The sequence below is a fragment of the Melitaea cinxia genome, chromosome 14 (genome assembly GCF_905220565.1).
Source record: "Melitaea cinxia chromosome 14, ilMelCinx1.1, whole genome shotgun sequence".
In the NCBI taxonomy this organism is placed as follows: domain Eukaryota; kingdom Metazoa; phylum Arthropoda; class Insecta; order Lepidoptera; family Nymphalidae; genus Melitaea; species Melitaea cinxia.
The window spans coordinates 3,027,565-3,099,653 of record NC_059407.1 but is presented as its reverse complement, the minus strand read 5'-3'; the positions used below and the strand labels follow the sequence as shown (position 1 = coordinate 3,099,653).

Sequence of the window (72,089 nt, the reverse complement as noted above, 5' to 3'; positions counted from 1 at the left end):
TCTGCTCCAGGGGTTATTGGTTCAATTCCCGCCTTGAGACTATATATAATTGTTTTTATTTGTTATATTTTATTTAAATAAAAATTCTTTACGCACGCTTGACTTGGGGAGTAAGCTGGTGAATGCGTGACGAGAGCGTTACGAAAAGTTTGATCGGACGAGGCGAACGGAAATCGAGAGGAAGAAATAAGTTAGCGAAGATAGAAAGAGAGCGAGAGTTACGTTTCGTGAGTTTTACTTCAGTCGTGTGGTCTAAACACACTCGTTTTTTACAGATTAAATGAGTTTCTACATCAGTGGACTTGATACCTAAGGTGGCGTTAAGTAGTTACTTGTGTGTGTTAAAGATATGTTTTTTACTTGTAATGATTTGATTTTGAACTACTACTGCTACTACGCTTCAGTCTGTAATATCTCACTACTGGGCATAGGCCTCTTACCCCATGTAGGAGAAGGATCAGAGCTTAATCCACCACGCTGCTTTAATGCGGATTGGCGGATATATCTATTTATTTTTATTTATTTATACTTTATTATACACCACAACTACATTTTAAACAATAAACACATTTAATAAAACATTTACAGACTGTGAAATACAATGGGCGGACTTATGGCTATTTAGCCATTTCTTCCAGACAACCCAAAATTACTAATGATTATTATTTATTTATTACTATATTATATTTCCTATTAGTATATGATTTTGAACTAATAAAAATTGGTTGCCTGTAAAGTCGGTATACGGGCGAAAGTTTTACGTGACAACGACTTTGAGTGGTAAAATAATTTTAATGTGAATATTCATTCGTATAGTAGGAAGAAGGATGAAATAATAGTAACAATTTAAAACATTTATTTATACAAAGAATTATATTTAAATCATTAATTTATACAAAGAATCTCGCACTGAATTTCACTCACTTTTTATGTCTGTCTCTCTCGCTCTTAGGCGGGCTAACCATGCCCGAGTGGAAGGGACGCGTGCCTCTCACTCGCTCTCATTGTGAGCGCATAACGTGAGCGGAGCGTAACGCAGTTTCTTGAAGTGTCACCCGGCAAACCAATTTATAAGACGTTGTCACGTCAATAAAAATGACAGCAGTTTCAAGAGTTTTGTTTTTAATCCCACTTATAAAGCAAATTAAATAGAAATTTTACTTGACTTTACCATTAAGAGATTAGTTGTTTATTTTTATTTAGACGTCTTCAAATAAAAAAAAAATAAATTCAGGAATTTTACATTACGATCAAATAATTAGTTACTAATTTAAGTGTGTCCTTAATAACAGAGTCACAATAATTCGCTAGGCGAGCTTAAGTTTGTTATTAATTATAACTGTATTATATATACTTAGTTCAGTATTATTAATTACTGAACAATTGGATAGTAAATTGGGCGTACTCGGTAATTTTATTTATAATTAGAATTTCTTCTACGGCCTACGTAAAAATTTATAGGTACATTTTCGTTGCTATGATCAAAAGCATTTTATAGTTCATATTAGAAAATGTAACTTTCTCATAGTTAGCCAAATTGTGGATTTTCTCAATAACAAAAAAAAATTAATTTCTCCACTATTTTATTTCAGAAAATCAAATAAATAATACTACTTTGAAGTACTGTTGTATTACAGTGGTTAGTAAGGTAGCTTCCTGGGGAGGGTCGAGGATAGGGTCAGCAACGCGCTTACCATCAGGTGGGCCATATTATGCTTATTTGCCATTTTAGCAGTATAAAAAAATTGATATACCCTGAAATTATGGCGTAACTTTACGCACGTTTTTATTACATAATTTGCACCTCGCAGCTTCTATCTATAATTTGGTAATAAATAACGTAAGAAGAGGTTAATTTGCTAAACCATCTGCCTGTATCTGTCTGTATAAATCATGATTAATACCTAATATCGTAATTTCAAATATGTGCTCTCAAGATTTACGACACTGATTTTAATCAGCTATTTGAAAGCTCTTTTGACAGTTTAATCAGCTCTACTAGTAATATTATTGCAATATCGCTAGTGTTCACTTAACTTCATTTGAAACACGTAACTATCAGTGATTTTCTCGGGTGTATTTTGCTATGCTCAACTTATGAATATTTGGTGTATCTTGTCGGTAATGGTTTCTTTACACAATTAGTTAAGAAAACTTTTTTTTTTGTTTACCAGACTTTAACTTTTTTACGTTGTAATTAGAATATTTACTAAGTTTGATATTCTTGCAAACTGTTACACCATTTAATGTATTTATTTTTGTTCGTTTGTAAAAATTTTCATAAGTAATGTTATAAATTGTTGTTTTTATACACTATAAGACGATTATCAGTCTATCAAACCCTCTTATATTATTATTAATGTATACACTGAACTAAATGTTTTACACATATCTTTATATCGAAAAATTTTCAAAGACGTTCCGATGAGATCTATCTAATACTTATTGCGTAATTTAAAAAAAGTCAAGTTCCCGTTTTTCTACCATTAGTCGATCAGACATTCGATTACATTATACTTTGCGTGTACCGGTCCCCCGTAGGTGATTTAACAGTATTTGAGACAGTAATGGAAGACACACTTAAGAACTTGTTTAAAAGCTCTAAATATGTTTTAGTGTGTGATGATTTTAATGTAGACATATTAAAGGACACAATGATTAGAAGTAGATTAATTAATTTGTTTAACTCTTTTAATTTAATACACAGATATTGTGAACCAACTCGAGTCACTAAGACATCTTCTACTTGTATAGATAACGTATTTAGTAATATTGAAATTCACAATAAATCTGTTATAACTGTTTTAACTTCCGATCACTGCGGTCAAAAATTCTCTCTTGATCAGAAAATTAACATAAATTCTCGAAGAATTACATGTAGACCAATAACGGTACAGAGAACGAATAGTTTTAGGGATATTGTAGCGCAAAAAATATGTAAAGTAGATATGATGGCACAGGATCCAGATGTAATCTATAATTCACTTTTCAAATTAATTTTAGATGAATTCTATAACATTTTTAAACTTAAAACTTTCGATGTAACTTTAAATTTAGTGAATGGGCCTCTGAAGGTATTTATAAGAGTAGAAATAGGTTGTACGAACTGTACAGTATGAAGCAATGGAAGCAGGAATTATGTTTTGAATTATGTAAAAGAATATTCTAAAACTTGTAAAGCTGTTTGTATGGCTGCTAAATCAAAATATATCAAAGATAAAATTATTAATTCTGATGATAAAATTAAATGCACTTGGAATATAATTAATAGTATCTGTGGGAAACGTAATTAGCAAACTATACCAATCGAATCAAATATAAATGGTGCTGTTGTAAGCTCGGATGACAAGTTGGCTAATGTCTTTGAAGCCTTTTTCGATAAAATACCCATTGACTTTACTTCTCGACTGAATTCATCTTCAACTGATTCTACCCAACTTCTTAAAAATAACGTAAGCAAATGTAATGTTGATTTTTCATTCTCGCAGGTTGATTCTTTAGATATTCTAAAAGCTTTTAAGAGTCTTAATATTAAAAAAACAAATGATCTGTGGGGCATTTCAGTTAAATTAATTAGTTCTATCATTGATGACCTCGCTCCGTAATTAGCTTTATTTTTTAACAATGCTATTAAAGTGGGGTCTTTTCCAGATTTGCTAAAATGTAGTAAAGTTTTACCACTTTTTAAAAAGGGAAGTCGAAGTGATCCCAGTAATTATAGACCCATTTCAATCCTACCGTCCTTAAGTAAAACATTTGAAAAAATTATGCTAAATCAACTTCTTTTCCATTTTAAAGTTAATTGAATTTTTCACAGTGAACAATATGGTTTCACTAGAGGTCGCTCTACGACAGATGCTGGTGTGGCACTTCTCAAACATATATATGACGCCTGGGAGAGATCACAAAATGCTATTGGTATATTTTGTGACCTATCAAAGGCATTCGATTGCGTGGACCACGGGATTTTATTAAGTAAACTTGAGTATTACGGCGTTAATGGTAAAGCTCTTAATCTAATTGCTTCATATCTATCTAATAGAATTCAACACGTATCACGTATCACACGTATCAATAAACGGAACGAAGTCTTCTGGATCTGTGCTAAAAAATGGGCGTTCCACAGGGGTCATTTCTGGGTCCATTTCTTTTTTTAATATATATAAATGATCTGCCATTTTATGTTAAATTTTAAATAAAAAATTTTATAAAACTTTATTTCTAAATCTAGTTGAAATTTTGTACAATTACAGTTATTTAGTAATATACCACCAACACTTTGCCATATATTATATAAATATTATTACATTATCTTCTATTCAACAGATAAATTACATTAAACTAAAAAAAAACCTTAAGTAAATAAGTAATTATGTTAAATATATTTGTAATATAGATGCAGATGACACTTCTGTAATATTTAAAGTTGATTGAGAAAAAGTAAATTATGATGACGTGAACGCTTCTTTGTCGCGAAAAGATTGGTTTAAAATAAACAACTTGGTTTTGAACGCCAAAAAAACCAAGTGCGTTGTGTTTTCGTTACCTAATGTTAAGCATATATATTATAATTATTACCTAATGTTAAGCATATATTATAATTTTATAATAAATAATGAGAGGCTTATTGTCAATGATACTACAGTTTTCTTAGGGATACATTTGGACTCAAAACTTTAGTGGAATTCCCATTTGTCATCCTTGAATGGTAGACTCAGCTCCGCGGCATTCGCAGTTAGAAAATTACGACAACTGACCGACGTTCCAACTGCACGTTTAATATATTTTAGCTATTTCCATAGTGTTATGTCTTACGGCCTGTTACTGTGGGTTAATGCTGCAGATATTGAGACTATATTTATCTTGCAAAAAAGGGCTATTCGCGGCATTTGCGATCTTGGAGCTCGAGTCTCCCTATGGGATGTTTTCCAAAAGGTGGACATATTAACGATCGCGCCGCAGTATATTTATAACAATATTATGTATATCCACCAAAATATTCATTGTTTTGAAATAAATAGTAATAATCGCATTGTAAACATGAGACGGAATAACAAAATTGTAACTCCAAGTTTTCGACTGCGCAAAGTAAACGTTTCCTTTCTGGGTCATGGTATTCGCATGTATAATAAAATACCACAAACGATTTTGGAATTGTCTCAACATAAATTTAAAGTTTTTATAAAAAAAAATTAATAGTAAAGCTTATTACTCGGTGCAGGATTACATAGTTGAGAAAGATGTGTGGACTTAGTGACGCTGTATTTCATGCAACATGTTTCTAATTTTGTTCTAAAACACAGTTTATATATTATTTTGAAAAGAGTAACTGCGGAGTTTCTTGCCGATTCTTCTCTGCAGAATCTACATTCCGAATCGGTGGTAGCTTCACTTTTACAAAAATAATAATGAATTTCTAAAGTTTTAATTTGTAAAATGACGATTCGAAAGTGCTCTTGGAGCCTATTTGAATAAAGCAATTTTTGATTTTGATTTTTTGATTTTGATATATTTCAGTCCATTTTTAACAAAATATTCTGATCGAAATTGTGCCAAAGACAAAGACCCGTAAGTATCTCAGACAGTTCGAACTGTTATTACTTTTTTTTTATTTGCTAACATTTCCGCACTATAAAATTCAGCAAATTTATAGAGCAGAATAAAATACAAAATACAAAGTCATACATCACGATTCAGATCGTAACATCTCACTACTGGGCATAAACCTCTTTCTCCGTGTAGGAGAAGGTTAAGGTAATTATTTAATTAGTTTTTTTGTTTTAACTATCAATTAATTTATCCGAGTGCAACCGCTGTGCTGTCTTGTTTTTACCGTTACTCTTATTCATAATGGCGAGCGAAGGAAGGTGAGAAGAAGGCAGTGAAACGACGAGACACCAATGATCAATGAGCCGTCAGAATATCTTGAATTCACATTTCTAGGATCTAAAGTTAGAAAACTTAATCAAAAATGTAATATCTATACAACTGAGGTAGGGCACAGCAGGAATTTCCTACTCAAAATATGGAGCAGCCCGACTGGGGTAGTACCTCGACCTTACAGAAGATCACAGCTAAATAATACTGTTTTCAAGCAGTTTTGTGTTCCTGTTGGTGAGTAAGGTGACCAGAGCTCCTGGGGGGATTGGGGATTGGGTCGGCAACGCGCTTGCGATGCTTCTGGTGTTGCAGGTGTCTATAAGCTACGGTAATCGCTTACCATCAGGTGAGCCGTACGCTTGTTTGCCGACCTAGTGACATAAAAAATAAAAAAAAAATAAAAAATCTATATTTCCTACTAAAACAGTTCCAATCAAACAATCTTCAAGAGACTAAGGCTTCAAATATTTCCACGTGTATATTAGACCCGTAGGTACCTACAACAGAGTATTAAAACTGAACTTACCCTTTTGCTTCTATTTGACTCATCTTTTTGTAAATAATTTAGACTTGTGTGTAATATATGTGGTTTAATTTGAAGCCCTTTGTTCATATTTACCCAAACATGCGTATATTAAGTGTCAAATCATTAAACGTTATTATTTCACGTTTAAATTCTTCCTCAATTAAACTTCTGCTTTAGTAAACTGCGAAACATTTTTTTTATAACATACACACATGGTCATCCGTTCCTAATGTAAGCAACTTAATGCTTGTGTAACAGCCGACTGGTATAGCTACTTTTTTTTGATAAATATACATGTAAATAATACATATATAAATATATGTTTAATATATAGTAAAAGTAATATTGAGACTATAGTAACATAAAGTAACCTAATTTTTCAAACAAAAAATTTAATGAGAAGTCTATCCGATCTTAAAATACCGACATACTCGTACCTACGAGTAAAATTAAGGTCTAGGGACACATATTCCCAAGGCTTTGTTATGATAATTACATGGGATTACTTAAATAGTCTCTCTATGGAAATGCAGACCGTAATTCTCTATAATTAAGTTCAATAGCAGTACTAAAGTTATATATACTACACATATATTTAATACTAGCTGTGCCCGCGGCTTCGCCCGCGTTGAAATCAGTGGGTCACAAAGTTTTTCCGGCAAACTTCCAGTGAAACTCTCATAAAAATCGGATCTGCCGTTCCGTAAATCTTTCTATTAAAGCACTCTTTCCGATTCCGATTCTCAGATTAATATTAAGCGTAAAAAGCTTTTTGTCTCTCTGTTTCACCGGTTCTGTATAAAGTTTATCCTCCACATAAGTTACGAATAGACTTTAACGGCAGGAGGTAAAATAGACCTATTCCTCCTCAATTAATAAACTACAACTTTTCGAATGAAACAAATTTTTCGGATTTGATCGCGGTTTATTAAGTTTTTAGATGTCCGATGTTTCGGATACTTTACTGCAGCCCTGGTCACGGGAGGAGTTTTATAAAACTTAATAAACCTTGATAAAATCCGAAAAAGTTGTTTCATTATAATGATTGAAATTCACGTAAACATTAGAAAACGATACAACTTTTAGATTTATATTTGTATATAAAGAATAATATACCATCAATTTTTATTTGTTGGATACCATTATCCATCAAATAGCGTTATCTGGAGCAGAGCCTTAAAGTTTTTAAAAACAACAATTTCTCAAGGGACCAGAATAGGAATAGCAACAACACAACAACATATGGGGGGGATAGGAACAACGAATAAATAATTTGGTCTAAAGTAACGCTTCAACGCTTCAGTCTGTAATATCCCACTACTGGGCATAACCCTTTTCCCCCATGTAGGAGAAGGATCAAAACTTAATCCACCACGCTTCCCCAATGCGGGTTGTCGGATGTATTCCCTACTATGAGTAACGATCGCTATCAGGTGTATATGATAACAACCGGAACCAACGGCTTTGACGTGCTCTCCGAGGCACGGTGGGGAAACCTACAAGGACTGCACAAACACCCAGTTCACGGCAAACATCTGTATGGCCAATATAAATGTTTTTCATGTGCGGGGATCGAACCCACAACCCCCAGCGCAACAGCCACAAACCAGTGCTGTGACCGTTGCGCCAACGCGTCGTCAAAAGTAATTAAGGTTAATACTTATAGTGTAACTTTATTGAGCGATGTTTGTCTGTCATTTATTCTGTACGATCCTTTTTAAATGTTACTTTAGTATAAGCTCTCGAAGTTTCCGTAGTGTAGCGGTTATCACATCTGCCTAACACGCAAAAGGCGCCCGGTTCGATCTCGGGCGGAAACATTGCTTTTATTTTTCAAAACTTATTTTATTTTGGTAAGGCACTTATTTATCCTTTATGAACCATTATCAACCGCTTCGTCTTCCTCAAAGTAGAGTTTGGTCTAGCACACAAGCATTTGTTTCGGCTAATGGTAAGCTTACCTATATAGTGAAGCCTATTAGCTTAATAGCAAGGCCTGTAGACTCCTGCAAAGTCTGGACCATCAGCAGTGACCCTAACTAGAAAATCTAGGAAGATAAGGTAGTCCTAGGTACCTTCGGTTTCGTCCATTAATCACGAGAAGCTCGAAAAAAAGTGGAGGGGTTTGGCAAAACATCACAAAATATTTCAAGAATATAGCCATGTATTGATTTCTAATGTTTATGCGAATTTCACTCACTATAATGAAACAATTATTTCGGATTTTATCGTGGCTTATTAAGTTTTTTAGATGCTCGACGTTTCGGATACTTTACAGAACAGACTTCCGTGACCATGGTTGCTGTTGTTATTGATGTTTCGTTGAATGTGCGATTTTTAAACGAAAGAAATAACCTACAAACATGTAACCTTGATGCCTGACTAGAAATTTCCACCGCGGTGCTTGATTTTCCAAAATTTTATCTGATTATACTTGTTATATTAAAAAGTTGCTAAAAAACATCAAGCGCTTAATAGACAACCCAATACTCATCACAGTAACACAATTTATGAGCAGTGCTATATGCCTACTGTTCATTTCGACATCTAAATCCTCCTTTCGCAAATTAACAAATTTTGATTATTGTTAAAAGCAAATTAACTAATGGCAAAGTTCCCGAAGTTTACCTTAGTCAATTAATAGTTTTGTTTATATTGAGTATATTGTTTGTTTTGCCTATATTGTTTGTGGAATAGTTTGATGTTGACTTAAATTAAGGAATATAGTCTCGAAGTTTACGTCATGTAACGATTATTAAATCTGCCTAACATGCAAAAAATTCGATCCGGGTGGATACAATACTGTTGACACTCAAAAGTTTTTCTGTTAAAAAAATAATCTGAATCTTGTTTTAATATAGAGAGGTGACTTAATATTTCATTTATTTTCACTTTTTCGGATACCTGCAAAAAAGGTAACAATTATTTAGTTAAGTAAACAAAAATAATTAAAAACTAATTTATTATTTGCAATAGGCGGCTTTATCGCTAACGCTGCGATTACTTTCATGCAACCTTTAGGCAAAGGACTAGCATTAATATGTAATATCACACATACACATAAATATATACATAATATATTACAGCGACTTATTCTCGAATTGCCTGTTCTAACACCTTGTATAAAACTGTCGTTCGATCCCGAACTGAAAAATTACTCTCGCGTCATAAAATTTCACAAATTACTGTTATGTCATAATTTTTGGCATATTATTTTTCTTTTTGCTATCAACTAAAACATGCAATATAATTTTTTAAGCATTTTCTTTCGGTATGGGTTATTATACTTAACATGATAATGAAAAAATGAAAAAATGACATAATGAAAACTAATAAATTCACCTTTTAAAAAATTACATACAATTTTAGACCTATTAAAGGTTTATTACTAGATATTTCTACGTCTACCCCCGCTGAAAAAGTGCACTTGTATTCTCGCGACGTGTTACGAAAAATATTGATAAATATTAGATAATTTGCTAGTTTCGAACTAAAAATATTGTGTTTGTGTATATTTTGCACCAAAACAACAGTACATGTGTTATCTCGCAAAAACCTACGCGATTGATTTGATTATTTGTGTCAACCATCACCTTACCTAACCCTACAAGAATTTTACTTCTTTGTTCATCAGAAATACGTATTTATATAATAAAATGGCCAACTGCATGAAGTGTAATAAAGACATATCTAAAGTTGATGATAAAAATCCAAAAATTAAGTGTCATGGTTGCGAAAGGCAAATTTGTGTGAAATGTAGTGGGTTGCTAGCAACGGAGCTGAGAGTGGTAGTGCTGCAGTCTCCTACGTTAAAATATTTATGTCCCGACTGTGAATTAGGTGTTAGGCAACTACCGGCGCTGAGAAATATGGTTTCTCAACTAAAAATTGAAGTTGAGAAACTTCAATCTAAGCAAAGCCAATCTACAAACATGGAAAGCATTCTCGCCGAATTAGCGGAGAGGAAAAAGCGCAGTGCAAACATCATCATGTTTGGTGTAACTGAGTGTCAACTTGAAACGGGAGATGAATCTCGAGATAAAGAGGTACGAAATCAATATGATAAAACTCAGGTCCAGCAGGCATTGTCCAAAATTTCGGAATCTGAACCACCCGTCGCTGTTATACGCCTCGGTAAGCCCCAGCAAGGCTCATCTCCTCGCCCGCTTAAAGTTGTCTTCTCACACAAAAAGGCCGCCTTAACTATACTGAAGAACAACAAAAAATTACCCGCCAATATAAAGGCTAAAAATGACCTTACGCCTTACCAACGTAACTACTTAAAAAGCTTACGTGAGGAACTGAGCCGTAGGACTGATAATGGTGAAACTAACTTGACCATCAAGTATGTAAATAGTATTCCTACTATTGTCAGTACAAAAAACTAACGACATGTGGAAACACTTTTGTCGAATTTACCTTTTTCTATACAAACCTGGCATCGTTAATGGCTAAAAGAGATTTGCTTATCGCTGAAGTAAATAAGTTAAAACCCACATGTATTATCATTACAGAAACACATTTAAAACCTGCAATTTCTGATAGTTTAGTAGATATTACTGGCTACGTCCTATTTAGGCATGACAGAATTAAAGGAACGGGGTGGGGGGGGGAGTGGCCATATACGTATCACACCAACTCTGTGGAATGCCTATACAGGCAACTCTTCATCCAACTTACAACTGCAATGTACAGGTCGAGGCGCTCTGGTTGAACTTGAAGTATGGTAAATTCGAGGTAATAGTTGCAGGTGTATATCGACCAACGCATTACACATTCGAGGATACCGACAAATCACTATTTGAAACAATCAAAAAAGCATCTGCAGGGAAAATACCCTTACTTATTATGGGAGATTTTAACCTCCCGGACCTGCCTGGAAGTGGCCACTGCAAAATGTAGATACTGAATACTATAACACACTTCATGGCAACTTTGTCGATATGTACGTAAATAGTAATCTGGACCAACTAGTCACATGTATAACAAGAAAGAGGAATGACGAGGAATCCCTGTTAGACTTGATCCTGTGTAATGAGGAGAATTTCTGTTCAAAAGTAGAATACCATCCAAATATAGGAAAGAGTGATCACCTTGTACTTATGGCCACAATGCAAATAGACGTTCAGTCCTCTAAAAAATACCACATTCCTTCGCAAAGACGGAATTTCTTCAAGGCTGATTATGATGAAATAAACAAAACACTTTTAAAGAATAATGTTATGGAATTGGAATGTCTCGATGTTAATCTTGCCTGGAGGAACTTTTCGAAAATAATCCGCAACGCTATTAAAACTCATGTCCCCCTAACAATCAGATACTCTAAACGTAACATAAATAAACCATGGATTAGTCAGTATGTGTTAGACATAATTGAAAATAAAAAGAGTCTATGGAGAAAATATTTGCTGGAAAATTCTATTGATTCTTACATGGACTACCGCAGGATTAATAATAAAATTGTGACTGTAGTTAGGAACTTACGCAAGGAATTCGAAAGAGGAGTTGTTAACAGAGGACCTTAATCATTTTACTCCTTTATACGCCAACAGCTCTCCTCAACAGTATCAGTACCTCCATCACTGAAGGACGATAGTAACAGCGTAACTAACGACCAAGAGAAAGTCGCAAACATATTTGCTAAACAATTTGAAAAATCCTTTGTTGTAGAGCCACCAAACACTGTTATACCTACTATACAAATGCCACGAGTTATCAACGCCATAGAAAGTTTCACAATCTCACCAGAAATTGTTTGTAAAACATTGAAAACATTCAACGAGACCACCTCAATGGGGCCAGATTCACTGCCCTCCATACTACTTAAACAATGCAGCCATATACTTAGTCATCAGCTAGCACATATAATGAACATATCTCTTAAAACAGGAACCCTACCGCAGGAATGGAAGGAAGCGCATGTTACTCCAATATATAAAAAAGGTGATAAATTCCTTGCATCCAACTACCGGCCAATTAGCCTTACAAGTATTGTTTGCAAAACAATGGAAAAAATAATAGCAGGAGAATTAAGAAAGTTTATTACAATCGAAAATATAATTATTGATGAACAACATGGGTTTGTTCCTGGGCGATCAGTTGTCACCAACCTTCTTGCTTGCCTCGATAAATGGACATCAAACTGGAACAAACACCATCCAACAGATACCATATACTTAGACTATGAGAAAGCTTTTGATCGGGTTCCTATTAAAATGTTGATAGCAAAACTGGAGCACTTTGGAATCCGAGGACAACTCCTCCGGTGGATATCAGACTTCTTGACAGATAGAAAATTCAGGGTTAGAGTTGGAGATACTCTGTCAGAAACTCATAATGTTCACAGTGGCGTACCACAGGGATCTGTGCTCGGACCAATCCTATTTGGAATCTTTATTACTGACCTAAAAAGTGTTGTCAAATCATGTCTGTCCATTTTTGCTGATGATACTAAAATAATCGGAAACCCTCTCATCAGTCATAATGTTATACAGCAAGACCTAGATCGCATTGTACAATGGACACAAGACTGGCTAATGTCACTAAATGCAGCAAAGTGTACAGTTTTACACATAGGTAGCAACAACCCTAAAATGTCTTACAAAATAGGAAATGTACACCTAAAACCCGTAAACTACCAAAAAGATCTTGGAGTGAACATTACACATAACCTAAAGTGGGACGTTCACATCACAAGCATAACAAAAAGGACTAATTCTATGCTCTATATAATAAGAAAAGCTTTTAACATTATTACAAAAGACTTGTTTATCAAAATTTATAAAACTTACATCCGTCCACTACTAGAATACGCTTTCCAAATCTGGAGTCCATACTTTAGGAAAGACATAGAAATGCTGGAAAAAGTACAACGTAGAGCTACAAAAATGGTGACCTCACTAAGACATAAGACATATGAAGAACGACTTTCAGAACTTGGATTAAGTACATTGGAACAACGTAGACAGAGGGGAGATCTCATTGAAACATACAAAATTCTAACTGGACATTATAATATCAAGAATTTTAAAGACATGTATATTATGAATCCAAATCCAAAATTAAGAGGACATTCTCAAAAACTTACAAGATCTCCTTGCTATAGCAAACCCAGATGTCACTTTTTGCCAAATCGCGTAGTTACCCAATGGAACAAGCTCCCAGAATCAGTGATTGGTGCACCATCAGTAAACACTTTTAAAAACAGACTGGATGAACATTTAAAAACTAAAGTAGAGAGAACATAAGTGCAGTGATATGCACGCATCAGCTCCAAGAGCTGCTAGTGCATTATAAAATAATAATAAATAATAATAATAATTTATTAGATTTTTTTACGTTGGTATACTTTAGAGTTAATATACTTATAAAATATCCAGTAAATTATACGCTATATTTTTTTCGTATTTTCCTTTCTATGTCAGTTCTAAGATCTGCCTGAAAAGGTCAGACTCCGGTTCCGCAACGATCGGAAATACACATTACGTTAAATATTATTTTATACGGTATTTCCGGACGTCAATGTTTTTTTTTATAAGGATATATTTATATATTATAGTTTTGATTGATGTTAGGAATTAGGATACAGTCGACTAAATCTATGTTATTATTTTGTGATTATTTGAAATAAATTGGTTGTGACTTTGACGCATTTTTTATAATCACAACAGCTTCAAATATATCCTCAAGTAGTTAACATGTTGTCATATGGAATGAATAGCCATACGCATAATAACTATATGAGCCAAGAATGTGAGCTTAAAACGGTCATTTAATTTGTATCCGTTTGTGGAGTTTTGATGTGCAAAGTTACAAGAAGCTCCCATTTGTAGTTTATTTGTCGAAGTCTAGACTGCCTCGTTACTCTAATTGCTAAACCATTTGCGACTATTATTTGCGTTGCTTCACAATACTTGACTTGGCTTTGTTTATAAAATGAGAGTTTAGCCATTACAGCTTAATAATAATAATATTTGTTTAAGCTGTCAGTTATATCGAAGTCTTACTATTATTTTCGATTTTTAATTAGTAAGCTTACGGAGAATCCTTAATACTTATACTCCGTCCATTCGTTTATTTTCTTTTTGACAGTTCAAGTAAGTTTGAAATTGGTGACTCCCTCACACGTTACCAATTCGATTTGAAATAATGATCGATTTTATTACGCTGTGTGGTTACGGCAGCAAATAATATAGCCCCCCCCCCCCCCTCTCTTCCCGTGGGTGTCGTAAGAGGCGACAAAGGGATAACTCAGTTCCACTACCAACTTGGAACTTAAAAAGCCGACCGATGGCGGGATAACCATCCAACTGCTGGCTTTGAAATACACAGGCCGAAGACGGGCAGCAGCGTCTTCGGTGCGACAAAGCCAGCCCGCCTGCCCAGCGTGGTAACTATGGGCAAAACACATGACTACAAATTATAAATTTAATTACATTTTTCATATTATATTGGTATGAAACAATGAGTTGCCCATATTACAGAAAAATACCCTTATATTTTTTTTTAGTCAAAACAAACACACATAACCACCCATATTCATTTCTTGGTAACACTGATCACTATCATATAGTAATATTTAGAAATATAATCTGCTAAGAACAGAACAATTTTCGTAAATTGTTCACTAGCTTTATATGGAAACTTGCTGTGTCCGCGACTTCGTCCGCATGCAAGTTAACCAAATAAGTAGTTATTGTTTAATTTGCAGTTGTAAAAAAAATTAAAATAAAAGTAACCTAGGTTACTCCTTATTACATCAGCTATCCATCAGTGAAAGTCCCGTCAAAATCGGTCCAGCCATTTTAGACATTAGCCGGAATAAACAGACAGAGAGAAAGACAAAAATTTTAAAATTATTATTTTGATATATGTACCGTGTATACATACATATGCATTTAGTAAAAAGCGGTCATTTGAATATTACAAACAGACACTCCAATTTTATCTATTTGTATAGATGACCCAACACAAACCTGTATAAAGTGACGGGACTGACTTACGTATTTCTTGTAAAAATATTTCGTCACACTTTCAACGTCTTTCCCTTTTCACGAACGGAACGGAACGTGAACTAAATAATATATATTACTATGTACGATTTTTTATTTTTGTGTTACCCACACATTAGGAATTCTAAACATTTTTGAATATCATGTAAGGTTAATTAGCCAAGATACTATATTAAGATGTAATTATTAGATATTAAATATTATGTAATATACATTTATTGTCATAACTTACATTGATATTAGATTTAGTAAGTTTCAGTTTGTTAGTAACACATTAAATTAATTAATTACATATAGCAACACAGGAACGAACAAATGAATGTTTCTGACGTTTAAAAAGTAATATGATAATGTGGCTATTCTATTCTCGACATTTGTACCGAACGGTTGTGTAATAAAAATCTGTAAAAATCTTAACAATTAGTGTTTAATTTGAGAAAATAAGGTCAGATCCTTCAACTCAGAAGTGGGATAAAGCTTTTGCGCCCACAACATTAAGTAAATTATATGAGTAACAAATGGATAAAGTCAACGATAAAAGCAAGCGCAAACGTCGCCGTGACCGAAGCAGAACGCACGAGCAGCGAAACAGGCGATCGGACGATAGTTCGTTGGATTCCCCTCGTAGTAGAAGCCGCAGCTTTCGAGAAAAGTCTAAGAGACGTCGTGATCAATCGAACCGGAGTCGCAGCCGTGGCCGATATCGCAGTCTGAGTAGCCGCTATAAGCGAGAATGTGGACGTCGCTTCAGCCAGGAATCGGATGGCAGTCGTAACAGGAGAGGCCGCAGCGGTCGCTTGGAGTCTAGCCGCGAGCGTCATACACCTCCACTTTCTGGCCGTCGACATCGTCGCATCAGCCGGGGCTCGGATGGCAGTCGCAACAGGAGAGGCCGCAGCGGACACTTAGAGCCTAGCAGCGAGTGTCATACACTTCCAGCTTCTGATCATGTGAGTACTCCTAAAGATGTTCTTAATAATGACACACAAACGTTTCTTGCCTCATTGGTAGAAATTTTAGCTAAAAGTCGACCCCAGGGTAATAAATTTCCTATGTTGGGTAATGTGATTCCCGATTTCGACCCTATGGTCAAGAGTCAAACCATATTTACGTGGATCAGTAAGGTTGAAGAGTGTGCGCGCCTTTACGGTTGGGGGGATGATCAGATCATTCACTATGCTTTGCCTAAACTGTCAGGGGTTGCGAAAACGTGGTACCAAGCTCTTCCAACCATGTCGTATTCGTGGCCTGAATGGAAAATCAAGTTAGAGGAATCATTTCCAAGTAGCGATGACTATGCTGAGTTATTAACCGAAATGTTATCAAAACGTGTCAAATTTAACGACTCTTTGGAACATTATTTTTATGAGAAAATTAATTTATTGAATAGATGTGAAACACAGGGTAAACGAGCGGTAGACTGCTTGCTGTACGGTATTGAGGATCGATCCTTGAGACTAGGTGCGAAAGCCGCGAATTGTCAAGAACCAGAACAAGTTCTGAAATATTTCCAATCGATTAAACAGCAACCTCGTGAATCTGTCAGAACAAAATTTAACTATGACCAGCGTAACAACACTACCACCTCGTTGTCCACAAACAGTTCCAGGCAAATGGCGAATAACAGCGAAACTAGGACCTCTAGACCTCAAAATAAAACGTCGATTGTATGTTTTAATTGCAATGAAGCTGGGCATTTCAGTGCTAGATGCCCGAAGAAAATATTAAAATGTAATGTTTGTAATAGATTAGGTCACTTATCTATTAATTGTCCTAGATTGCCTACTGATTCCATTAGTAAGACCGATAAACCTAAGGATAAAGACGTGATGCGTATTGAGACGAATATAACTGATGACAGTAAATATTTGATACTTGTAAAACTCAACGGTGATCTTATTCAAGGCTACGTGGACTTAGGTAGCCAATGTACGTTAATTCGACACAGTGAGGCAGTTCGGTTAGGAATCGCGTGGACAGATAATAACTTACCAACCATGAGGGGTATAGGTAATAGTATAGTAAGGCCATTGGGTGTCTCTAACGTTACGATTGAAATTCAGGATATTGTGGAAGAAGTAATTGCGTATATAGTTGACGACAGTGTCATAAAATATTCAGTGCTTATTGGACACAGTTTTACTGAAAAACCCGGTATAACCATTACTAAAACTACAGATTCCTTAATATTTACCCGAGATCGTTCAGTTAAATTGCAATTTAGTCTGAAAACAGATGTTATCTTACCTCCTAAGGAAATGTTTACGTTACCATGTATTTCCATGAATAAGTATTCGGGTTCGGTTCGCGTTAGTGGCTCTATACGGGGTACGTCGAAAAACGAATATTATTTAATGCCGGGTGAGTACGATATAGATTGCGGTGAGGGTAAAATTTTGGTGCAAAACTTTAGTGACAATACGATTCATTTAAGACAGGGTTCACTTGTTACGCGAGCTGTTTGTATCGGAGATCACTTGAACATAAATTTATTAGACTTTGATAATCCTGAGACTAGCTTAACAATTAATTATGGTAAACAACTTAACGAGGATGAAGTTAATAGACTTAAAGGGGTACTTAAAAGGTATGATACATGTTTTTCGGAGAACTTAAATGATCTAGGGTTGACTAATGTGGTTCAAATGGAAATTGATTTGAACGATACGCAACCAGTAGTTTACCGCCCGTACAGACTCTCTTTCCCGGAACGTCGGGTAGTTCAATCCATGGTTAAGGAGATGATCGATGCAGACATAGTATGTGAGTCCAATTCACCCTATGCTAGCCCGGTATTATTGGTAAAGAAAAAGACAGGCGAAAGCAGATTATGTGTTGATTATCGTGCCTTGAATAACAAAACCAAAAAAGAACACTACCCATTACCACTAATCGATGATCAGCTTGACAGGTTAGTTGGTAATTCCTTATTCACGAGCCTTGATCTTGCATCGGGTTACTATCAGATCCCAGTAGCAGTAAAGTCACAGGATAAAACCGCGTTTGTGACACCCGACGGGCAATATCAATTTAAACGCATGCCTTTTGGATTAGCTAACGCTCCTTCAGTTTTCCAACGGACTATGAATAAAGTATTGTCGAAAGTTAATTACACGATTGTATATATGGACGATGTGTTGATTCCTTCAGAATCCTTTGATCAAGGAATGAGAAGACTGGAGGAGGTACTTCAACTATTAAAAGACGCAGGACTTACCCTTAAAATAAAGAAATGCAGCTTCTTTTGTACTGAGCTAGAGTTTTTAGGATTTCATGTGAGTGGTCAAGGGATACGTCCAGGAACGCGAAAGACATTAGCTATTGATAACTTCCCAACTCCGCGGAACGTTCATGATGTTAGGCGGTTTATTGGTCTGGCTAGTTTCTTTCGTCGATTTGTAAAAGACTTTGCGCTCATTGCCCGCCCATTGACAGATCTACTAAGATCGAAATTTGAATGGAAATGGTCGACTGAGCAGTCAGAATCGTTTAGAATATTAAAATCAAAGTTAGTTGAACGTCCAATATTGGCTTTATATAACCATAAATTAGAAACCGAACTACACACAGATGCATCGAAATTAGGTATTGCAGGGATTCTTCTGCAGCGGGATGTAGATGGTTTACTTAGGCCAGTAGCATATTACAGCCGGAAAACTTCAGCCGATGAACAAAAGTTTCATTCTTTTGAATTAGAAACTTTAGCTGTTGTCGCGTCATTGAATCGTTTTCGGGTTTATCTGTTAGGGCTAAAATTCAAAATAGTCACTGACTGTAATGCGCTCCGTACCACTATGACAAAAAGGGACCTTATTCCACGAATTTCGCGTTGGTGGATTCAATTTCAAGAGTACAACTGCGAAATTGAATACAGACCGGGTTCGAATATGGCTCACGTAGATGCGCTTAGTCGCGGACCTGTTGGTGAGCCAACTGATATGGACACTGAACATGTTCTTGACATTCTACACGTAGACGTTCGCGACTGGATCGCTACTGTGCAAGCTGATGACAGCGAGATAAAGCGTGTGAGGGACATATTAGAGGATGATAAGACAAAATTTGTAGCTGATGTGCGTAATAATTATCAGTTGAAGGGTAACTATGTGTACAAAATTCTAGATGAAGGATTGCGATGGGTAGTTCCTAGGGGCTGTAGGTGGCAAGTGCTGCGAATGAACCACGACGATGTGGGTCATTTCGGTTTCGAAAAAACTTTGAATCGTATAAGAGGCACATTTTGGTTTCCAAAAATGCGTAGATTCGTTAAGAAGTATGTCGCAGCTTGTTTAGAGTGCGCGCATCATAAGACACCTGGAGGATCTAAAGAAGGGATACTTCACCCCATACCTAAGTTAGAGAAGCCATTTCACACACTTCATGCTGATCATTTGGGCCCTTTCATTCGCTCTAAGAGGGGTAATATGTACATGCTTGTTATTATCGACGCTTTTACAAAATTTATTAATATTCGAGCCGTACGAGATACAAAATCGATTACGGCGATCAAAGTATTTAAAGAACATTTTAGTTATTTTGGCGTTCCTTCTCGTCTTATAACGGATCGTGGTACTTGTTTTACAAGCGCAAAATTTAAAGATTTTACAGATAAATTAAAAATAAAGCATATTCTAAATGCAGTGGCTACTCCAAGAGCGAATGGACAGGTCGAGAGGTTTAATCGGACCATATCAGATGCCCTAAGTGCAAAATGTCACGGTGGGAATGATAATATATGGGACGATTACATCGGAGAGATTCAGTTAGGCATTAATACCACTAGTAATAAAACAACAGGGAAAAGCCCCTCAGAATTATTATTCGGATGCAGACTGATGAATGCATCTGAAAATCTTTTGGCCGACGTAATTAGTGAAACAACTGAACGAATCGAGGGTGAGGCATTAGATAGGTTGAGGTCAGATGCTAGAGAGAGAATAGAGAAGCAACAGGAATATGCTAAAAAGCAGTTTGATAAGCGTAGGACATGTCAGCGGCAATATAATGTAGGTGATTTGGTCAGGATAGAAAGAACCGTAATAGACAAAGATCACGTAGGGAAATCGCACAAGCTCATCCCTAAATTTCAAGGTCCTTATAGGATTCTTAAGATATTACCCAACGACAGATTTCTCGTTGAAGATACTCCATTAACGAGGAGAGGTAACAAGAGGTATGAGAACGTTGTCGCGTTGGATAAAATTCATCCCTGGATGAACTTTAAGGGTTTCACTAGTGATAGCACTGACAGCGATCAAAGTGAGGGTTCAGAAATTGAGTTAGAGAAAGAATAATAAATTATAATAATAATAATAATAATAATAATAATAAAAGCCTTTATTAACAATCTTATATGTTACATTTCATCTTATCACTACTTATGTACTACTTACTAATACTAAATTGGTTGTTTATGAAAGCAACGTAATTAATTTATTATTTGTATTAGACACCGGTTTTGTGATTGTCTTGCTCTTTGGCATAGGCCTCCCCAAGTGTTCTCCACAACGATCGATCTCTTGCTATCCTCATCCAGCATGGTCCTGCTACCTCCTTGATATCATCCTCCCACCTTCGATACTGCCTGCCTTTACTTCTCTTATTATATCTAGGGCACCATTCCGTCACTTCGTTTGTCCACTTTTCTGTCCTACTTCTTATTATGTGTCCAGCCCATTTCCATTTCAGTTGTAATAAATTATACTGATGTTTAAAAAAAAAAAAAAATATAATATAGCTCTGTAAATATATATGTATTATACGAGAAATAATGATTTGATTATTTACGATAATTAATTTTTTTTGGTGATCAAATTTTCGATAGTGATTAAAAGTTGTGTGTGTCATTAATAAGAATGTTGACATCTTGATGAATACTTTAAAAAAATGTATGAGCAATCAGTGCAGATAATGAATGACATCGAGATATTGATGTCGCACGTATGATTGCAAGATAGTTAATAAGACCTGAGCGTAAATTTGTCATGACTGGTCAGTGCAGACAATGAATGGCACCATGACAACGGTGTCGCACAGATGACCTGAGACCGTGACAAATTGCGCAAGAAACAGAATGGTATTGTTGACGAAATTGAAATATGATAAAGATTTGTGATAAGATAATTATGTAATAAGACTATTGAAATGAATATGATATATGAATATGATATGTGAATATGATATATGAATATGATATATGAATATGATGTGTATATGATATGATATTTGTATATGATGTAGTAAACGATTAGGAACGTGATTATGAATTACGTTAGTGAGCAATGATTAACTTGAAGCAAATGTATTGTAAAGACTATAATATATTCATTTAGAAATACTTAATTGAGATCAATCAATTTTCATCATTTGTATAATTTTTGTAAATTGTCGATGTTATGTCAAGGAAAGCTCTGTTACAATTTATAATTTACTTTACCCGCCTTATATGATGTATTTTAGGCCAAAGTATGTTATATAATTTCATTGTATAATAATCAAATTAGTGTTGTTATGCTTATTTCTATTTTACTTTTTATGTTAATATGAGCAAGTGGGAGGACCCACTTAGATAGGATGGCCGAGCTGTAAGGTTAATTAGCCAAGATACTATATTAAGATGTAATTATTAGATATTAAATATTATGTAATATACATTTATTGTCATAACTTACATTGATATTAGATTTAGTAAGTTTCAATTTGTTAGTAACACATTAAATTAATTAATTACATATAGCAACACAGGAACGAACAAATGAATGTTTCTGACGTTTAAAAAGTAATATGATAATGTGGGTATTCTATTCTCGACATTTGTACCGAACGGTTGTGTAATAAAAATCTGTAAAAATCTTAACAATTAGTGTTTAATTTGAGAAAATAAGGTCAGATCCTTCAATCATATCAAAAATTGACTGCTCCAGCGGGGATCGAACCCGCGTCTCCGACTGACTGTGTCGGCGCTCTAGCCAATTAAGCTATGGAACGATGTACCCGCTACATCGAAATTTTTGATATGATGATTTTTACGCTTACGCCACGGTTCGCTTAAACCGAATATAAAAATCATCTAACAAAAGTTAATTATTCCAAGTATATATTTACTATTATATATTTATATATCTTTGTGTGTTTTTGTCTTAGGCAAGTTAACTTTTCTTTCAAGGAAACTTCTGCGGGAATTGGAACCGAACTTGTACTCCTACTATAACTCCAAATAAAGCAAATTTTAAATACTCTGATATTGACAAATCCGCAAGGGAGCCATTTCAAAAATAATAATAATAATAATAAAGAAATAATATCGCGAACCCAACCAAAATAAAAATCAGTACTAATGATCTATAGCTCTTACATTTTCGACTACTCAATTTGGTCGGGTTCGCGATATTATCACTTTTGTTGAGTTTCGGAACGCGACATTAGATCGTACAACGCGAACACAATGTGCGAATACGTAGCAACGCGAGCAGGGTACAACTAGTAAACTATAAATAAACGACATTTAAAAAAAACCTTATTTTTTCTCGTGTGTGGAAATCTAATTAGATAGTAATAATAATAGCGCATCAGTATCTGTGACCACTGCGTCACTGCATCGTCTATAATGATATTGACTAAGAACGAAGTGATAACCACAATGTTATGACATAATTTACTTGACGAAGATCTAGTAATGAGATTCATTCTTGTAATAAAAGAGTATGAATAGAATGAATGCTATGTTTTCGTGAATGAATCTAATGATGCTATAATACAATTTAATTTATTCATTCATTCGTTACATAATTTAACATTTGATGTCTAATGACACCCAACAGTAAAAAAACACATATAATATCATATTACGTACGTCAGTCAATAATAGGAATAAATAAGTGTCCTACTGTTTAATGAATTATATTCATTTAACGTAATAAAAGCTTGTTGAACATTGAACACGTATTTTGCTTAATGTTACCGCACGAGACCCTAAAACGGTCTTAGAAAGTAAGTTGATTTAAAACTAGTTGACGAATGATTGAGCCGATGATGATACGCATTCAGCCTGTAACACTGTAACATCCCATTGCTGGGCATAGGCCTCTATCTCCATGTAGGAGAAAAATTGGAGCTTAGTCCACCATGCTGCCCCACTGCAGGTTGGCGATAATGTGAATTATTCAATTAATCCGAATTTAATATTTTTAGCCTTACATAATGTAACTGTTTATTGTTTTGACTTAAAGATAATGTTACGAAAATGAAGGGTTTAATTTGTTTTATTTAAATATTGGGATCTACCAAAACCAAATTACAGTATGGCTTCTATGATGATAATTGAGCCTGTAACATCCCACTACTGGACATAGGATTCTTTCTCTACTACTACTACTACTTCTACTGCGGATAGGCGGATTCTACATTTACCTAAAATCATTAAAAGATATTAATTATTACATAACTATTACATAACGAAAAAAAACCTTCAATTACATAGACAAGTAATACAATGTAGGTAGGCGAAACAATAGTCAAGTAAATTTAAATCTCGTAATTGATACATTTGAATAAAAGCAAGATTAACTAAAATTGTTATGCTTTGAAATAAAATTTGTTTTGTTATTAAATTACAACTTACTTTTATAGGGAATCAGTTGAAAAATTGTCCCTTACCATTATTTATTTGTACTTCATTTCATAAGGAAATATGCAACACAGATTAAGCAAAGGGCGGACTTAAGGCTTATACTAAGTTAACAAGCTCGATCGGGTACACTCGGTGGTCCCGAGTTCATCCGATCGAGCCTTTCACCTCAGAACGTGACAGATCAGCCTCACTAACTAAACACCAAAAGAAATTTTCTCTTCAATAAAAAAATCTACTTAAAATTATCGCTCACACAATATCACTCACAAAGTTACAATTATTATTATATACACAGATTTTTTTTTAAATTCATATGTAAAAAAGGTTGTGTGCCGTGAGGGTGGTGTTTTATTACACCGACTCAGTCCTAAGCCGTGGCTTTGAAAATTGATATTTTTGATGTAGGTATACAAATAATACTTATTCAAGCTTTGCTTCATTAAATTTTATTGAGAATGTGTTTGTTGATAAATACGAAACTTAGTATATTATAAAACATTTAAATTGTATAAGGTCTCGGCAAACAGAATTATTTATATTATAAATTATTTATTTCATTTTTAAAGAGATTATTATTTTTATCATAAAAGCTAAAAGGAATCAAATTAATCAAAGTTAACAGCAGTTCAATTTATTATGATAATAATACTTATATATTTACTCTCTTTTTATTATTATGTACTACATTATTATTATACTTTATGCATCACACAAAAACGTAATTTATATTTATATGTAGAGTCATCATCATCAAAAACAGAAATTATTTATTTATTTATTTATTTATTTAAACTTTATTACACAACTCCAAAAAAAAAAAACAACATAACAACACATCAAGATAACACGTTGCGCAAAAGGCGGACTTAAGGCCGTACAGCCTTATCTACCAGTCAACCTTAAGGCGTAAAAAATAGTAAAAGTAAGTGTTGAGGTAGGACTATAAAACAATACAAGCAAAATAAACATACGCATATAAATACATAAATATACTTATATATATACATATATACATACTACAAACAAAATATATAAAAAAAAGAGAAGAAAAAAAAATACGTTCAAACAAAAGTAAACACACGAAGAAATGTCATGACATGAAGTGAAATTATATGGCTTTTTTTATGTCACTAGGTCGGCAAACAAGCGTACGGCTCACCTGATGGTAAGCGATTACCGTAGCTTATAGACGCCTGCAACACCAGAAGCATCGCAAGCGCGTTGCCGACCCAATCCCCAATCCCCCCAGGAGCTCTGGTCACCTTACTCACCAACAAGAAAACAATACTGCTTGAAAACAGTATTATTTTGCTGTGATCTTCTGTAAGGTCGAGGTACTACCCACTCTTAATGTGGAAAAATCATAACAAAAAGACAGGTAAGAAGCATCGTTACTTAATCAGCTACACTACTCTACTTCCAATCGTTAGAGATATTTTACAAATATTTTTACACTTCCTTACTGCTTTTTCTATGCCTAATCCGATACTCGAAGGTTATTTGTACGAGATCGCTCGTTTTTTTCTGAAATATAATGAACATACACAAACAAACAATTAAAATTGCAAAGAAATGCTTACTTACCGATTTAAAAAAAAATCAAGTGTGTGAACTAAAATAAACAACACAAACCTGATTCATTCAAGCAATATTTCAGTTTATTTTACAACATCTGTTCACAACTTTATCAAGACAAATTTTATACAAGTATTTTCTTTTGAAATCTAATCTGAACATTAATCAGAAGAATGTTATTCTTATAAGATAAATATTAACGGACGGAATACACCGTATAAGATTATATTCGAAGTAATGTGTTTCTAAAAGTCGCGGAAAGAGGGGCGACCACATTTCAGGCAGATGTAATTAATAATCGACAGTGAAAGGCAAACACGAAAAAAATAAAGCACATAATTTAGTTAATCATCACTGGAAATTTGTTCCCCACTACACCATGGAACCTACAAAACTAATACGCACATATAAATTTATAATAAAATACTGACACATTGTACATTGAACAAATTTTTATTTCAGTTCTATGTTTACGGCAAAACTTAGTTGTGTAACTGTAAATTATATGAATATTTCTTGTTAAACTGTATAAAATAAATACCATTAACATGTTTAATCACATAACGCTGCTGATTAATTATAAATGAAATTTAAAGAATGTTTAATAGTTTTAGCGGCATTATCTGAGTTTATAACATCGTTATTACAAATTCCAAAATACTAGAACGCTGTAACTATGTATTACTTCAATAATTGACATTGATAAAAGCAATTATTATACAACATAGAGATTCGCTTTATTTAATTAGCTTAATATAAATTGAACCCACAATTATGTTGTATAATTATACAACATAATTGTGGGTTTTGCACACATTTATTTTCTAAAAGTATTTTAGAGGGAGTCTAAATTGTTTCATATTGACATGATAATACAATTATCGTTTTTGTTCTGGGTCAAACTGAGCTCATTCTAAGTGTGATAACAACTATATTAAGGAGTTTAGAAAGTAAGTCTAGTGTGAATGTAATAAAATGGCAAGTTAGAAAGAAACTTTAACAGCCGTATAATATACAGGAAGTACGATAATCATTTTTTTAACCTTACATTGTGCTCACAAATGGCTGGTAGGTAGATGAAATTTTGATTCTATCTGGAAATATACAACGTAAATACAACCAGCCTATATAGGTGAAAACAATCTTATGACCTATATTGACATTTGTCTCGAGTAGGCTTCGAACCCACTACAACACAAGTTTATCTATATAAATAAAAATGAATGTTGCTGAGCGCATAACTAGAGAATGGCTCGTACGATTCGGTTAATTTGTTTTTTTTTTTTTTTGAATGTTTCTTAAGGCTATGAAAGGTTTTAATTAAAAAAAAAAATAAAAAAACAAAAATTTCGTGAACATATTTAATTTTTACTATTAACTATTGACAGAACGAAGTCTGTCCGGGCAGCTAGTTAATAGTATAAAAATAAATCATTAAAATGACCAACATAATGTTGACAAAAGTAATGTTTCCGCCCGGGATCGAACCGGGGACCTTCTGCGTGTTAGGCAGATGTGATAACCGCTACACCACGGAAACTTCGTGAGTAAGTCGCTTATATTAAGATAACATTGAAACTGATTGCAACAGATTATAAAGATAAAGTTACACGTGAAAACCACGAAACTTCTTATGACAAACAAACTTTCTCTCAATTGCTTTAATTTTCACAAAAATCATAATTTAAGTTGAAAAAACTATCACTATCTTGAAGTTTTTTTTTTTTGATAATTTTGTGTCGAGACTTATTAAATTTCTTCCTTACCGTACCTATATTATCTTTAAATCAAATTATTGGTTTGCTTATTCTCTTTTCCATTGAAATTGTATAAATAGTATGTATCAGCATACACATATCTCACTAACTGAGCAAAGGTATCCTCAGTTTACAGGAAAAGCGTTGGAGTTTATGCCATCAAGGTGTTTTATTTAAGATATTCGTAATCTCAAAAGAACCTCCAATGTAAAACTTGATGCTTTTGGTCGCTTACACCATACTTACATAAAAATATACAATCTAAGACATCTTCCCTGTAAAGTTATATAAAGGGAATAAACTTATACTTTAATATGAGTTGTGATTTGCTGTATGGTTACGGCAATGAAGAATATAGCCACCCCCACTCTTCCGATGGGTGTCGTCGGCGATTAAGGGATAACACAGTCCCACTATCACCTTGGAACTTAAAAAACCGACCGATGGCGGGATAACCATCCAACTACTGACAATGAAATACACAGGCCGTAGACAGGCAGCAGCGTCTTCGGTGCGACAAAGCCAGCCCTGCGGTCACCAACCCGCCTGCCCAGCGTGGTGACTATGGGCAACACACATGAGTTCACACCATTTTTAGCGTGAACTTGTGGAGACCTATGTCCAGCAGTGGACTGTGATAGGCTGAAATGATGATGATTAAAAAAATTATTCTAAAGTTTTAATTAGTATAACATAAAAAGAAGTAAATATTGTTTGTGCTTTACATGAAAACGTAAAATTTAGCAAATTTTTGCATTAAACCTATTTTAGAGAAAATATCTTATTCTAGAAAATCGTAGTGATGTGTAATAAACAGACAAATTGAAATCTATACTAATAAATGGAGGGTCGGTTTTAATTTTTTTAATATTGTTGTATTTTTTATTTATTTTTTTCCAAGAAAATAGCAATAACGCGTCGCGAAACGAACATTTTTTGCAGTAGATCTCTTTCTATTAATAGACGTTTTCGTAATACTAATATTCCGAAATAGATATGTAACAAGACGCTGCTGCCCGTCTTCGGCCTGTGTATTTCAAAGCCAGCAGTTGGATGGTTATCCCGCCATCGGTCGGCTTCTTAAGTTCCAAGATGGTTGTGGAACCTTGTTATCCCTTAGTCGCCTCTTACGACACCCACGGGAAGAGAGACTTGAAATTTAAAATGTATACTCTATAGATGATGAAAAAGTGTCCAAATCATGTATCTTTAGAAATCAACTCCCTTTTGGGGTTAAAACGGGGGATCGTAGGTTGACTCACTCATCACGAAATCTCCGGAACTATAACAGCTACAAACTTGATATTTGGCAGGTAGGTTTTTTATGAAGCGCAAACATCTGATAAGAACGGACTTTAGGAAACTCGACCCCCAAGGGGGTAAAACGGGGGTTGGAAGTTTGTATGAAAGTCCTATGTTTTTGAAGTAAGAGACTTGAAATTTAAAATGTATGCTCTATAGATGATGAAAAGGTGTCCAAATAACGTATCTTTAGAAATCAACTCCCTTTTGGGGTTAAAACGGGGGATGGTAGGTTGACTCACTCATCACGAAATCTCCGAAACTATAACATCTACAAACTTGAAATTTGGCAGGTAGGTTCCTTATAAGGCGTAAACATCCGCTAAGAGCGTATTTTACAAAACTCGACCCCTAAGGGGGTTAAACGCGGGTTGGAAGTTTGTATATCTGGATGGTCCATCCATCCAGGATGGACAAAGATGAAATTTGGCAGGGAGGTAGATTAGTTAGTAGACATCCGCTAAGAACGGTTTTTGGGATATTCCACCGCTAAAGGGGTTTAATTTGGGTTGATAGTTTGTATGGCACATATACAGCAGGGTCGGTTTAAAGGAAAATAACCGCGTTTGCAACCCTATGTGTTCCAGAATCATTTATATTGATTACTTATATATTATAAGTAGTACAAAAAAATATTTTTTACAATATCTAATCTTTACGTTACTAGAATACTTTTTTATTTACACCTGTCGTCACGGAGTCACGGAGGAGCATGCGTTACGCTATTCCGTGGCATATATTTACGTAGAACCATATTAAAAACTAAATTGCATGCAGTATATTTTAAACATATTTACACTACAATACTATATTATTTCATACTACAATTCTGACGAATCAACGAACCGTTTTGTTCAACGTGACGCGCGCTTCACGCGGACGTAGCCGCGGGCAACAGTTAGTGTATTATAAAACAAAGTCCCCAAACGTGTAGGTATGTGAACGATTCCCTCAAAATCTACTGAACGGATTTTCATGCAATGGAGGGCTTCAAAAGGAAATTTTACGGAACGGCTAAGCCGATTTTGATGAGTTTCACTTCAAGTTTGCCGGGAAAACTTTGTGACACACTGATTTCAACGCGGGCGAAGCCGCGGGCACAGCTAGTAAATATATAAATATATATATATATATATATATATATATATATATATATATATATACATATATATATATATATGAGTACATCTAGAAGCAACATTAAATTTTTTTTATTAAATGTTTTTTTGCTCGTTAGATGTTTCCTATTATCTGTTTTCTCTGATCTAAATAATCCACCTAAATATGCCTGCTTATAGTCCATAATCTCCAGAAAGTTATCATCTTTAAACACCTGCCGCTTCACCCAAAACTTTTTCACAGCTTCCTCCCTCACATCTATATACAAAATACACATAATACGAGCATGTTTGAATCCGATCTACGAAAAAGTTTTGATATGCCCTCTCAGAGTGGTAATTTTTTTCTAATGGAATATAATGCTATGTATAAGCTATAAATATAATAAAAGTGTAACTTTTTTAATAAAAATTAATGTGTAAGTTAAATAAGATACACATAATCATATGCAGTAAAGAAATGATAGAAAAAAAGGTACTAAAATAAGGATTATTACTAACAAATGAAGGAAACGCGTTTGAATAAAAACATCGTTTTTAATATTATTTTTTAATTCGGTCTAAGGTAAGGTATACTAGAAAATACTTGACTTGGGTGAAAATGTTAATAGGAGTAAAAGGCATTTAATGAGACTACAAAAACTACATGCCACTTCTAAGATACGTACAAAAAATCAGACCAATAGAAGCAGTAAATATCGGTTTTTAGTTTTAGCGAAATTGTTTTACATGTCCATCGGATATTTAATTAATAAAAATAAAGTATAATAATAAAAATTGAAATATGTATATGTTTATTTCAAAAAGTGATAAAAAGAATAAAAGAGCAAATCAGAGACACAATTTAATTAATTATTTAAATGAGAGATAATACAAATGTACAACATTAAAATATAATAACAACTACGATTTATGAAACATTAAAATTTTATGTACGTTTAGTTTTTTCTAATAAATATAATCACTATATTGCCATGTTACTAATCACATTTCTTTGACTTTCATAATACGAGATCTATATATAATAATTTTAATATTAAAATTCGTGCAAAAATTATGAAATAATTGAAAATTCATAATATGACACTGTTTTACTAGCTATTGCTTTAATAATTAAAATTATTTCTACATTACAGACTAATTTGGTGAAATTTAAAATACTTCAAACATACCATCGATATTTACAAAGGATTACAAGACAATAAATTTACATTTTCAATATAGTTTAATTATATTAAATTATTGCAATTACGAATGAATAAATAAAACATTAAATTTTATTTTCACTTTCATAAAAAAAAAATAATTACGAAGTATTTACTATTCGGCTGCGTTCAGTATTTATAAAAGTTACACAGGAAATAAATATAAAAGTATTTTTAAAAGATTAAAAATTTTGTATTTTCTAATTAATACTCGTACTTTATGCAACGTACGTTTATTTGTCACTAACATAGATTTTTTTAAGAATTATACTATGTGCGTAATAAATCACTATTCTCTAATATTAAAGTATATGAAATTTTTATTACTAAGATTGTGTTTAAATAAAATTTGTGCACGATTATTTTATACTTGTTTAATTTTAAATAGGCGTTTATCAATCTACTTTAGTTTATAATTTCATAAGACGTAATTCGATTAATAAATATTCATATTCGCAACTTACGTAGCACGGTATAGTATATGTATACATTAGGAAACTGTTTTTTTTTTTTGAAGTGACATAATATTAAACCCACCAACTTTTTTCAACAAAAACTTAAGACAGTTGGATTTTTGAGATTTTAATGTTTTAATTGGTTTTGCAACTGGATTACTTTAAACAGTACAATAAACTTGTGCATGTTCCTAACTGTTAAATTGTGTGCATGCGACAGTATAAATCTTACTGATATTAAAAAAAAAGTTGTCTGGAAGAAATGGCTAATTAGCCATAAGTCCGCCCATTGTACTTCACTGTCTGTAACTATCTTTATGCTTTGTTTGTAATATATTTGTGGTGTACAATAAAGTATAAAATAAAAATAATAAAAAAAGTTGTAAGCATTCGGTTGATGTATATATATCATACTAAAACAAAAATTGTAAAACTTGTCTTTCCCCTGTATTTTTTTTTTGGTCTCCATATTAAAATACTTTATACTCTACCTTGCAATTATTTTAGATCTAACGATACCTTGTGAATCTATCCGTAAAACTGTGCTTCCAGAATACTCAAAGATTTCTTTAGGTAGATAATATCATACACTCATAGGCATGTACATGTAACATGCGCGTGAAAAGGTAGATTTCCGTATGTTTTTTAGACAACTGTGTCGGCAAACAAGCGTACGGTTTACCCTAGGGTAAGCGATTACTGTAGCCTTTAGGCTACCGTAATCGCTTACCGTAGTCTTTAGGCGCCTACAACATTACAAGGTCGCAAGCGCGTTGCCGACCCTAATTCTAACCCCCTCCAGGAGCTCTGGTCCTTACTCATCACAGGAATACAACACTGCTTGAAAGCAGTATTATTTAGCTGTGATCTTCTCTAAGGTCGAGACACTTCCGCAGTCACGCTAAAAATATGGTTATTTAGAAAATGCAATTTTTTGAGTTAACTGTAATAAAACATCTAAAAAGCTACACCAATATAATATTATTAGAAACAGAATGTGATTATTTTCCTGACGTGATCTTTCTGTGCTTCATCTGTACGCTACCTACGTCATTTCATAAATGTCAAAGAGATTTTAATCTTAATGAAGATTAAATTTTTCCTGACTCAAAAAGTTGAGTTCAGGCGTAATACAATTAATGTTGATTTCAAAGTACGACCTAAAATCATTCTTTATAAAATATATCGAACGCAACTATTAATTTTTTTCGACTAACATACTTTTTTCACACAAGAAGACAAAGAATACTAGATTTTTTTTTTTTTTACATTTAATAAAACGAATTTGATATTTACTCTACCTAGAAACTGTAATCCCTATCAATTTTTAACCGGCTTCCAAAAAAGGAGGTTCTCAATTCGATTGTGTTATATTTTTTTGTCGTACTTAACTCATAGCATATACATCTGTGGTCGTCATATACCCAACTTCATGCTAAAGCATGTAGGGTAATTTAATATTTTTATTTTTTGGGTACTTTAGAATTTTAGTATTTACGTGATTTGAAAAGTTAACTTTTCTTTAATCTTAATTTTATACTTATCCAGTACTACAATAATCGTCAATCATACAAGAATATTAGTTTTAAAACAATATTCACAAATATTAAATATTTAAAAATTAAATAATAATTTATTGAAGTAAAACTTCTTTACGCACGCTTGACTTGGGAAGTAAGCTAGTGAATGCGTGACGAGAGCGTTACGAAAAGTGTGATCGGGCAAGGCGAACAGAGCAAGAGAGACACGTGCGAGCACACATTTTCTTTCTTATCTCTTTCTCTCATAGCCAGTTACGTTTCATATATCCAAGATACAGTGCAGGTCTAGTGTGCAAAAGTTTTACTTCAGTCGTGTGGTCTAAAGCGTACTCGTTTCTTTTTATAAATTTAACATTATAACATTTAATATTAATTAAACAATTCTAAAAACAATTCCAGTCATTTTAAATTTTTTAATTAAGAAAATATTTAACAAAATAGTATTTAAAATACTTAAAAAAATACACAACTTAGCCTTAAATAACATTATCGTTCTTTTTTTTAAAATTCGTAATAATTTTCGAAACACGTTTTTACAATACTGAATGAATTTGATTTACGGTCCCCGTACTAGACTTATTATCTATCATTGACACATAAATTGTTTTAAGCGGTTAGGATAATTGTGGTAAAGAATGTATTTTACCTACATATTTCTGAAATATTGTACAGTAAATTTTATCATTGATAGAAAAAACGTAGAATCAATTTATTCTATATAGGAACCGGATACGAGATATCATTTTTAAGTACTATTATATACATAGACTGTCTACAAACCTTCTTACGATCTATTTTGGACATGATTCAGGGCATCCCGGCAGTGGTGCAGTATATAGTTCTAACAAGTGTGCTTAAGATATATTTTTATAAGAAAATCTATTATATTTTGCTACAAGAGATCATCAAAATTCATAAGCGTATTGAAGTTTCATAGTCGTCAAAATTACGTCAGCAAAGTTGTTCGGTACAAAAAATATCCTCCAAAAATAAAAGGCTCTCTCGAACCTTCTTTCCTTGTCTCATACGTGGGAACGTCGCCAATGCCGTACCTGTAAACATTTTTTATACAAATATACTTGAACTTTATCAAAAATATTAGGGTCGTCCAATAATCACGTGAGATCTGAAAGAAGGGGGAAGGGACTCGGATAAAAATCAAGAAATATCACAAGTAGGCCTCCCTGGCTGTAATAAAATAACACATTTATTTATTTTTCGTTAAACGCGCAATTACTAAAGCAAACAACCAACAAACGCCTCGTAATCTTAATATCGGTCTAAAAATTGTTGCAAAGATTAATTTTCCAAAGTTTATACTTCCCTTATATTATTATACCTGTATTTAAAGATAGAATTCTAGAAATTAAGTTTACTTACGCTTACAGCCTGTAATATCCCACTACTGGGCATATGCCTCTTTCCCCATGTAGGAGAAGGATCAGAGGTTAATCCACCACGCTGCTCCAATGCGGGTTGGCGGATATATTCCCTACTATGAGTAACGATCGCTACCAGGTGTACATGATAACAACCGGGACCGACGACCCGGGGAAATTAAGTTTACTTTGTACCAAATGTGAATGTAATGTATAATATCGCAATTCTATCATAGAAGCCGGTTACCGTAGTACACTGTGTAGGTAAGTATCTTTGTAAAAAATTACAACGGAACATCCGTTAACTAAATTTGAACAAAAGCTGTTAAATGGAAATACAAACAAAAATTATAACTTTAATCCTTACCCGTGATATTAATCGTTAGAATTGACTCTGCGATGGTACATCGAAAGATTCCTCATTAATAAGTCTCAATTTAACCGATTCTCGTCTTAAATTGTAGCTCGTCGATATGTGACAATGTTTCACGTCTACTGTCAGCAAATCTTCATTCAACTCAACTCCACTCTTTTCAACATCTGCTGCAGCACTCGGTTTCCTTTTATGTCTAAACGAAGTAGCTCTTTGGGAACTTGAACCTACATAACTGTCTGTCGTGGTATTCCCATTATATGTCTTCTCGGATTGACCCGCACCTAATTGCTCTAATGGAATGTTGCTCCTTAGTTGTACAGTCGTATCGATGCAAGGTATCAATTGTTTGAATTCCTTCCTAAAGTTCTCATTCATCCACGCGTAAATAAAAGGATTATAGCAAGTCGACGACATTGCGATTACGTGACATAGAAAAAATGCCAGTAAATAGTATTTCGAATGAATAGCGTACGTGTAGTAGTCGTTATACAGATTTGTGACATTTAAAGGCAACCATGAGAGTCCGAAAATAGTTACCATTGCTATGAGCATTTGATTCGTGCGCCGCTTTCTATTTTTATCGAATTCCTCTTTTCTAGTATTTTTGCTGGCAGCCTTTGCTTTGGCTCTATCATTCAATTTGAAACTAACACACGTGTAACAGAAAGCAATCACGGTGAAAGGCAAAACGAATTGGAGTATAGATGTCACTGAGCCGAAAACTCTTCTCATTTTTTCCGTCGGCCATTTTTCCTCGCAGAATCTACCAATGTCTAAATCTAAGTAAGTCATAAATATCGCGTAAGGTAGAGTTACAGTTATAGAAAAAGTCCATATCATTATAATGACTGTGATGCACATCTCAATCTTCATTCTCGGTCGAAAAGGATATATTATTACGAAAAATCTATCGATAGCAATAGACATGAGTGTCAAAGTTGATATGTATACGCTGCAGCCTTGTGCTGAAGGCATCATGTGACACAAGAGTGAGCCCCAACTCCAAGAGCCTCGAAATGAATATAAAGGGGTAAATGGGACTCCGAAGATGCATAATAAGATGTCAGACAACGCTAAGTTAGTAATAAATAAATTTGTGACTGTCTGCATGGCTTTGTTTCTGATCACGACGAAGCAAACTGTAGAGTTTCCGAGTAGTCCCAAGACGAATATTATCGTGTATATCACGCAAAAGCAGCCTTGGATCCATTTGTTGTCTATGATATTCTCGTAGCCGATTATATGTCCTGGAGGTGTAGTCTCATTTGATTCGATTCTGAATTTATCTGTTATATTGAGTGTGTAAGTATCACCAAAAGTTGTTTCATTCATTATATTTGCTTCTTCTATAGTATTACTAAATAGTTTATTGCAATTACGAAATCCAGTGAGATATAACGTTTGCCCTGTAACAAAATAACACATATGAATTTGTACGGGTCAACGCACATTGAGCAATATGATTGTTTTGCTAATTAGTAACCTCTTTAATTTAGCTGATTTATTACGAAATTGTTATTTTTCTTATGCAGATTTCTAATGAAATTGATATTTGTTTGCTACGAATGACGTCAAATGACGTCTGTACTTCTGCCTATATATACTCAAAATAATCTTAATAAATTTAGTGTTTGATCGACTTTCATTGGGTTTGGTTTCCCTCATAACCTTCCCTCACATGTCATCACTCACTCAACCATAGACTGTACCATACAGTTTTTTGGTCCTTCGAGATTACTTTCTACAAGACAACAGTCTTTCTTCGAGGATCATACAGTTTTTTGGTCCTTCGAGATTACTTTCTACAAGACAACAGTCTTTCTTCGAGGATTCACACAGACAGGACCATACAGTTTTTTGGTCCTTCGAGAATACAGCCTTGTTGCTGACAAGCTGCGCAGTCATTCTGAACCTGCAAGCTAGAAGACAACAGTCTTACTTCGAGGATACATACAGTCGTTTTGATCCTTCGAGAAAAAAAAAAAAACAAATATTTCTTCGAGAAATCACTCAAGAAAAGAGTCAATCAAGACTATAAACTCTACGGATTTCCATCGACATTTGGAGAATCCAGATACAGTGGCCACAACGCTCACGTGGGATTTGTGTGACTGCGAATCGGTTGACTGGCTTCCCAGAAGCGGGTTCCACCAGTTAAATTGAGAAGGCGCAAACAAGGTCGCACTATCCACTGAGAGATTGGCCTGGACCTCTGAAGACGGTCCTATCAATTATACATCAACGTCAGCATTAAAAAATGATGAAAATGGAGGGATCACTTCAAATTTCAAATGCCACTAAGACCTCACCGACGGATCGAGGTCAGGCAGCAGAATTAATGTCACTCCAAAGAACAAACTTCCGAGCTTTTCATCGACAAATAAATCGCTTGAAAGTAGATGAAATCCAAGACAAATGGGAGCTGGAAGACGAGTTACGCAACATACAAACGCGCTGGAAAGCAATAGACGCTTTGCACTTGCAAATAGATAATATCCTACAAGGATCGGATACCCAGTACGATAGTGAGTTTTACGCCTACGAAGATTCATATAAGTCAATCAAAAGGGCGTTGAATCTTAAACTCACATCGACCATTCATCACGAAAAATCGACACCACAGATCGACTTGCCTACGTTTACAGGCAAATATACGCAATGGCCTACGTTTTATGACTTATACGTAGAAAGTATTCACAATAACAATTTGATTACAAAAACTCAGAAGATGCAACACCTAAAGAGCAAATTACGAGGAGATGCTGAACGAATCATCCAACATCTAACTATCTCAGCGGACAACTACGACACAGCGTGGGAATTGTTGACACACAGATATAACAATCCACAATTGTTATTTACTAAACAAATCGAAATCTTTATTAATCAGCCAGCCGCTCAAAAACAATCAGCGTACGAGATTAGACGTATTTACGACACGTCAATGGAATGTATCTACGCTATTAAAAACCTGGGTATCGATACAAGTACCTGGGACCCATTACTAGTTCATATTATTACAAAAAAGCTGGATACAGTCACCTATAACGACTACAAGGAAGCCCGGAAAATGCCACGAGAATTACCTTCACTCTCGGAGCTAATGGACTTCTTAGAGAGCAAATTCATCGCTTTAGAACCAAGCGGCATAAGAGATAGAGAAATGTTGTCATCATTCAAAAAATATAATCAACAAAAATCAGTTAATAACAAGACTTACAAGCCTCAATTTCAAAAGGAACATCGGTATGGAAAATTAATAAATAAAGAATATCAAAGCGTTGCGACATACATGTCAAATTGCCCGATTTGTAACAAGAAACATCCCTTATACAAATGCGAGAAGTTTATCAAATTAACACCGGGCGAACGTTATCGAATTATCGAAGATTTTAACCTTTGTCATAATTGCTTGTACACACATAACAAGAATTTATGTACGTCAATGAAAAAATGCAAACTATGTAAAAAGAGTCATAACACAATGTTACATGACGCCTATACTATAAACATTAATAAGCAGTCTACAAACTCGCTGACTGACATGTCTAGTGGGTCATCAACCCAACTGAATACTCCAACTCCGCAAAAATATCAAGTCTCGTTGCAACAAGATGCTAAGCAACATTGCGTCAATCACGTCGCTACGGATGAAGAAGAGATTTTACTAACTACCTTGTCTATCAGAGTTAAGGCCCTTGATGGCACATATATGACATTGAGATGTCTGCTCGACCAAGGCTCTCAGATTTCCCTAATATCGGAAAACGCCGCTCAGATGCTGGGCTTGCCGCGGCAACGGTACCATGCTTCGGTATCTGGTATTGGTAACGGATCGAAACATAGCAAAGGAGTCGTCAAGCTCGAGTGTCAGTCTATTTACCAAGATTACGCGTTTACGACGCAAGCATTAGTCATCAATCACGTCATTAACAATTTACCAAACATATCCTTCAAGAAAGAATCGTGGCCTCATATACAACACATACAACTAGCCGACCCGGAATACAACGTATCTAGGCCTATCGATCTATTACTAGACGCAAGCATATATTCAGAAATTATAATGAGCGGCCTGATCAAAGGTCCGAACATGGCTCCAATAGCCCAACAAACAAAGTTAGGCTGGATACTATCGGGTAGCGTGAAAACGTTTAAATGTCACGTGATTACTACAGACCTGTCAGCGATTTCTCAATATTGGGAGCTAGAAGAAGTCAATGATTCGTCTATCGAAATGACTCCAGACGAAGAGTATTGTGAGCAATTCTATCAATCAACAACAAAACGTTTATCAAACGGACGATATGAAGTGGCCCTCCCCATGAAACCGGGATTTGAAAAGGACCTCGGTGAATCGAAAACAAAGGCAATTGCTCAGTTCTACAACTTAGAAAAGAAGATGAATAAAAACGATTGCTTCTCGGAAAGCTACAGAAATTTTATGCAAGAATACGAACAAAGTGGTCACATGTCTCCCGTTACAAAATGTAGTTCATTTGTACACTATCTTCCTCATCACGGTGTACAAAAAAACGACTCTACAACAACTAAACTACGAACGGTATTCAATGGATCATCAAAAACATCAAGTGGATTCAGCTTAAATGACTTGATGGAGCGTGGTCCGAATCTACAAAAGGACTTACTACTCATCTTGACAGAATCAGATGTAGAAAATTGTGTCCACATACAGACAAACAAATTATTATGCGCTCTCGATAAGCCGATATACGAATTACAAATAACCAGCGGAATGTGTAACTTGAGTATACACAATACAACAATATGTAAAACAAAGGAGGCACCATGTCGCGTGCGCTGGGTCAAGTTACATAACAATAACATGTGGCTTTATTCCTGCTGTGGGAAATGCACAGTGCGCATATTTCGCATTGACACTGGAGTTGTATTGACAACACTGACCGGGAATGGCCTTTTACAAATCGGTCAAGGTTGTACAATAAAAGGTGACACCTTCTCTATATTCACTCAAAATAGTTATATGAGCCAAGTTAAGGTCCAAGAAAACATATCGATCCCAGCCGATTATTCAATATTAAATTCCATAATAAATACTTCGGATTTCCAACTGTTCACACCCGAGGATCATGAAGACTTGTGGCGCCGGATGAAGTCTCAGATCATTAACCTCAAGGAGCAGGAAAACGCATCACTCAGTATACACGATATACATCAGTACTATGTCTTGTATATAATCTTAGGGTCTATCATTGTTGCGGGATGTCTGTACGGGACCATGCGATATCGCAGAAACAAAATTATACTGAGCAGTGCTGTGACAGACGTCTCCACGACCGCAGTTCCAGTTGCAGCAGATACGAACGAAGACCAGGAGGCCCCTGCTCCCCCGAGCGCGCGACCGCGATTCGTTCGACTGGACATACCAATTAAAGTGTAGTGCAGTGATGATTATTATATAAGTTATTTAAATCTATGTACTTAAATTTTAATTGTATTGTTATTTTAGATTTTAATATCAAAATTATCTTTCTTCTTTGAGTCGGCAGGATGTACGGGTCAACGCACATTGAGCAATATGATTGTTTTGCTAATTAGTAACCTCTTTAATTTAGCTGATTTATTACGAAATTGTTATTTTTCTTATGCAGATTTCTAATGAAATTGATATTTGTTTGCTACGAATGACGTCAAATGACGTCTGTACTTCTGCCTATATATACTCAAAATAATCTTAATAAATTTAGTGTTTGATCGACTCTCATTGGGTTTGGTTTCCCTCATAACCTTCCCTCACATGTCATCACTCACTCAACCATAGACTGTACCATACAGAATTTTTCAATTCTTACTAGGCAAACTAAACTAGGGCAGGGTAAGGTTAAAGTACATTTTTTTGCAAATATATAAAATTATTATAAGCTTTTGTCGTTAGTTTTACTTGTTAAAACTATTAGATAACAAGGAACTATGTAACGAAGCATAGTTTCGTTTATACCAAAAAGTGAATAACCGTTTATAAAGGAAAAATATTTGTCTGTCAATATCAGCTTAATGGAAATCTTATATTTATAACTTCGGCAGTTTTTTCGCAGCTAACTTCTGCTTTATGCTGTGATTTATGTTCGCGTGTAAATCAACTGCGAATGATGTCAAATAGACGCTGTACGAAATATTTCACTTACAATAAGCTCATGTAATAGTATCATAAATAAGTGGTATATTATATTCTCCGCGGGTGTGAGCGAGAGGCTAATGTTATGATATAAAAAAAAAAAAACAATTATTAAAAGAATGACATACGGCTACGGTCATATTTTAAGTTTTGATTTAATTTACAAGATAGGGCAACCATTTTTAAAATATGTATTATTACAAAAAAATGAATGTTATTATTAATATTTCATCGATATTCGATCATAACATGAAAATAAATAATTTAAATTTGAACTTTGAACATTATCAAGGCTCTGTTGTCAAAGACTATATTTCTATACTGATAAACAAAAGAGTATATATGCGTGTGTGTGTCAAATACATGGTAGTGTGTGCAATGTCTTTTTTTTTAATAATTTAATGAATTATATGTATAATTAAAAAAATAACTAGCGTTCTGCACTCTTCTATATAAACAATAAGTGCGCGAAGTTTCATACACCTCCGTCCGCACAATTTTCGTAAAAAAGGGTACAAAGTTTTTGGTTCACGTATTAATATATAGTATTATATATCGCTATCTATCGTAACAGAAAACTTTTCCACCTTCCATAAAAAGATTTTTCTTAGGATTAGACCATTTCTCAATTTATGGTGAAATAAAATATACATATTGAAAACTTTCTAGCAAGTCATGCAACTGTCGTTACAAAAGAAAATGTTCGAGAGAAATTCGAATTTATGATTGTGATTTTTTTGTTATACGACACCTAAAATAAAACAATTAGTCACAAAATAGTGCTGCAATGTACTGCCGGAAGGCTATAAATTTGAAGTCACGCTCGAAGCTAGGAATTCCTTAGAACAATTTAAAACAAAACTCTGGAAAGATTCTGTAAAATATGAGAAAGAAGTTATTAATTTGGCTTCATCACGCGCCTGCCGCATAATGTGTATAACAAATCTTAATTCGCGCGAAAATTTGGTCATAACTTGGTAGTAACACATTCTGTATAACATTACTTAGAAATAAAATGATTGCAAAAAAAAACGATTCCAAATTTAAAATTAAATTTTATGAAATTCTTACGAAGTCAGTTTCATATCATATATGTTTTCTTTGGGATACAATTTGGATTTAAATCTGACTGGAAGACTCAGCATCACAATATTCGTCATTAGAAAAGTTCTTCAAGTTCCAATATTAATGTTCTAATTATTATAATTTAGTTAAATTCATGAATAATGTTTTGCGATTTGTTATATTGGGGTAAAGCTACAGATATCGAGAGTGTATTTTAGCAAAGGCTGTTCGCCAAAATTACGATCTTGGAGCTTGAGTTTCCTTTCTGAATGTTTTTAATAAGGTAGATATTTGTGTCACAGTATATTAAAAACAATTTGTAGAATTAAAAATGATATACATCACCAATATTCTATTACTTCGGTTTAATAAAAACAAACATTGTATAAATACGAAAGTTAATGACAAAATTGTCACTCTAATATTAAATATATTAGAGATACAATTTTATACTAATGTTATTTATTGCGAGATTCAATAAATAAAATGACAAAAGTGAAGAGGTTTCAACCTACAGAAACAAAAAAATAATAATTTAACTAAAATTTCACTTGGAATATACTGAATTTAAAAAATATATTTACAAAATATTAAACCTCTTTTGGAAACTTGTGCCATTGAATAGAACGTTAACTACGAAAGATACTAAAATAAGTAACTAAACAAAAATGAAAAATAAAACATTTAAAGTAAGTAGAGTCAATGTTTTCTCTCAAGTTTTTTTTTTATTTTTTTTATTTGTGAAACAATTTCTCGGTGTGTCTCTCACTGTTCGCAATATCAAAAAATCAACTTACTTCTAGCATTATTTGTATAATTCCTAAATCTCGAACAAGGTATAAAAAAATTATAGTTACTTAAGCCCGTATCATTTTTTTTTTTTTTTCTATATCATTAGGTCGACAAACAAGGGTACGGCTCACCTAATGGTAAGAAATTACCGTAGCTTATAGAAACCTGCAACACCAGATGCATCGCAAGCGCGTTGCCGACCCAATCCCCAATCCCCCCTTCCCCCCCTTCAGGAGCTCTAGTTCCAAATTTATATACAAATAACACTTAAATAATGAATCCCATCTATTATACATTTGATACGTCCTTAATATTGTACTGTAAGGCCGCATTTACTATACAGGCGTCACTATAAAATACTTTATTAAAATTTATTATAATGGGGAACGTGAGGAGAACTTTCTGCAATATACTTGCAAATATGTATTACACTTGCGTAGAACTTGCGTCATACTTAGCTGCAATCTAAATATAAATGTAATACATAAGCCGTTATTAAAATTATTTAGCATAAACTATCTCTGTGTGAAAGTATTATTGAGATTTTTAGGAGTTTAACATTTCAAGCACTCCAGTAGTCGGATGCTCTCCAAAACAGTCAGTTAAAAGTCCGTTAAAATCTTCAAAAAAATAATATAAGTGGTTATAATTTTGAATCAATGACAGAATTTCAGCATCAAATTAAGTCAGTAAAACATTATATAAGAACTAATAAGATACAATCATACAAATTTTTCAGAATTTATAAAACAATAATTATCGGATAGGTACGCCATTTGGAAAAATTAGATATGAAACCATTAATGTCAAATAAAACTGGTAACAAAAATTATTTCAGGCTTATTAAATATCTGTACCCTTCATTTATATTTTTTGTCTGTTTAAATATTATCTATTTTGTATTAAACATAAGGAACGCCACATTAAAGTACCATTCTCGATTACCTTCAACGTTCAAAAAGTTTATAACCTATTTGTTTCTCTGATACACATAACGTCAAAGCAATAATAACGAACAACGGAAATAGTATCATATACATAAAATTATGAATATAAATTGTTCAAAACAAGAAGTCAAACGAAACAATAAAAAAATGACAAATAGAGGTCACAAAAATTCCTTGTTGTTGACTTTGAGATAAGATAATCAACTAAATCATAAAGTAGAGTATCGTAAAGTAAGAATTGGTTTCACCGTCAATTTACTTGGCACTGATGGCTTTAATAATAATAGCTGAATCTACCGATCCAACTGGCGACTTTCCAACAATGATTTCGAGGCACATTTTCATATTTATTGTTAATCATCTCCGCTGTTGATTCTTATTTATTAAAAAAAAGTCAAAGAATATACCAAGCTTTGTATAACTTTAACCTATTTTATTTTTTAATACAATTCTTTATGCTTCTTTGTAAAGATCCTTATTTTGTCAAGAAATTATAGGATTCCACCATAATATTCTTTAGTCTGTATATCTGCGGCTTAGTTAGTAGAGTTTTAAAAAATTACTTCTCTACGAAGGTATGATAATACCAAAATAGGGGTAAATTTTACTCTCGAAACAAAAATTGTTAGCATATTTCCCTTGCGTTTAAAGTACATTACTTTTTTACCTCCAAGTCATTTTCTATATTTTGTATTCTATACGTAGGTAATAAAAAAATATAAGTAAATAACATTTTTATCATTATAATACTCCTTTTGCTCATTTACTTACTAATCGTAGACTTTACATTGTCATTTACATATTTTATATGACTTGATTTAATTTTTATAGAAAGAATATGCTCGAGTAACCTCTGAAGTGATCCAGAAATTCATTGGCTTAGATAACATTTAACCTTTAAAGCTGCCATTGACAAACAGTATTAGATACTTTTCTATAAATAATATCTTATTTATGGTATTAAAAAAAATTGTTTTTGTAAGCGAGACCGGCAAGAAATTGTATTTCAGATAAAAAATATATTTTTAAAAATATATTTTTAAACAGCGCTATTATTTTAATCCAACACAAATAAGCAGACATGTAGCCGTATTACAACGTATTTTAGGTTACAACGTACTTTTTAATTAAAGGGATTGCAGGGTTTCATTTACTTTTTCGTTAATTTAAGCAGCTTAAGTAGACAACTCACGTGGTTTTGCCGGTATCGATAATAACTATGATTACAATATTTTAAAGACTTCTTAACTTTTTTTAAGATAATTGTGAAAAAGATTGCAATTGAAACTCGTTCGAGGTTTTATTTGTTATATCTGTATAAATTAAATCATAACGCAAATATTTACGAGCTAAATTCGTTGCTATAATTAACATAAATAAAATTTTAAAAATAATCATATGAAGAAAACAAATACACGCTCAATAGTAATTAAAAATATACATAGAATCATCATATATTTCCTACAGAATATCATTATGACTCATATATACAACACTGTGACCAAAAACAAAGAGAAACTTCACATCATTAAAAAATTATGACCTCTAATTATCAAATTTACCTGAACTGAAACAGTTACAAGCTATATTAATTAAATGAAAATTGATCGTATCGTAACTACGCAACAACACGACAAACTACAATCAAATAACATCTATATAAATTAATTACGTATAAATATGAAAATTACGTTTAAGAATATTGAACACAACAAATGTTTCGAAACGATCATGTTTAAATTAAAACTATAAAAATATTAAAAAAAATAGGTAATAAGAGTCTTATTTGCATGTAATTGTTATCAATCAAAAAAATTACTTATAAAATATATTTCTAATGCTCCACACTTAGCTTTAAGGTTAGAATGAAAACTACTTACAAATCACTCTGCCCTTGATTCAAATAAACGCCATTATCACAAAAGTTACTTGTTATTAAAAAGTATACTAAAATTATGTATAAATCACATTTAAAATACGATAAAATCTGTATTTTTATTTACTAAAGAGTCCTACGCGATGCCATGCGCGGGACAGGGCTGGCACATGCGCATTCGATTGTCCTCAGGTAATTATTCCCGTTAAATTTCCGTCTACGGTAGCCCTGTATCGACAGTTTTAGTGCTTGGCATTTTTAATATCGAATCGTCATAACTTACATTTTAAGCGTTTTTTAACGAACAAAACGTGAACGAATGTAACATTTTTTTAAAGGCTAAGCAAAGCAAAGCAAAGCAAACTGAACACTATCGCTTATAAAATAAAGCACATTTAAAACCGTTATCTAATAACAAAACTAAGAATCAACAATTTCTAATTAAAATTATTATAGATTTTATGACATTAATACAGCTTCCTGTAACATTTGTAACATATTTATCACTCGACGTAATTTCAAGACACAATGCTAGGGTGCTACGTAAAACACTAGAATAATTGAAATCCTGTTACCACTCGAATATCTAGGTCAATACTATCGCGCTACGCACTTTATTACTTTACCATCATATTTTAATTTCATAAGTTTTAAAATGAGTGACAAATAAAAAAATGAATCTAATAAGCTTTATGACAAAATAATCTATGATATAAAATGATTGGCTCGTTCGCGCAGTTTGTAGTAACCCTGTTTTCAGCTCCGGGTTTGATTCCCACCCCGAGTCTGTTATAGATATTTTTATTATTCTAAACATTTTTTAATATCATATATAATCGACCATTCCAGCGGAAATCGAACCTGCATCTCCGACTGACCGTGTCGGTGCTCTAGCCAATTTAACTATGGAACGATGTACCCGCTAGATCGAAAATTTTGATATGATGATTATATTCAGTCTAAGCGACCGTGGCGTGGTGGTATTTTTATTATTACTATTATAAAATACAAATCATACGAAATTTTATTGTTTTTTTTTATCGTATAATAATATCTTTCGCAGGTGATATATTTTGTAACTTACAATAACCAAGTGATAACAAAACTTTACTTTTGTTTTCTTTTTATATTCTACCGTTTAAAAGTAAAAAAGTGCTAATAAAGTTTTGTATCGATATTGTAAGCTCGTTCAGATTGTCCGCGAGCACTATTGTCAAGCGGACGCGTACCGGATGCAGCGACAAATGTTTTCCGACGCGATATTGCACTAGGACAAACCCGTATCCCGCTGTTCTATTTACATTATGAATGTACATTTTTTTATATTCAAGAATACGATGTGTTTTTGGTATCGGATTATTAGAGTTTATTCCTAAAGACGATAAAAGACGTACATGAAAAACTACGAGGAGTGAAATTTTGTAAAATAACGAAACAGCAGTGACTCTGAGAAGCCTTGCAGCGCTTTTAGCTGGAGCATTTTTATTGTTTCAACTAACTATAATTTAATTAATTTAATAGAGCATATTGCTTTTTAAATAAACTCCATTTACGTATCGGAGCTGACACACAAACTTTTTATTTTGTGTCATGTCCAATCGGTTAATGGCTATTTCCGTTCTAGCACTTTAATATAATGTCTTCAGACATTAATATTTCATGTTCGCCCAGAGTCACGCAATGGCTTATTTTTTGCTATAAGTTTCGTCAGGTTCAGTGATATTTATGGTGATGGATCTGCTTTTACGATTCATAGTGCCATTTTTATTAACACAAGTTTTCTAAAGTCCAGGCTTTAAAAAAGAAAAGACATTTGCCGGTTCGATCTCCGCACATAATATTTTTATTTTGTATTAACGATGTAAATATTTGTCATTGTATGTGCTTGTGTATTTCCGGACCCCCGACACAGAAGTCCTAAATAAATCCTAGTGGAGGCGTTGAGTGTGAGTCGTTAATAATTTCACATATCTGGTTTTTAATAGAAAAAAAAATAGATCAACCCGAGATGATCCCTTTTGATCCCAAGCGATTTTATGGCAGCTTGGTCTTTTTCTTACGCCACCCATCCTGCTGCATTGGCCCGCCTATAAGAAAGATTTTTATACCGTCTCAAAGTAGAAACACTGGAGAGAGCTATATACACTTTAATCACCATTTTATATGCTTTTTTATTTAAGCATTTATAAATACATTAAAATTAATCAGCTGGTAAACATATTTACTTACTGAAAATATATAAATGTAACAATTATTATAAAATTCTAGTGAATAAAAAAATATAGATAATTTCGTTATAATTAATACGATGATGATTGTGTACTTCAGTTAATTTGTGTGTACTATCGCGTGCTCAAACATCATTAGTTTTTGCGATCGTTTGCGCTTTGATAACTTTAATTACAAAACACCAATCCCAGTGAAACTTGCAATCTATCATTACATCTCTGATTAATTTCAGATTTAGAATGTGAACTTAGATATATAAGATTTTTTTATGACACTAAGATATCAAACAAGAAGTGTAATGCTGCCCTGATAGTAATTTGTTACCATAGCTTTTGGATGCCTACAGAAGCATCGCAGTTGCAGTATAAAGTTGCTGGCCTTACCCTCAACTCCCCCCAGGAGCTCTGGCTACCCAGCTTCTCACCAGGAGAATACAAAAAAACTACTTGGGAACAGTTTTAATTGCCTGTCTCCTGTAAGTGTAAGGTACCACTTGGACTACTCAAAAAATTTAAAAATATATTCATCTTTACACCTACCACAATGAATCTGATTTATAAAAACTTTCATATAATATACAACCTTAGATTATTTATATCCATAAAAAATATCGACTGAAAAGTTACTGAGTAGCTGATCTCGTGGATGCGGTATGCTCAAACATAACACGTGCATATAACAATGCAAAACAACAATAATTATGTACAAATAATTCTCTTTATTGTATATATATGTATTTAGATGTTTTCTGTGGTCTGGGCGTATGTGCCTGTGTATTGTATGTGTTTCCATCCTACCCCCGACACAAGAGTAAATCCTAGTGGAGGCGGTTAACGATGAGGCGATTATTTATTTATAGTCAACAAAACCGTTAAAAAAAAAAACAAGTAATAAGGATAAAATCCAATACCTACTACTATCGTACTATCGTAGAGACACTAAGTGTTGTATCTGAAGAAATTCTTTTTCAGATGTCAATTTTACTAACGTTTAAAAGAGTTATTATTTTTCATTATTATTAAGAGAGTACTGTGTGGCTACGGTAAAAAGAATTTAGCCACCCCCTCTCTTCCCGTGGGTGTCGTAAGAGGCGACTAAGGGATAACACAATTCCACTACCACATTGGAACTTAAAAAGCCGACCGGTGGCGGGATAACCATCCAACTGCTAGCTTTGAAATACACAGGCCGAAGACGGGCAGCAGCGTCTTCGGTGCAACAAAGCCAGCACTGCGGTCACCAACCCGCCTGCCCAGCGTGGTGACTATGGGCAAAACACATAAGTTCACGCTATTTTTGGCGTAAACTTATGGAGGCCTATGTCCAGCAGTGGACTGTGATAGGCTGTAATGATGATGATGATGATGAAGAGAGTAGAGAGAGTGAGTACGTTACTGAATTGATATTATTCATAATAAATACAATACAGATAATTAATACAGATAATTCTTATAATATAAAATGTATAACTGAACGAGGTATATATATATATATATATCTTCAACAACATTAATATTAGAAAACATGATTCCGAGAATGTTCCTTCGAACTTTAAATATAGTACGACTGTATATTGAAATGACTTCTCAGAACTCGTTCATGTTAAACTTACTCAAAGCGGTTTTCAATGATAAGGTTGTGTATTTCGTATTAAATCGTTTTACAATGATCGATACACATGAAGAAAATAATTAATAAAACAAAAAAAGAAAATAATGAATAAAACAAATATATAAATTGTAATCGCGGGAGGTAGACGTTTATTTTAAAATAAATTTAATTTAAATTTAAACTAATTGAAAAGCAATAGTTATAACGAAAAACTAATTAACACTACTTGAGACATATTTCGAGCTCAACTTTAGTTCTTAAATCAAATCATTTTGAATTTAACCTCCTTTGTTAAAGTGAAAAACAAAATTTAAAAAAAAAAAACTCCTTTCTTCTTAATCTTATTTTATATTATTCGTCGCTACATTTTACCGTTTGTAGTGTGTGTAATTACAAACTCATACATACATACCCCTCACTAAATTAACAACATATTGATCTATATTTTAGAAAGATATTGCAGGAAGGCAATTTCTTCCTAAAATATAGCTGCAGGAAATATTCTGTTCAATATTTGGAGCAGCCCGACTGGGAAGTGCCCTTACAAAAGATCATCACATAAATAATACTGCTGTCAAGTATTATTATGATCCTGTAGCTATTAAGGTAGCCAAAGCTTCTGGGAATTCATTACTATAATTTTGAACCGAATAATATATTTTTAGTATGAAAGCCTTTATTGGATATCTCGTTATCATTTGACAAGATAAACAATTAAAAATAACAATCAACGGCAAAAACTCGTAAAAAATTAGCGAGTTCGTTTTAAATTTCCGCTCAAAATTAAATTTACCACTATACAGGAAAGAGTACACAGATAAAGCGTCATTACGCCAAGATAACGGCCTGTCATTCTAAATTGAACGTCTCGGAAGCTTAAGGAACGACAAAATAAAATTCAACGCTTTAAAACCCCTCTCATAAAATTGTAATTATGTTAAGTCGTAGCGAAGTTTTTTTTATTATAGTACTAGCCGTTAGCTCGATGAAATGTACCATTATCAACATATAATCTTAGATTCCGGTTTCATCCGGACATTGGATTATTTTTTAGATTTCCTTGCGTTCTGAATGGCTAAACGTTGTACTCGAAAATGAAAATTATGCTATATTAAAATTTTTTCGTCTACGAAATGAAGAATTATCAAAGTCCTATATCGACTTTATAAATAAGGGTAAATTTTTTAAGTACGTACGTAAGTATAAACCATGTTAACAAATCGTGATTAATAAAATATGAAATAAGTGAAAATGAAAAAGACAAAAAAATATAATAAGAAATTTATTAACAAAAGTTATATAATTGTGTTTGCTCGCAAACGAAAAAAACCGATTACAATTACTTCAACAAGTAATACAACGTAAGTAGACGACAAAATTAATAAACTCACTAGTCGTCATGACGATTTTCAAGGGGTCCCTCGATTTCTCTGGGAATCCATCATCAGATCCTGGTTTCTTTATCATAGTTACACTTGAAAAATTTTCTATCCAACAAAATAAGAATTATCAAAATCGGATCATAAGTGACGAAGTTATTCTCGAACATACATATATGTATATATAGTATATATATATATATATATATACATATATATACGGTCGAATTGAGTAACCTCTTCCTTTTTTGAAGTCGGTTAAAAATATAACAGTCAAATAACAAATCTTTCAAAATCAAATTAAATAAGTGTTATTTTAATGTTACAAATACGAAAACTTTGCATGTGAAAGATGGTTCTTCATTACATTACAGCCTATATAGTCCACTGCTGGACATAGGCCTCTACAAGTTTACGCCAAAAATAACGTGAACTCGTGTGTTTTGCCCATAGTCACCACGCTGGGCAGGCGGGTTGGTGACCGCAGGGCTGGCTTTGTCGCACCGAAGACGCTGCTGCCCGTCTTCGGCCTGTGTATTTAAAAGCCAGCAGTTGGATGGTTATCCCGCCACCGGTCGGCTTTTTAAGTTCCAAGGTGGTAGCGGAACTGTGTTATCCCTTAATCGCCTCTTACGACACCCACGGGAAGAGAGGGGGTGGCTATATTCTTCAGTACCGTAGCCACACAGTACATCTTTATTACATCACGCAAAAACTATTACTGGTGACTAACTGATCGTGGTGAAAGTTGACTACTTTTTGTAGGAAAACTTCTAACGGGGTTAAACCTACTAACTAAACTGAGAAATATAATTAGTTGGCATGTAAAATGTTAATAGAGCATGTTCTGATTTTCAGTTCATTTTATTAACAAAGATCTCTTAAACTAAAGTTACAACTTTTTAAAATTTCCCTCTAAACTTTATGCAATTACGAATTGACGAACTAACTCTCTTTAAAATACTAGTAATTGTGTCAGCAAACCACAATCTTGTTTAAAACTTCTATAAAAGACTTGAATACGACTTAAACTAAAGTATATAGTCAATTTAGTTTTTATTTTTCAAGAATTAACGCGTAATAAAGAAACTTTAACTATTTTTAGAATTAAATATAAAAAATATAAAACTGACAAAAGTACCATAATATATTTATATTATTCTTATTAATAACAGAATATAAAAAAAATTTAGTTAATCCTGATTTTATATTTATTTATCTATAATATTTAAGTCTTGTTAAGTTCTCAGTATTAATTTTCATACTTTACTTTACTGCTTCTTTGAGGAACTATCTTAAAGCTTATATGATATGAACGCGAAAATGTTTTCTTCGTTTAAACTATAATTAATATTAAACTATTAAAATTAAAAAAAAGTATTCTCCAAGGAGATCTTATTTCACCAGTTTTGTATAATGCCATTTGACGGATAAAATCACGGATATCAAACAGATAAAAGTTTTTTCTACTATATTTATGAGATAGTTCTATTCGCAAATATGAATCTTAAAGTGGTAGTTTATTATTTGAGAAGCAAAAGGGTCTAATGACCTATTCTACCTCCTGCTAATAATAATGATAATGCCTAATGGCCTCTTTTTTTACGTGGGGAAAATCCATCATGGATACCCTCCAGCACGGTAGCGCCAGAGGGTTATGTCAGACTCCTACTGACTAAAAACCACCACGTGCGAGCAGTGGTCCGCCTGGGTGGGGCGAGATGGGGTCGCGTTAGCATTCGTCACCTCACCCCGAAAAGCATTTCTCCGGCGGGGAATCGAACCCCGTTCTCCCGCGTGACAGGCAGGTATATGCTGACCACTATACTACTGAAGACCGTAATTCCTAATGGCCTATTCTAACTCTATTCGAAACTTATTTTCAAGATAAACTTTATACACAACCGTTAAAATCGGTACATAGACTCAAAATGTAATCATACAAAAGTTTGTTTTCTAGATCGATGGTATATACGCAAAGTCAGTCAAAAGTTACTCTGAATTATATATTTAACGCGTGGTTTTAATGTACGAAATTTCGTCTAAACAGTGTATGTACATATCACTGTTTCCTAAAACACAGGCATAAATTTGGCTACATTAGCAACAGATGACAGTATGTGTGGGTATTATCTTATTCTTTTATACATACAGTAAGTACTTAATTAATACAACGTCTTTTCAATTATAACTTTGCTCTGCAGTACAACGTAAAAGTTTGAAAGTATTGCAATATTATACACAGGCAGAATATTTTTGACGTACTGAATGATTAAAAAAATATAATAAAAAAAAGGTAATGCAATTAAAAATATAAGAAAATTTTGTTATATTACGTATGCAGTAGGTGAAGCAATAAAGACAGTGGATGTAACAGGTGTTGTAGTAGAAATGCGATGAGTCGAGAATGAGTTGGCAACATGATCGGGATTAAGAATTGAAAACGGACAATACAAAGAAGGAACGAAATATAAAACGAGAAATAGCTAATAAAATCTGATACTATTGAAAATGTGTATTACAAAACGAATTTATTATTTAAAAAAAAAAAAAATTCTTCTTCAAAATTGAAAAAGGCTGAACTGCAACGAAAAGATAAGAAGGTGACTGAACCTACGAAATAATTAAGCGTTTATATTAAATATAATTAAGGCTATAAGTTTATTTGTACAAAATAATTAATATAGATGTCTAACAGCTTAGTCCGAAATACTGACCTGAAGTGACTCAGCCTATGATTTTCACCAGCTGGGCAAAAATCACCTTCTCTTTATAGGAGAACGGACTCTGATAACATAACTGAATTACGTACTCTCTTAGAGACTATCGGGTGTTCCACAAGAATCCCCACACCCAGACCAGTTAACAAATATTTATGTAAATGTAAACATATGTGAACTTGAAATACAATTCCTTAGTACATCAGAACTGTTGTCTGATACATTACTTCTGTTAGAAGCCCATAATATACGGGAAAAATGGCTATACGCTTACCGCAGCAGTGACCATAAATTCAAATCATCCTGACATATTAAAACTCAACACTCGTGAATCGAAACTTACTTACCTAGTCATAGAGTATTCCCATACACATGTACGTAGGTATACAATAATGTCTTTTATTCGTCAAGTTTTAACTTTTATAAACAATTTTAATATCATATCAAAAATCGACCGCTCCAGTGGGGATCTAACCTACATCTCCGACTGAACGTGTCGGTTCTTTAGCCAATTAAGCTATGGAACGATGTACCCGTTAGGTTGACATTTTTGATATGATGATTTTATATTCGGTTCGACCGCGATAAGTGAGATATTAGGTGGAGCTAAAGACGTTTTACTTTAGTCGTGTGATCTAAAGCACACTCGTTTTTTACTAAAAAGAAAATAATAACTTACAAGTGTTTTTATTATATATTTTTCTTGCCATAATAGAGCTCTTGTCTGGCTATTGGAGTAAGAATTGCGGGTTTAGGACCCGCTCATAAATTAATGTTTATATGGGATGTACATTGTACAGATGTTTCTTGTGATCTCATATTTTTACCGGTTAACTTTGTTTCAGTATCTACAAAAATAAAAATGTATCATTAAATTATGAGTTTATTGGATAAAACCCTAAATAGATTGCAGTTAGAGAAATAAAAACAGTTTACAATTACGAATGTTTAAATATTAGTATCAATGATGAAAGGATTTGTAGAAAATAAATTAATAACAACGTGTATTCTGTATTGAGCTGTCAAACACACCTGCTACGCCGGAGCTAACCGACAGTTTAATACCACTGGGATTATTAACGCTTTTGTTTAATTCATATAAAATTATTGTATCAATTTACACAAGACTCAACGAGATCAATTAATCCATCCGTTTGTAAAGAGAATGTCAATCAATAACAACTTAGCAAATAATCATTAACTAAAACCAATTACACAGTTACAAACTTTTTTATAGATTGAATATGAAAAACGTCAAGAGAGCTAATTAGAAGAACCACGTGAAACATTTGGCTTGTCTTTACGAATTATTATTGTGCTTTTTTTTTCAAAGAACCAAATTCAAATTTTTATATGCAGTTTGGAAAAATATATGTTGTTAGCTTGACGAAAAAATAGTCAAGTAAATACGCAGTATTAGATATAACCCGAAAAGTGCTTGTTGTGTGTTGAAGTCGGTTAAAAATCTCTGATTAAGATTAAATTTAAGTAAAGAAAAAACAGGATTTGCACATTTCAAAAGCTTAACTCTGGTATTAAATATTTTAAAAAGATATCTTTTTCATGTCATTTATCTTCAAAACAGTCTACGGTTAATAGATTTTTATTTATATAGAGGGAAAAAATTGTTAAATAATCAAAACCTTCCTTAAACAACATACAAAAAAATAAATTTGCCGAATTGGTCGAGCCATTCTCGAGTTATGCGCTTAGCAACATTCATTTTTATTTATATAGATTTATAAGCGATGGTGCACAGCACAAACAAAGTTAGAAAAATTAAAGCCAATTACGACCGTCCATCCTTTTAAAATTTATTATTGTCGCTTAAATATCTAATTTTTCCAAAGCCGATGATCAATCATCAATCTCTATTCCAGGGGATTGCAGCGGGTTTGTGTCGTGTCCCGTCGCGTATCGTACGGCGCGTGGTTTCATTTAGCCCAAGTTTTGGCTTATGGGATTGGTAAGAGTTATTGGTTGTTGACAAAATACACAGCGTAATTTTTATCGGGATTAGCGCTCTGCATTTGATGAAACTGGAGTTTCATGAAATACATATTTATACATTTGTGATCAAAAGCGTCAGGAAATAGTTTCAAGCTCCTAACTCCGGAAATGACGGAGGTAAGGTTAAGGTTTTTTAAGGAATAGATTTAAAGTTAGGATTTCCACAACAGCAGCAACACGTGCTTACTCATTTTTAATCAGTAGTCCAGAATTGAAAATTGAAGCTTTCAGCTTTAAATCTGGCGATCTTTCCATTTAAAATTTCCACCTCTATTTTTTCACCCCTTTAAAACTAAATTGTCCACAAACGCTGAGATACATATTTATCATTTTTTTCCGTCCGAAAATTCCTTATTTAAAAATGGACGTACTATGTATATGTATACCTATGTTGATAATTCAAATTATGAGAAAGAGAGAAAGAAAATGTGTGCTCACACTTTTCTCTCTTGCTCGCCCGAACACACTTTTCGCAACGCTCTCGTCACGCATTCACTAGCTTACTTTCTTAGTCAAGCGTGCGTAAAGAAGTCTTACTTCAATAAATAGTACATAAATACTCCATAACGAAACACCTTCCACGATTGAGTCGTAATTTCACATGATTTATATTTTACGAGCCCGTGTAACGAACCGAGGCGGTATAATAGCTTGTAAATCAGGCGGTATGCCAAATTCAGTTGCATGCTTTTGTGGCATTAAGAAACGGAAGCGGGTAACATAATCGCCTCGTTAGACGAAACTAACAAGGGCTTCATTAAGTGACGGACGAAACCGACTCGAAAAATAAACAGTATATTATTTAATATTATTTTTTTAACTGCTTTGAAACAAACCAGAACTTATCTTTCGTACAGTTGCAACACTAAAATCAATTTGAATGCATACGTTTCTATGTGCGTTTTATGATTGATATCTAATATATAAAATTCTCGTGTCGCAGTGTTTGTAGTTAAACTCCTTCGAAACGGCTTCACCGACTCTCATGAAATTTTGTGTGCATATCGGGTAGGTCTGAATCGAACAAAATCTATTTTCATCCCCCTAAATATTAAGGGTAGTCCACCCCTAATTTGTTTTTTTATAGATAAGTTATTTATTCTTTATTTTATTATAATTTTGCGTTAAAAAATACATACAACCCTAAATTTGCACCCTTCTACCACCAACCCCTTTTTTTAAATAGCATTTAGCGGACAAGACAATGTTTGCTGAGTCAGCTAGTAATAATAAGAACATTAGAAACGTTCTCTTCGTAGTGGGTTACAGCAAGCATCTCCAATTGCCCACATATACTTCTGTACAACGATCGCTCACATAGCTCCTAATGGATGCTCTATTGAACGAAATAGCTGAAATCTGTACTGCAAGATCACATGCCACAAAATTGCAGATAAACTTGTAAAAATAAGAAGTAGCAATATCGTATAAAAATAGATATGCATATGTTTATTACTTGTCACAGCTACACAGTTCATAAAGTGGTCGCCATGACTGAAAACGGCCGGTCCTTAAAAAAAATAGCCCAGATACAATTTTTAATAATACAATTCTTAATAATATTTTTTTAAATAAAATTATAAATAAAAATATTAAAACAATCATTTTATTAATTAAAGTAATACGTTATCTTTTCTTTCTTATAACATTCACTAACAATAAAGAATATAATATAAACGGTCATCAACTCCTAAGGTAAGCAACTTAATGATTGCGTTATGGGTAACAGCCGACTGCTATAGCAATTTTTTTTATATATATAAAATATGTGGAAATAATAAATATATAAATATGTATGACTAATACACCCAGACTCGGGGGGGAATCAAACCCTTAATCCGCGGAACAGAAAGCAGAGCCACTAGAAACTGCGCCCACGAGCTAGTCTAAAACTTATACTTTTTTGTATTTAAGCGGCTTACGATTCCAAAGATATTTGAACCGCGTAGGCCGACTGGTGTCATATTATCAATATTTCCTCTATAGACCGATGTTGTCTGTAATACATCAGTATTAGTAATAGAACTGTCGTAGTACTTTATGAAGTTTAGTCATCATAATTTTGTTTAATATTATTTTAAAAGTTTCAGTAAAGCATTAAATAAGAAAATAAAGTCATGCGATAATTTAAACAACTCAAGGTTAATGTTTAAAGTGTTAATTATATTTAAACAAATTGTTTGACATTAAGTAGGTACCGTTGCGGACAGAAGTAATTCAAACAGTAACTCTTATTAAAGTTATTCTGTGAAAATAATTGTGTTTGCTCGCAAACGAAAATAAAACCGACTTCAATTACACGACGAGTGATACAACGTAGATCGACGAAAAAATAGTCAAGTAACTACGCGTTATCAAAGATTACTCAAAAAGTAGTTATCAGATCTCGATAAAATTTATATGTGACCACATGATTAACATCAGCTTTCGATTAAATTAAAAATGATCAAAATCGGTACACCCAATAAAAAGTTATTGCAAATTTTCGAGAGTTTCCCTCGATTTCTCTAGGATTCCATCATCAGATCCTGGTTTCCTTATCATGGTACAAAACTAGGGATATCCCCTTTCCAACAAAAAAGATATATTAAAATCGGTACATCCAGAAGAAAGTTATGCGGTATAATACAACGTAGGTCGACGAAAAAAGCGTCAAGTAAAAACGCATTATTAGATATAACTCGAAAAGTAGTTGTTAGATCTCAAATAAATTTAAATGGGACCAAATGACACACACCACCTTTCGATCAAAAGAAAATTTGTCGAAATCGATCTACCCAGTCAAAAGTTCTGAAGTAACATACATAAAAAATATATATACAGTCGAATTGAGAACCTTCTCCTTTTTTGAAGTCAGTTAATAAGGACTTAATTTAAAATAAATGTTTGTTCTCTAAAACCAATATAAAGTCATTTGCAGTCGTCACAGTTGACAGGTTATGAGTTAGAAAGGCCTTATTTTGATTTATCTTTTCATAAGTGAGGCTGTTTTTTTTTAATTTTTTTAAGTGGTATCTATAAAATTATTTTTGACAAAATGGGTGTACGCTTAAAAGAAAGCTTTTTATTTTGGCTATTGTTTTTTAATAAAATGGAAGTAAGCTTTAAGGAATAGAAAAATTAAATTGCTCTTTTAAAGAATATAGTTTTCAAAAGATGCTCTTTCACGTAGGAGCCATCAAACTGTCGTTAAAAGAGACCTGCCGGTAATTAATAATCTACAAGCACAGTCAAATATTCATTAATTGATTTGTTTAATATATCATACAGATAATTAACAACAAAATACACAATACAATTCATCGCATAATTATGTACGCAAATGTTAAATAAAATTGCGAAGCAGTGGCAACAATTAATTTACATTATTGACAGAATTATATGGAATTATGCTTCTTTCAATAATGTTTATTCATTTACAGTTGATTAAATGCACTCGCTTCGTGAAATATTATTTTAATTACTCATACTTAATGAATTGCACGTAACATCGTGTATGCACGCACGTCACGTTTGTGAGTAAAACGATTTATGGATTAAGTGGGCTTGAATTTTAATTGAACTCCAAAAAGAGTTGTTTTATTTGATAAATTTACGTTCAATTTCAGTATAGTACATTGCTGGAAAGAACTCTGTCTATACAACTTTACTTTATTGTACAACCAAAAACAATACATGTAACATAAAAGAAACAAGCAAAAAAAAGTCTTTAGTAAACTTAAAAAAGATTCTTTATTTATTCGAAATTAATAAATTACAAAAGCACTTGGTCAAACTTTATAAGCTTTTCTTATCATTAGATATATTAAATTTATTATCTAGAGACTAGAACAAAAATAAAAGAAATACTGGTCAATAAATAGAAATAATAAATTTCAACGCAAATAAAATCGCGTCGAAACGTTATTTCACGGTGTGTTAATAACTTGTTATCTTTCTCTCCTATCTTTATGGTACTTAATTCATACAAGTAAATGCAAATTATTATTTTTATATATTGGTGAAGTTGTCTTCAGCGTGCATATTCATATTTATATAAAGCCTCAGATATAAATATATCGGTACCTTTATAAAAACATATGGAGTTATCTAGAAGAAACGGCTACATAGTCACAAGTCCACCCGTTGTATTACTCAATCTGTAACAATCTCTAAAATAAAAATAGGTAAAAAAACTTTTTAAGTTAAACGGTTTTATGTTAAACACACATTGCAATGTTTAAGATAAATGTACTAAAAACCAAAAAATAATAAAATAGATACAGTCGTGGGAATTATAAACATATGCATAGACTAGACTAAAATAAAACCGTGGGGCACGTCAATTGTCTACAATCGTTGATTAAAATGTTTGTTTTGTAATGTTACACTATAATTAGGCAGTTGTTCAACGATGACGTGTGATAAGTAGGGCTAGAATGTGGAAACAAGCTAGCAAGCTCGATTATAAGCGAGTTTTAGGGTTTCATAGTGGTGAGCGAGTAGTACTTTTATCATATGTTTTGTCGATTAAAGACAAACTACGAGCAGTGAAACGATTCCTCACCAGCCAGCAGTGTGAATGTCCAACGATAAACTAGTTGAAACATCTCTTTTATTTACATGGAGTGTATAACTATTGGAATTTCCATGAGCAAGAAAATAGTAAGTAATCGAATTAAACGATTCTTCTATCGCACATTAAGTCGATAATTTGTAGACAATTGACGTGCCCCACGGTTTTATTTTAGTCTAGTCTATGCATATGTTTATAATTCCCACGACTGTATCTATTTTATTATTTTTTGGTTTTTAGTACATTTATCTTAAACATTGCAATGTATGTTTAACATAAAACCGTTTAACTTAAAAAGTTTTTTTACCTATTTTTATTTTCTAGTTTTTAGTTTTTATTTCGCATTCTGTTTAATTCATTTAGTGCTTCATTATTGCAAGGCCCATCTTAAATATTGAGGTTGTATAGTGCACTGTATTCTTCTTGTCAAGCCCTTTTATTTGATACCCATATTGGTGGGATTGATAAAAAATTGTTATCAGACATTTGGTAGCGGCGGCCAGCTTAGATTTCAATTTTGCATAGTAAATTGTATTCTACTTGTTGAGACCTTTCATTTGATATCCATGTTGATGGGATTGATAAAACCAAAGTTATCCGCCATTTTGTAGAGGCCGCCATCTTGGATTTTAATTTTATATAGTACATTGATTATACTGGTTGAGCACTTTCATTTGATACCCATATTGATGGGATCGATAAAACCTACGTTATCCGCCATTTTGTAGCGGCCGCCATCTTGTATTTCAATTTTTTATAGTATATTGTATTCTGCTTGTTGAGCCCTTTCATTTGATACCCATATTGATGGGATTGATAAAACCTACGTTATCCGCCATTTTGTAGCGGCCGCCATCTTGGATTTCAATTTTTTATAGTATATTGTATTCTGCTTGTTGAGCCCTTTCATTTGATACCCATATTGATGGGATTTAATAAAACATAAATTATCCGCCATTTTGTAGCGGCGGCCATCTTGAATTAATAATGAATAAACATAATTGTATTGTCACCAAAATCCAAAGTGTATACAAAATTTCAGATTAATCGGTTGACAGGAAGAGGGTGAAATTTGAATTACTAAATTTGACCCAAGAATAATAAAAAATAAAACAAACGGGGTGAGCTAAATAAAACCGTTTAACAATGTTTTATGCGTACTATGTAATTGTGATGGACCTCAAGATTTCAAACTTTAAATTGATTTTAATAATAAAAAAATCACTTTGGTAGAAAGGTCTTTTTTTAAGAAATCTATGTATTTTTTTAAAGTATCGTCTTTTGATCACTCTATTTATACAATAAAGTTCGTGAAACTTTCGATACTTCCCATTAGCGTCAAGAACGCTAAGATATTTTGTGAACAAACAAGTCGGACGTGAATGAAAGGTAGGAAGTTCCGAAGTTCGATCGTAAAGCGAACTGCTAAGTTGGCTGGGTGTAAGTTAATAATAGCACTGTAGCTCAATCGCACTGAGTTCAATGGAAACTGAGAAAATAGAATTTATTTATTTTTTGCCGGCTTTTCCTGTTATTTCATTCTCAATGGAGAATAAATACCGTTTTGTTACGCAAATTATATCACTACTGTAAAAATATACTATGCTGAGTTTAAAAAACATACAAAATATGCTAATAGCTCTGTTTTGTTTTATCACTTTTGAAATTAGAACAGAAGCACGACTACTTTATTTTAAACTTGAATGTAGTTTTAGCTAAGCAACAAGTCAACTATGATCCTATTAGATTGAAAGTAGTTTCAACTTCAACAGAACAAAATCATCACCATAATTTTGAAGAATAAGTTAAAAAGTCCCGACTCTCTTTTACACTATTTTGCTTACAATTTGTCTGTGAATTAAAAGCTTTAGACGTTAATGGACATCGATGATCATTAATGATTGTGAGACCTACCGCTATTACTTGAGTTTGTGCATGTGTGACTACTCTTAGGAGATTCGAGTCATTTGCTATCTAGAATAATCCGCAAAGGAGTAGTGTGATGAAATAAGATCTTATATAGGATTCTTCCTAGTAAGAGAAAAGATTTTCGTCCAAGTCATTAACAGATAGTAGAACACAATGTACTTAGCAAATAAAATTATTATAATTCCTACCTCTTTTTTGATGAACATTAATTTTAGCTTTTGGTACGAAAATATTTTTCCCCGAATATATGACATAAAACTTCACCAAAAGGTCATGACGGCAAAATATTTTAAATATTCCTTTACACGTTCGGAGTCTTTGCGATTCAAAAAAAAAACTATTTTCATTTCCGCTGTCGAAAGTCGTTCGTTGAAAACTATATAGAAAGTTACGTGTAGGTACATATATGTATCGTGCTCTCTGGTGCAATGGAGCGTGTATCGTGTTGGCGGCGCCTAAAAACCGACGGTCGCGGGTTCTATTCCCGCTCGGAGTGGATGTTTGTGTTTATACAAATATTTATTTCCAGTCTGGTTGTTAGTCCTTGTGGGTCTCACCACCGTGCCTCGGAGAACACGTTAATATGTCGGTCCTGGTTGTTATTATGTACACATGATAGCGATCGTCACTCTTATATCGCCAAACCGCATTGGAGCAGCGTAGTGGATTAAGCTCTGATCTTTCTTCTACATGAAAAAAAAAGTCTACGCCCAGCAGCGGAATAAAAGCCTGAAGTGTAGCGTGCTTAGACCACACGACTGACATCACTCTCTCTCTTCACTAACTTTTCTTTTTTCTCTTCACTTACTTTTCGCATTCACCAGCTTACTCCTGCAGTCAAGCATGTGTAAAAAAGTTTTACTTCAAAAACAAACGAAATATGTAATGAAGGCAACACATTTTATTTGAGTGTAGTGAGTTAACACCAACATTACAGCTATATTATAATGAAGCGGGAGGACTCCCTCGACCATGGTTGGTGTAAAATATTCGAAACATCGGGCATCTAAAAAACTTAATAAACCACGGTAAAATCCGAAAATATTGTTTCATTATATTGAGTGAAATTCGCGTAAACATTGGAAGATTTCAGCTGTATATTATTCTTAACTCCCATTAACATTCATTACAAATATTAAAATACAACTAAAACATGATTTTGAAAAGTTTATCGCAAGACAAGCGAAAGCAAACTTCTTTGGAACTTTTTTTTTATTTAAATTACTCTCAAGGATTTCAATTCGAAAAAAAAGTTTTTGCAGACAGTATTTTTCGATTGTTCATAAAACACATAACGTCATCTCTCATGGAAATAGAACAACAAGACGTAAGGAAAAATGTCAAGCAATCTGACAAGAATGGAAACTCAGCGTGGGTGAAAACGCAAGGGACTACTTGGTATACAGTGCAGATATTTCTATTAACATTTATATCTTACTGGTGAAATGTCTCATGTTCTCATTTTTCATAGTTTTTTTCTCATTCTATATATATAAAAATTTCGTATCATGATGTATGTTAGCGATAAACTCCAAAACTACTGAACCATTTTTAACAAATTTTGTAAGCATCTGAATCCATTTGAATCCAAACATGTTGTTCTGTTTTCAATTAGTATAACAAAATAATATATAAAAAATGCTCGTATTAAAGAAATATTTAATATAAACATCAAATTTCAGCATCGAATATTATTTTACCAAAATTTAAGATAAACAAAGTCAACTTTATTACTATGACCTTATTCATACTAATATTATTTAAGTAAATATAATTGTTTGCTCGGAAACGAAAAAAAAAATGACTTCGATTACATCGAGCAGTAAAACAACGTAGGTAGACAAAAAAATAGTCAAGTAAATACGCATTATTTGAGATAACCCGAAAATTCCTGCTCTGATCTCAATTAACTGTAAATGGGACCAAGTGACAAAAGGACCTTTTGATTTAAAAAAAGAATCATCAAAATCCACCCTGTAAAAAGTTCCGAGTTAACACAAAAAAATACAATCGAATTGAGAACTTTCTGCTTTTTTAAGTCGGTTAAAAATACTCGTAGATATAACTGATGTTTAATAAATATGAAGTTAATATATATTAAGTATATATACCAGGATTATATCATATAATACTAGTTATAATAAGATTTTATATTGGTTACGTGTCAGTTTGTATCGCCGCTTCGTTGCACGGTATAAGGAATCCAATTTCATCGAGGTCTTCCACTACGTTACGGATGAGAAAATATTGTGCATAAGCAGAAAATGTACGGTCATGAAAATTTATTTATTTTTATTTTACTAATTTATTTTGTTTATTTGTATACAATCGACAGTGCTTACAATACAGTAATGCTTAAAATCATAAATCCACACCATAAAAAACCATACAATACTGTAGAAAATAAACTTACATCGTTACTAAGGTCATAACTTGGCTGTTTGCAAACGAAGGTAGGGACTGACTTCTAACCAGAAACCTGTGTTAAGGATATTACGCCCAATCCCTGCGTGTCCGAAGAACTTCAAAATGCGACCCTGTGTACTACCGCCGAAAGGCGTTGTTTAATACCGAGTTCCTGGAGAATAGAGACATTGGTGCGAAATTCGGTCCACGATATTCTTGACATTCGCCTCCAGTACATCCCCAGAGCATCTATTTTCTTTTTCTCGAGTTGTCGCACTGTCCACGTCTCCGCAGCGTATAAAAATATTGGAAAAACAAGGGTTCGAACGAGCTGGATCTTCGTAGCTTTTTTATGTTTCGGTTCCTCCATGCCCTCTTCAGCATGACCATCGCAGTTCTAGTTATTGCCATAAAACGCTTCACCTCTTATACGCAGCCGTCTTCATTCAAGATTATAGCTCCAAGATACATGTAGGAGTGCACGACCTCACACTTCGCAATCTGGGTGACTTCGGGCGAATTATTATTAGCTCGGTCTACAATCATTATCTTAGTTTTAACGTGGCTAATCTTCAATCCGAATTCTAGCTCACACGCTCCATTTTGAGAAGTAACTCTTCCATTTGACAAGCACTAGACGCGAACAAGGTTATATAACATTATACATATTTACAATTCATAATATTATTGTTATTCGGTATTAGTTAGTAGGTAAAAGTGAAATCGGACGATAATTTTGATATAGGATCTCCATCACCACTCTTAAAATTGGACAAATCAGAAATTTCTTAAGAGCTTTTGGGTAGACCCCATTCGATATACACATATTACAGATGTGTGCAATAGGATAACACATACTATCTTACAAAGCTTAAAGATTTTCGTAGGTATGTTATCCTGACCAGCAGCTACGCTAACACTAAGAGACGATATTAATTTATGAATCTCATATTCGTCAGTAAGTGTCAGAACAAACGAGTTGTGAGACTTAGTCTAGATTGTTATATTCCTTACTAAAATCTCTTGGTTAAATGTCTTGGTTAAGTTCGTCATATTTTTTGTCGCTAGAATTGATCCGACTTTTAAGAAATATACATTCACATCATCAAAAGAATCTTGTGGGGTTTTTCTAACAGAAATTAGAGCTACAGAATCTTTTTTTTTTTTTTTATTTATTAAATTCATCATCTTTAATTGTTGTCCATGTATACTTTAGGTTATTCCGATATTTATTACGGAGATTTTTATAGTAGTTGCGTTTCTATGATTTAAGTAGTTCATTATATACATTCTTGTAGTTTCGTATATCAATAGTAATTCCTTGTCGTTTGGGTTTTTTTTTTAATTTTAGGTACAGCTTGAAAATTATATCAATATTTATTTATTTATTTATTTATATTTATTTATATATACTTTATTGCACTCAAAACATACATGTAAAAACAACATACTAATAATGTTTATGGCAAAGGTGGACTTATCTCTGAAAGAGATTTCTTCCAGTCAACCCATGGTCATGAGTAAGTGTTTTATATAGCGAGGCAAACAGTGCAAGAAGATTTACTAAGAACAAGAAAGAAAAAAACGTAAAAAAAAGAAGATGATAAATTTGATAAATCTATACATATACATTCAAATATACATATATATACATATAGATACACACATACACATACATATATACATACATATATACATACATATATACATATATACATATATACATATATACATACATATACACATTATTACAGCAAATACAGTCCACTGCTGGACATAGGCCTCCACAAGTTTATGCCAAAAATAAGGTGAACTCATGTGTTTTGCCCATAGTCACCACGCTGGGCAGTCGGGTTGGTGACCGCAGTACTGGCTTTGTCGCACCGAAGAGGCTGCTGCCCGTCTTCGGTCTGTGTATTTCGAAACCAGCAGTTGGATGGTTATCCCGCCACCGGTCGGCTTTTTAAGTTCCAAGGTGGTAGTGAAACTGTGATATCCTTAGTCGCCTCTTACGACACCCACGGGAAGAGAGGGGGTGGCTAAATTCTTTAGTACCGTAGCCACACAGTACGTACCGTAGCCACACAGTACCTATACATATACACATATATACACACATATACATGATATACTACATACTAACAAATACATGTATAGATATTGTTACGTGTTAGGGTTCGAAGGATTTGGAGAGAAAGACCTGCTGACTCTTTTCAAGACTTTATTCACTAGCACTAGGTTCAACACAAAGCACTAGGTTCAAACACTAAGCACTAAGCTCAAACACTAAGCACTCACAATGTCCTCAGTCGTAGCCAATGTCGTAGATTTCGCTGGTACCACTCTTGATCACTAGTTTTCACTCTTGAAGTCGCCTCGAAGATCGCTCAAACTGAACTGTACTCGCTCGCCTCGCTGCGGCTATTTATATCGGCCGAGACGAGGCCCAGACCATTCTGGAAAGTTCGCGCATGTACCCGGTTTTCGAGACTATACTTCTATATAGTTCCACAGTTGCTCCTCTAACGCCATCTAGTATTGAGTAGAGAGTTTCATGCGGTCTCCTGTCTTTGCGTGGTTTCAATGGTTGCCGCTAGATGGCGCTAGTTTCTTTGTGTGTCCTTAACAATATCATCATAGAGTCATACCAAAATACAAAAATACACTTGTACACATACATAAACATATACAAACTCACTACAATACATACGTGAGTACATACATATTCTATACAGATGATTACACATTTGCTAGTGAAAGCAAGTGTTTCTTTAATTTATATTTAAAGGAAACAAGGGAAGGACTAGTTCTGATGTCACTTGGGAGATTGTTCCATAGTACGGAGGCGCGTACCGTAAATGAATTTAACTTAAATTTTGTGTTACATTTCGGTATATCTAACATAGCTTCACTGCCAGGGCGCCTGTAACGAGTAGGAGAGGGCAGGAGGTGAAATTGGGATTGAAGATACAACGGAGCATTAGGATCATGAAAGATATTGAAGAGGGTGGACAGGATGTGCATATCACGCCAAAGACGAATAGGGAGCCAGTTTAACTGAGCACGAAAGTGGGAGATGCGATCAAATTTTCGCAGGCCAAAAATGAATCTTATGGCAAGATTTACTTCCTTGTATGAGTAGGAAAAACAGCTAAGTAGGACTAGTCGAAGACTCGTATATATTCTATTCTATTAAATATAGAATAAAATATTTTATGTTATCTCACAAGTTAAAAACGGCTAAGTGGGAAATTGTGGAGATTACCTGAAACCTTTTGCGTCGTGCATTCATTTGCATACAAATATGTCCCTTATTTTTGCAGTTACTGCCAGTTTACTTTAGTATCTTAAAGTCGGTCTACATGATATAGAACTTTATTCCTTGTAATTATATTATCTCTTAGTCTCTTTGCATATTTATTATTTTGTTTATTTCAGTTAAAGTTAGCAACCATGTATAGCCACTAATTTTATGGATTTATCTTTACTGTAATTATACGAAAGATTTTTCAAGGCACTTTTTCATTATTGTAATTTATTATTTAAAAAAAAAACGTGACTACTACAGCATCAAAATAGTCACCACCAACCAATATATTACTAACTTTAAAACAAATAAATAAACGCTTCATACTCAAGGGCCCCCAGTAGGATTTTCTACTGCGTCGGGAGTCCGGAAACACACACAATAAACAAAACACAAATACCCATACCACGACAAACATCTATGTGGCCAAACAAATGTTTGTCATATGCGTGGATCGAACCCGCGACCGCTAGCGCAACAGTGCTGTGACCGCTACGCCAACGCGTCGTCGTTCAGCTAAAAAACAAGAAAGGACGAGAAACTTTGACGACATGTACTTTTTTTTTTATCAAACAAAATATAAATCCCATTTTTCGCGGCCTCAAATGCGAAATATGTCAATCACATTGTCCTTACTTTCATTGTTTAGAATTCATTGTCAGATTTTGTCTATTTCATCGAACTATAATCATAACATCATAAACTTCCGAGTCAAAAAAGGAGTCTTTTTATTAGTCGACCTTAGTTAAAACTTACGTCACATTTATGAAAAAGTCTTGTGATATTATTTGTTTGCATCTAATTAAAATAGTTTTTTTTAGTCTTATACTAATGTCGTTTGTATTTCTTAGTACAAAATTAAAACAATATCATAAAAACCACCATAAGAAGATATGCAGATTTTTAAATTACAGTACAGTGCTTAAAAATTTAAAATTGTTGCATGTATCCACGAAAGAAAAAGAAAATTAAGAAAGTACCTACATACGAGTATATAGTCTCTGTGGCAAACTAAATATGTTTATATTAATACATTTAAAATGCTAACATATTTTTAATATAATATCAAAGGCTATTAAATATATCATATACTAGCGACCCGCCCCGGCCTCGCACGGGTGCAATGCTTTTACTTAATATACTACAGAATGTCTTTATTTATAGTGTGACAACATTCAAATATGCGTCGCTATATTACACGTTGTTACAGAGTGCATTGAAGAAATAAAGGTTCACTGCTCGTTCCCCGTAGGTGATAGCGTGATATTATGTAGCCTATATGTTGACCCGACTTCTTAATAATATTGCCAAGTTTGAAGTAAATCCATGCGGTACTTTTTGAGTTTATCCCGGACATACATACAGACAAACAGACAAAAATTCTAAAAACCATATTTTTGGCTTCGGTATCGATTGTAGATCACACCCCAAGTATTCTTTAAAAAAAATATTCAATGTACAGTTTTGACTTTCCTACCATTTTATTATATGTATAGATAACACTAGTGTTATTTTCTTTATATAGCGCTAATTATAAACACGCTAAGTATAAATAGTATTCATACACTGACAATTTTTGTGAAAAGAGAACGTATTTTAAACTAAAACCGCCAGCTTGTATAGCTAATCACTTAACTTGGTAAATAGCCTTCATAATCTTTTTATACAGTTATTTATAACTCACATATTTTCCCCGTCGCATATTTTAGGAATTAAAGTTTGGAAGTGAATTCTATATAAAGTTTAAAACAAAGCTGCATGTAGCGCATACTCAGACTTAGAGTTTGTAGACTTTTTATGATATTGTCGTTGTTATCACTTGTATCAAGTTATAGCTTATACTAGTTAGTAGTTATTATAGATCCATGCTTCAGCCTGTAATATCTCACTGCTGCGCATATACCTCTTTCCTCTTGTAGGAAGGATCATAGTTTAATCCACTACGCTACTCGATATACTCGATATATGGCGGATATATTCTCTTCTATGAGTAACGATCGTTATCAGGTGTATATGATAACAACTGGGACCGACGGTTTAACGTGCTCTACGAGGCACGGTGAGGAGACCCACAAGGACTGCACTAACACCCAGACCACGACAAACATCTGTATGGCCAATACAAATATTTTTCTTGTGCGGGGATCGAACCCGCAACTGCCAGCGCAACAGCCACAAACCAGTGCTGTGACCGTTGCGCCAATCCATAAACAACAAAAAATAAATCTTGAGAGCCTTTCAGCCGAAGATTCGTATCTATTCAGCTTCTTTGTTATAAGTAATAATGAACAGCGATTATCAAAATGAGTGGTATATTGATTAAAACTATAATTAACTCAGAATTAGAAACAGTTCAAAAAGTTTAAACTTTATTCATTTTAAAACATAAACTTGTAGTAGGTATTTTACATCATATGCTGAAAACTGTCTAAATGAGGAAACCGAGGGTAGTTTAGATTTATACGACAAAACGTATTAATACTTTGAAAACATACGAGCACTCCGGTTCATCTGGCAAAAATCAGAGTACGGGACCACTCTCTGTGTGAATGTGACCTCAACGATGGTTCACCATCCCATATCCTTTTTAACTGTCCTAATCTCCTTTATCGCCTATATGTTGTCCTTCCTCGCAAAATCCCCCGCCCTGTAAATATTGAATGTTTATTGATGCTTGTGTTTAGTCCTTTTTGTAAATTTTTATGTAAATATATCAAATGTAATAGAATTTGAAAATTGTAAATACTCATCAGGTGTGTGTAAATATATATTTGTTATTGTTCTAGCATAACATAGTTGTATAATGTAATATGCCTTACTAACTTTAATATTTGTGTTGTTCTAGGTGAAGAGATATTTTATTTCATACTTACTACTACTATTTCCTATATAAATTTTTTTAATAAATTATCGAACTGTTACACGGGTTCCGAATAAACAGTTTTTAAAAAAAGATTTTTAGAAATTACAGAATTTATTTATTTGGTTTGAACAATATTTCTTTTAAAATAATAAAATAAAATACACGGGAACTGGTATGGAAAAAGATGTGTGACCGATATGAGGGATCCGAGCAGACTGACTGCGAGGTCCCGTCCCTACTGCTTCTTTGGAGACAAAATGCTGATGCAGCATCTAAGGCTTGCACCACAGCGCAAAGGGGTGCATGTGCTAGCTATAACAGAACATTGTAATCTCGACCGCACCGATCAATCTTCTTCGTGTATTATCCGTTCTACGTGACATTGGCGAAATCATATGTGCTCATTTGGCACTATTGAAAGCCGTTTTAACCTGAAGAATACTTTGAAAAAAAATCTAATTTATCCAATACCTGTATAAATATTTGATTTCTCGTATAATGTAATCAGGAAAATAAAATAAGATTTTTTCCGCCCAAGCAAATCCGTTACTTCTGCCTTACAATCACTAAAGACAAATAAAGGAAATATGGTTCGAGCGATATAAACAAACGTACCGTCATGATAAATTTTCCATCTTATCACGATCAGTCCCGAAGTGTACGATTTGTCACCGAATAAATTGAGCGCCGAATCTGGATCATCTCACATCAATGGACAAAATTTGTTTTAGAGAGATGACTGAACGAAAATATGTATCATTTTTGTAATAAGTTTTATTTTGTTTTTAAGTATATAGAAACAATAATAATAACACTTTATTGTACACTAAACAAGAAATAAAATAAATAAGCAACATTAACAAGAATTAGAATAAAAATGTACAAAAGGCGGCCTTATTGCTAAAAATTTATTTATTTATTTATTTATTTAAATTGGTTTGCTAGCAGTTGTTACATTCATTACACTTGACAATATTAATTTTATAATAAACTACATTTATAAATGTACAACCATATTAAAGCAAACACGACACGCAAAGTTATCCTGTTAAGATACATTATTATAATTATTATTTAAAACATACATACACACACACACACACACACATACATACATACACACATACATAAGTAATTATCATTATCAGATCATAAGTTCATCAATTCATAGTCATATTATTTACAATTAAGTGATAGAATTACAACATCACAATAATTATCTAAAAAAATAAAATAATAATTACAATAATAATAAAAACAATAGTAAAATAGTTACAATTAAGATACATTAGATTAAATAATGTCAAGTTACACAATTACAGAATCACAATAATTATCAAAAATAATAATAATAATAACAATTACAGTTAATGTACAATAGATTAAATAATGTCAAGTTAAAATTTAATTATTAAAACAAACAACAACAAATTCAATAGAAAACTAAGTCAATTAAAATCAGAACAAATTAAATCAAGATAAAAATAGA

General features: G+C 33.3%; 2 protein-coding genes and 2 non-coding genes across 4 annotated transcripts; 2 read left to right on the top strand and 2 right to left on the bottom strand.

Annotated features, from left to right (window-relative positions):
* The first annotated feature begins 8,153 nt into the window (after positions 1 to 8,153).
* On the top strand, positions 8,154 to 8,226 carry Trnav-aac. The gene has a single exon. It is a non-coding gene; the product is annotated as a tRNA-Val (tRNA).
* An 11,557-nt stretch (positions 8,227 to 19,783) lies between these two features.
* LOC123659621 lies at positions 19,784 to 21,204 on the top strand. Its single transcript, XM_045594823.1, has 2 exons — positions 19,784 to 20,714; positions 21,115 to 21,204. Exon 1 carries the CDS (start codon positions 19,842 to 19,844, stop codon positions 20,709 to 20,711), a length of 870 nt encoding a protein of 289 aa, XP_045450779.1. The 5' UTR covers positions 19,784 to 19,841; the 3' UTR covers positions 20,712 to 20,714; positions 21,115 to 21,204.
* A 5,884-nt stretch (positions 21,205 to 27,088) lies between these two features.
* On the bottom strand, positions 27,089 to 27,161 carry Trnav-aac. Its single transcript has one exon. It is a non-coding gene; the product is annotated as a tRNA-Val (tRNA).
* A 7,599-nt stretch (positions 27,162 to 34,760) lies between these two features.
* On the bottom strand, positions 34,761 to 36,086 carry LOC123659833 (prolactin-releasing peptide receptor-like). The gene has a single exon (XM_045595002.1). It carries the CDS (start codon positions 36,084 to 36,086, stop codon positions 34,761 to 34,763), a length of 1,326 nt encoding a protein of 441 aa, XP_045450958.1.
* Positions 36,087 to 72,089: the final 36,003 nt, after the last annotated feature.

Bases quoted from the DNA above. Each gene is read 5' to 3' on its own strand.
- LOC123659621 (XM_045594823.1), top strand. From the start codon at position 19,842: ATGTACATGCTTGTTATTATCGACGCTTTTACAAAATTTATTAATATT.
- LOC123659833 (XM_045595002.1), bottom strand. From the start codon at position 36,086: ATGAATGAAACAACTTTTGGTGATACTTACACACTCAATATAACAGAT.